At 44.8% G+C, this 71,153-nt stretch overlaps 3 protein-coding genes, 6 non-coding genes and 1 pseudogene across 11 annotated transcripts; 8 read left to right on the forward strand and 2 right to left on the reverse strand.

Moving 5' to 3' along the window:
• The first annotated feature begins 25,904 nt into the window (after positions 1-25,904).
• On the forward strand, positions 25,905-29,731 carry LOC125538971 (uncharacterized). Its single transcript, XM_048702304.2, has 4 exons — positions 25,905-26,126; positions 28,909-28,970; positions 29,329-29,387; positions 29,476-29,731. The coding sequence occupies exons 1-4, from the start codon at positions 26,050-26,052 to the stop codon at positions 29,488-29,490; spliced, it is 213 nt and encodes a 70-aa protein (XP_048558261.1). The 5' UTR covers positions 25,905-26,049; the 3' UTR covers positions 29,491-29,731.
• LOC125541826 (small nucleolar RNA SNORD25) lies at positions 26,555-26,645 on the forward strand. The gene has a single exon (XR_007297673.1). It is a non-coding gene; the product is annotated as a small nucleolar RNA SNORD25 (small nucleolar RNA).
• Positions 26,890-26,978, forward strand: LOC125541825 (small nucleolar RNA SNORD25). The gene has a single exon (XR_007297672.1). It is a non-coding gene; the product is annotated as a small nucleolar RNA SNORD25 (small nucleolar RNA).
• Positions 27,107-27,191, forward strand: LOC125541827 (small nucleolar RNA SNORD25). The gene has a single exon (XR_007297674.1). It is a non-coding gene; the product is annotated as a small nucleolar RNA SNORD25 (small nucleolar RNA).
• LOC125541943 (small nucleolar RNA Z43) lies at positions 27,382-27,461 on the forward strand (annotated as a pseudogene).
• LOC125541884 (small nucleolar RNA snR60/Z15/Z230/Z193/J17) lies at positions 27,625-27,717 on the forward strand. Its single transcript, XR_007297724.1, has one exon. It is a non-coding gene; the product is annotated as a small nucleolar RNA snR60/Z15/Z230/Z193/J17 (small nucleolar RNA).
• On the forward strand, positions 27,920-28,006 carry LOC125541974 (small nucleolar RNA U31b). The gene has a single exon (XR_007297763.1). It is a non-coding gene; the product is annotated as a small nucleolar RNA U31b (small nucleolar RNA).
• On the forward strand, positions 28,466-28,551 carry LOC125541975 (small nucleolar RNA U31b). Its single transcript, XR_007297764.1, has one exon. It is a non-coding gene; the product is annotated as a small nucleolar RNA U31b (small nucleolar RNA).
• A 173-nt stretch (positions 29,732-29,904) lies between the features above and the next one.
• LOC125538970 (putative carboxylesterase 13) lies at positions 29,905-31,332 on the reverse strand. Its single transcript, XM_048702302.2, has one exon. The coding sequence runs from the start codon at positions 31,179-31,181 to the stop codon at positions 30,048-30,050; it is 1,134 nt and encodes a 377-aa protein (XP_048558259.2). The 5' UTR covers positions 31,182-31,332; the 3' UTR covers positions 29,905-30,047.
• A 30,663-nt stretch (positions 31,333-61,995) lies between these two features.
• LOC125533709 (serine/threonine-protein kinase 52-like) lies at positions 61,996-64,536 on the reverse strand. Of its 3 annotated transcripts, none has more exons than XM_087539986.1 (7): positions 64,441-64,494; positions 64,137-64,362; positions 63,240-63,361; positions 62,832-63,040; positions 62,579-62,753; positions 62,342-62,479; positions 61,996-62,208 (listed from the first exon to the last, which is right to left on the reverse strand). In XM_087539986.1, the coding sequence occupies exons 1-7, from the start codon at positions 64,486-64,488 to the stop codon at positions 61,996-61,998; spliced, it is 1,131 nt and encodes a 376-aa protein (XP_087396112.1). In that variant the 5' UTR covers positions 64,489-64,494. The 3 variants fall into 3 exon arrangements, with proteins under 3 accessions (XP_087396112.1, XP_087396111.1, XP_048553033.2); XM_087539985.1 differs by having other exon boundaries at positions 64,137-64,365; XM_048697076.2 differs by having other exon boundaries at positions 64,137-64,536.
• Between the last annotated feature and the right edge of the window lie 6,617 nt (positions 64,537-71,153).

Here is a 71,153-nt window from a genome sequence, read left to right on the forward strand (position 1 = left end):
GCACTTACGAGTATCGTCCAAGGCACGTCGCTTGTCCTCAAGCATGAGTGCCTTGTTCACCAGATCAGGAAAGCTTGGGCAGTCACACACAACAAGCGAGTACTGCAGAGTCTGGTTAAGGCCTTCCATGAAGCGCTCTGTTTTGGCAGCATCAGTGCTGACATCTTCAGGAGCATATCTTGACAGAACATTGAACTTCTGCATGTACTCCTTGACAGTGCTACTACCTTGCTTCAAGGCTCGGAATTCACGCTTCTTGATGGCCATGATTCCAGAAGGAATGTGGGCCTTGTGGAATTCTGCCTTGAAGTCATTCCAAGTGATGTTTTGCTCAGCATGCATGGCCTTGAATCCATCCCACCAAGCTTTGGCAGTTCCCCCGAGACAGTGAGCAGCATATGCCACCTTCTCACGGTCCTCGGTGCATCCGACTAGTTCCAGCAGATCCTCAATGGTGCGGACCCAGTCATCTGCGTCCAGGGGTTCAGCAGTTTCGATGAAGGTGGGTGGTGCATGCTTCTTGAACTCCGCCAGCATGGAACGTCCATTGCCGTTCCCCGCCGGCTGGCGGTTGACAGCTTGAGCAATTATCTAGAGGGCTGCAGTGTTGGCTTGGCATTCCTCTCGGAAGGCTTGGAGAAGCTGAGCCATGTCCATGTTTGGAGGTGGTGGCAGTGGTGGAGCTTGTCCTTGGGTTTGGTCCTGACTGGCTCCTGCTCCGGCTTCTTGCTGATGGGTAGAGGTACCAGTACGTGTTACAATAGGCATCCTGTTGGAGCGGTCAAGGTCTCATGACTGGGAAAGATGAGGGAAAGCAATATGGATGGGATGCCTAGTAAGGGGTCGGTATGACACTAATTGTTTTCATGCAAGGGCCAAAAGGACAAACACATTCATTAAAATCCAAATGGGTGATGTAGTCGCTTACAAGTTCCCGAAGGAAAGTACGACGTTCATCAAACACATCAAAAACACAACACTACATGGTTTCATATGAACCATTACAAGGACTCGACTTCGCATAGGGGGTACACGACCTATCCTACCGTAGGGGTTATGAACTGGCATATCTGAGTTGCGAATGATGCCTAAGTGGTGGAACGCTCGGTCGCATAGTCTGTCTCTTCTGGGTCTTCCTCCTCATCATCAGTAGCATGACTTCCTTCATTGCTTAAAGGGGTGGGGGAGTGGAGGAGCTCGACACGGCGTTTCTTTGCTGATGGTGTGAAGAGATTGTGGTAGTCCCTTGCGCTCATGCGGTGCTGATGTGGTGGTTCTCCATCCTTTGGGGGTCTTCCGCCTCGGTATGCGATTGTGGGTTGTCCATGGGGAGCACCTTCTTTCTTGATCCTATCTGTCTTCCCTTGTGCTTGGCGAAGAAGTGCCTTGGTCTCGTGAAGTTCCTTTCGGAGCTCCATTGATTCCGAGGCCAAGTGTTGTGCCAAACTATCGGCACAAAGGCTGAAGTAGGTCTGGAATCGGAGTGGAAGTCCTTCCTCCAATGGTGGAGCTGGTGCACTACTCTCGTCCTCACCCTCCTTCCGATAAGGCAAGAAGCGGGTTGCCAATTTGTTCGCCATCTCGGGAAGAAGGTCTCAGAGGTGTGTGAGTGCCTTGAGGGTTGCCGTCGCGATGGCAAGAACCAGTGTTGCCATCTGGGGTCCCTCGAAGAACCAGCTTATTGGAGAGTCATTAGCCTTCACGATCACTTCCACATGATACTCTGTCTCGGAGTCATTGATCCAATGCTCATGGTAGGTGAGAATGGGGGCTCGATGAAACTGGCACTTCTTGAGGCTATCCTCGAGAAGCACGGGGAATCCGGTGCTCAGGAAGTCTTCGGGTACGGCAGCCATCTACAAAGGTTGAATGGGAGAGGTCAATATGGAAATATACCTTGGGTTTGGTAAGCTTAGAAAAGAAGAGGAGTATAGAGGGTTTTGCAAAACGGGTTTTATCCTAACTAATGCCCATGCTAACTAAGGCTTCCTACAGTCGGGATGGCTCTGATACCAGCTCTATGGGGACCCCGACTCATAAGTCGTGATCACCGAATGCACGTGTATAATGATCCCAGAGATCAATGCTCACTGAACACATAGAAGCTGAATAACAAGAGTCTTACATCCATACATATCGTCTTACACAAATTATGACCATTATGGTCAAGTATTACATATATAAAGCCACAAGGGTTGAATACCAAATAAACTTAAGCAGCAGAAATCTTCGTCGATAAGTAGAACCCATGCCATCTGCCTTAACCCTACAAGAATTCTGACTGGGAAACGTCCTAGTTCGCATGTTCATCTCCAAAGAACTCGTCATCGAACTCCTGTTCTTCCATGCCCGACCAATTAAATAACCAGTGGCAAGCCAATGAGTACTTTGAATGTACTCGCAAGCAACCCATGTTTTGGCTCAAGATACAACAATGCATGACATAGGTAAATTTTTGCAGAAAGCTAATTTTGTTGCGTTATGACATGTTCAATAACTGGTAAATCATGCATCGTATGAATTCAAGTAACCATAGGGACTGGTTACAGATATCAACATAAAGGGAGTGGGCTCCAACCCAACTCATCCATGTCAAGTCCTTTGACTTGACCCAAGTAGTTCTTCCCACACACACTGGTTTGTAAACAAGTGTACGTAGCCCAAGAGCGGTTAGCCAACTGTCCTTGACCGTGGACACAGCTATTCGAATAGTTTTACACTCTGCAGAGGTTGCACACTTTACCCACAAGATCCGGGGAACTTCCGTGTCATCCACGACCCGCGGTACCTCAAGTACCCGGGGTAAGCACCCGATCACTATCTTTCCCTAGACGACACTAAAATAGAGTCCACTCGATTGGTAGTAACCCCCGTGCCCAACATTTCACATCTTAAAAATTTGGAGCCATGCTCCCATATTCATCTCATACCACAAGCACGGGGTACCAACGGTGTGTCCGGTGCCCTGTAAAAACAGTCATGGCCGCCCTACCTGGCTCGACCCCGTCCCGAGAGAGCGCAACAACAACTCTCCCGTCACTAGTAATGCGGGCTCCAAGCTAGTATCGGCCTAGGTAATCAATAATGCCCTTTCCCATATAAGGGTAGAGTGGTTGCGCATGTAAGGTTGGAATAACGGTCGCAACTTAAACCAATATGTTTTGGAAAACAACACACACACTTGCCTCGGTACACCACTTCGTCATCAAGTGGCTACCCAACTCATCATCTCCCTCGGGCATAAGTGGCACCCGATGGGGTTTTTGAGAAGTCTTTTGGAAATACTTTGTCTCCATCACCATGCATATTCCCGTCCCTTTTTGCGTAGCAACTACTTTAGCATCCTATCTACTCCCACCGGCATAACCCTAATAGGAAGGTAGGGTCATGCATAATGCAAGTGTCAACAAGGAAGTAACAAAGGCAACCCGTCAAGGTGGTTACCACCTCATCATGATTCTGTTGCAACAACAATATGGTGCTATATGACATGCATAGAAAAAGGGTTTCATAGACATGGTCAAAGGGCTGCTTGCCTGGCTCAGCAAAGTCTTCTGGGTCTTCAAAGTCTTCTGGTCCAACTCCTTCATCAGCAATGCAATCTATCTTCGCAAAATAATAACGACAAAACAAGGCAATAATAAAACAGAAAAACCAAAGTGCTCAAAAAATGTCAACTCATTTTTGTTAAATACTAGGGTTAAAACTAAGAAGGGGGGATTCTTATTTCTGGGTTTGGAGCTACAGAGACAGAGCAATGGATTTTCAAACAAGGATTTAACTGCTCAAATTTGAATTTAAATTTGAACAACACAGAAAAGTTGGTTGGGCATGTATGAAAGTTATACCATTAAATAGGTGGGATTTTTACAAGATTTTAGGAACTGGAATTATTGCATTTGGATGAATATTAATCATGTGGAATTTCTGCAAGTCTAATAGAAAAGAAAAAAGGAAAAGGAGCACTGTGCAACTGGGCCAGAGCAGCCGTAGCGCAGCAGGCCCAGTCCGAGAGGCGGCCCAGCGCACTGGTGGATGCGCGCGCGCCAGGTTTAAACCTGACGGGCGAGGCCCAGGCGTCAGCGAGAGAGAGAGAGAGAGGTGATGGAGGGGAGAGGCTGACAGGCGGGGCCCACCTGTCATCCCTAACCTCGAGTCCAGACGGCCGGCGAGCTCGCCGGCAATGATGCAGGGCACGGCAGGGTCGGGCGAGGGCACGGCTGGGCTCAGCATCGTGTCGTCGTTCGGGTGGAGGTGGAGTTGGTCACCGGAGCAGCCTGGTTCGCCGGTGACGAGGTCACGCGGCGGAGGTGCTTCGGGCGTTGGTGGTTTCGGCCGTATCCGACTGCAAAACGAGCGGGAAAGAGGGGGGAAACGGTCAGTAGCGGGGGTTCCAGATCGAGGCTTAGGAGCAGCAGGGAGAGATTCTACTGTGCGAACGACGGCGAGCCGCTGCGGCGGAGCTCGAGCTCAAGCTCGAGAGCTTCTGGAGAGGAGCGGGTGGTGTAGGGGGTGACTAGGGGAGTGGGAGAGCGAGTGGTGAGGAGAGGAGGGCTCAGGGAGGCCCTTAAATAGGCGGGCGGCGGTCCACCGAGGAGGTGTGCGCCGGCGAGCCTATTGCGGTCGAAGCAGGTCACGGGGGCTCGTCAGGGCGTGTCTGAGGCATTTGTGGGGTTGGTCCAGAGCAAGGGAGAGTAGAGATAGGGAGCAGGGGGGCCAGAGGCTCCGCGCGTGCGAGCGCGCTCACTGGGGCGCTCGGGCGGCCGACGCGCGTGCGAGCTGGGGCGAGAGGAGGGAGAAGGAGGAGGGGGACAGAGGTGTGGCGTGTCGCAGATGTCGAGGCGCATTGTCGGGCGCACTGGGGAGGCCCGAGGTGGCCGGAGGCGGTTGGAAGGGGGCGGCTACAGTGCCTGGCCGCACTGTAGTGCGCTCCAGAGCGCCCAAATGGCTTGGCATGCCATTTTCTAAGCAGTGTGGGTGCCCCCAAGCATGTCCAGCAGGTCTAGGAGGGAGTAAAGAAAGGGGAAGGGGCTTTGGATGCCCTGGGTGGTGATGACCCACAAGTATAGGGGATCTATCGTAGTCCTTTCGATAAGTAAGAGTGTCGAACCCAATGAGGAGCAGAAGGAAATGATAAGCGGTTTCCAGCAAGGTATTCTCTGCAAGTACTGAAATAAGTGGTAACAGATAGTTTTGTGATAGGATAATTTGTAACAAGCAACAAGTAACAAAAGTAAATAAAGTGCAGCAAGGTGGCCCAATCCTTTTTGTAGCAAAGGACAAGCCTGGACAAACTCTTATATAGAGAAAAGCGCTCCCGAGGACACATGGGAATATCGTCAAGCTAGTTTTCATCACGCTCATATGATTCGCGTACGGTACTTTGATAATTTGGTATGTCGGTGGACCGGTGCTTGGGTACTGCCCTTACTTGGACAAGCATCCCACTTATGATTAACCTCTATTGCAAGCATCCGCAACTACAACAAAAGTATTAAGGTAAACCTAACCATAGCATGAAACATATGGATCCAAATCAGCCCCTTACGAAACAACGCATAAACTAGGGTTTAAGCTTCTGTCACTCTAGCAACCCATCATCTACTTATTACTCCCCAATGCCTTCCTCTAGGCCCAAACAATGGTGAAGTGTCATTTAGTCGACATTCACATAACACCACTAGACGAGAGACAACATACATCTCATCAAAATATCGAACGAATACCAAATTCACATGACTACTAATAGCAAGACTTCTCCCATGTCCTCAAGAACAAAAGTACTACTCACAAAGCATAAACATGTTCATAATCAGAGGGATATTAATATGCATATAGGATCTGAACATATGATCTTCCACCAATTAAACCGACTAGCATCAACTACAAGGAGTAATTAACACTACTAGCAACCTACTAGTACCAATCCCGGACATGGAGACAAGAATTGGATACAAGAGATGAACTACGGTTTTGAGAGTGGTGCTGATGAAGATGTTGATGGAGATTGCCCTCTCCCGATGAGAGGAACGTCGGTGATGACGATGGCGATGATTTCCCCCTCCGGGAGGGAAGTTTCCCCGGTAGAACAGCTCCGCCAGAGCCCTAGATTGGTTCCGCCAAGGTTCCGCCTCGTGGCAGCGGAGTTTCGTCCAAGAAGATGGCTTATGATTTTTTTTTCCATCAAAAGACTTCATATAGCATAAGATGGCCACCGTAGGGCCACCAGGGGACCCACGAGGTAGGGGGCGCGTCCAAGGGGGTAGGGCGCGCCCCCCACCCTCGTGGGCAGGGTGTTCCCCCCTGGTGAATTTCTTCCGCTAAGTATGTTTTATATATTCTGAAAACGTCTTCCGTGAAGTTTCAGGACTTTTGGAGCTGTGCAAAATAGGTCTCTAATATTTGCTCCTTTTCGAGCCCAGAATCCCAGCTGCCGGCATTCTCCCTCTTTATGTAAACCTTGTAAAATAAGAGAGAATAGGCATAAGTATTGTGACATAATGTGTAATAATATCCCATAATGCAATAAATATCGATATAAAAGCATGATGCAAAATGGATGTATCAACTCCCCCAAGCTTAGACATCGCTTGTCCTCAAGCGAAAGCCGAAATCGAAAAATATGTCCACATGTTTAGAGATAGAGGTGTCGATAAAAATAAAATACGAACATGAGGGCATCATGATCATTCTTAGAACAGCAACTTATATAATTCTTGTCATGTGATTTCTTATGCTAGAGTAATAATTCAATCACAATTTCAAGTATGAATAGTAAACTTCATTGAAAACTAAGAAACTATAATTTCAGTCATTGGAGCAATTGCAATTTATCATAACATAGGAAAGAGTCAATATATAAGAGCTTTTCAGCAAGTCCACATACTCAACTATCATATAGTCTTTCACAATTGCTGACACTCACGCAATACTTATGGGTATAGAGTTTTAATCGAACACAGAGAAAGATAGGGGCTTATAGTTTTGCCTCCCAATGTCTTACCTCAAGGGTAATGTCAATAGTAATAGTTCATGAAAACTCACATCCAATTAGCCATATATACCAGGATCTTTCCAACATACTGTGCTTGCCAAAGGATAAAATGTAAAAAGGAAGGGTGAAGATCACCATGACTCTTATGCAATGTAGGAGATAAAAGTAAAATATAAGCCCTTCGCAGAGGGAAGCAGAGGTTGTCATGCGCTTTTATGGTTGGATGCACAAAATCTTAATGCGAAAGAACGTCACTTTATATTGCCACTTGTGATATGGACCTTTATTATGCAGTTTGTCGCTTTTATTTCTTCCATATCACATGATCTATAAAGTTTATTTTCTCCCACACTAATAAGTCATACATATTTAGAGAACATCTTTTATTGCTTGCACCGATGACAACTTACTTAGAGGATCTTACTCAATCCATAGGTAGGTATGGTGGACTCTGATGGCAAAACTGGTTTAAGGGTATTTTGAAGCACAAGTAGTATCTCTACTTGGTGCGATTAATTTGGCTAGCACGAGGGGGAAAGGCAAGCTCAACCATGTTGGATGATCGATGACAATATAATTTATCTCAGATGTAAGAAAACATAACCCATTACGTTGTCTTCCTTGTCCAACGTCAACTCTTTTAGCATGTCATATTTTAATGAGTGCTCACAATCATAAAAGATGTCCAAGATAGTATATCTATATGTGAAGACCTCTTTTTCTTTATTACTTCCTATTAATTGCAATGATGACCAAAACTATGCTTGTCAACTCTCAACAACTTTTATTCATCATACTTTTTCTATGTGAGCTCATTACTCTCCATGAGATCCATATGATCTCTTTATTTCTTTTTATTTCTTTCTCCTTTTCTTTTATTCACTTAAGATCATGGCAAAAGAATCAAGCCCTCGACTCAACACTAATCTTTATTATATAGCTCACGGACTCGATTACATAGAAGAATTATAAAGCAAAACTCACGACTAGATCATACTAAGAACTTTTATTCTACTAGATCAAGATATTACCAAAAGGATCGAACTAAGAAAAACGGTAAAGACAAAAGTGATGGTGATACGATACCGGGGCACTCCCCCAAGCTTGGCAGTTGCCAAAGGGAGTGCCCATACCAGATACTCAATTCTTCTTGGTGGAGACGGTGGTGATTTTGTTGATGGAGTAGGCTTGTCGTCCTTCTTCCAAGGCATAGGCTCACCATCATAAAAGGATGACCGAGTCTCCTGGAACCTCAAATCTGCAGCGAAACTCATCCTCTTGAATCTATATTCATACTCACAATTTTGATTTTGCAGGTCATAGATCTGGGCTTGGAGGTGCTCGTTTTTCTCATGAAGCTTGAAGATCGCCTTCCCAATGTCCTTGACGTCCAGCTTGTGGTTGTTGGTGAACTCCGTGATCATGATGTGATTTGAATCGAGTCCACGCTCCACCATCTCCTGACACTTGAAAACTTCTTGCTCAAATGCCTCGAGCCTTGCCTCCGTGCTTCCGGTCTTCCTTGGTCCCTCAGCATCGCGGATGTGCAACAACCCCTCACGCATCTCAATGGTTTGAGGGTGTTGCAGCACTTCTGCGAGGTAGGGGTTGATGACCTTCTCGAAGAACTGGTCCTTGGGGGCGCTTGAAGACGACATGACGACCTGGATCTGTCAGAAAAACAACTCGAAATGAAAACAGGATATTTTTGCGTGATACGGGAGTCAAAACCTCCGGGAGATTATATAATGAATTTTTACCGACCAAAATACGTGTTGTGTACGAAAACAGAGTCCGGAGAGCACACGAGGTAGGGGGGCGCGCCCTCCACCCTCGTGGAGCCCTCGTGTCCTTCCAAGACTGCTTCTTATTTTTCTATTTTTCTAAATATTCCAAAACGGAGAAATATTGCCTTAAAAACTGTTTTGGAGTTGGTTTACTTACCGTACCACATACCTATTCCTTTTCGGAGTCTGAAGCGTTCCGGAAAGTGTCCCTTATGTATTCTTCCGGGGTTACGATTTCAATAATATTAGTTTCAACATTTATGGGATTACCTGAGATATGGTGTTTCATTCTTTGACCGTTCACCACCTTCGGATTTGTGCCTTCGAAGTTGTTGATTTTTATGGCACCGGAACGATAGACCTCCTCGATAACGTAAGGACCTCCCCATTTAGAGAGAAGTTTTCCTACAAAAAATCTTAAACGAGAGTTGTATAGCAATACATAATCACCTACATTAAACTCACGCTTTTGTATTCTTTTGTCATGCCATCTTTTAACCTTTTCTTTAAACAACTTGGCATTTTCATAGGCTTGGGTTCTCCATTCCTCAAGTGAGCTAATATCAAATAACCTCTTCTCACCGGCAAGTTTAAAATCATAATTGAGTTCTTTAATAGCCCAATATGCCTTGTGTTCTAGTTCGAGAGGTAAGTGACATGCTTTTCCATAAACCATTTTATACGGAGACATACCCATAGGATTTTTATATGCAGTTCTATAGGCCCATAATGCATCATCAAGTTTCTTGGACCAATTTTTTCTAGATCTATTAACAGTCTTTTGCAAAATTAATTTGAGCTCTCTATTACTCAATTCTACTTGACCACTAGACTGAGGATGATAAGGAGATGCAATTCTATGATTAACATCATGTTTAGCAAGCATTTTACGGAAAGCACCATGAATAAAATGTGAACCACCATCAGTCATTAAATATCCAGGGACTCCAAATCTTGGAAAAATAACTTCTTTAAGCATTTTAATAGAAGTGTTATGATCAGCACTACTAGTTGGAATAGCTTCTACCCACTTAGTAACGTAATCAACAGCAACTAAAATATGTGTATATCCATTAGAGGAAGGAAAGGGCCCCATATAGTCAAAGCCCCAAACATCAAATGGTTCAATTACGAGTGAATAGTTCATAGGCATTTCTTGACGTCTACTAATATTACCAATTCTTTGACATTCATCACAAGATAAGACAAACTTACGGGCATCCTTGAAGAGAGTAGGCCAATAAAAACCAGATTGCAATACCTTATGTGCAGTTCTATCTCCAGCATGGTGTCCTCCATAAGCTTCGGAGTGACACTTGCGTAAGATCTGTTCCTGTTCATGCTCAGGTACACAACGTCTAATAACACCATCTACTCCTTTATAAAGATGTGGGTCATCCCAAAAGTAATGCCTCAAATCATAGAAGAACTTTTTCTTTTGCTGGTATGTGAAACTAGGTGGTATAAACTTAGCAACAATATAATTAGCATAATCAGCATACCATGGAGCAGTATGAGAAGCATTTATGACATTTAATTGCTCATCAGGAAAGCTATCATCAATAGGTAGTGGGTCATCAAGCACATTTTATAACCTAGACAAGTTGTCTGCAACGTGGTTCTCAGCTCCCTTTCTATCAACAATATGCAAATCAAATTCTTGTAGCAAGAGAACCCATCTAATAAGTCTAGGTTTAGCATCTTTCTTTTCCATAAGATATTTAATAGCAGCATGATCAATGTGAATAGTTACTTTAGAATCAACAATATAAGGTCTGAACTTATCACAAGCAAATACAACCGCTAAGAATTCTTTTTCATTAGTAGCATAATTTCTTTGAGCATTGTCTAGGGTTTTACTAGCATATTGAATAACATTTAATTTCTTATCAACTCTTTGCCCTAGAACAACACCTAGAGCATAATCACTAGCATCACACATAATTTCAAAGGGTAAATTCCAATCAGGTGGCTGAACAATAGGTGCAGAGAACAATGCTTTCTTAAGAATTTCAAATGCTTCTACACAATCATCATCAAAAACAAATGGTATATCTTTTTGTAATAAATTAGTCAGAGGCCGAGAAATTTTTGAAAAGTCCTTAATGAACCTCCTATAAAATCCGGCATGACCAAGGAAACTTCTTATACCTTTGATGTCCTTGGGACATGGCATCTTTTCAATAGAATCAACCTTGGCTTTATCAACCTCAATACCTTTTTCAGAAACTTTATGCCCCAAGACAATACCTTCATTAACCGTAAAGTGGCACTTTTCCCAATTCAAGAAAAGATTAGTTTCTTCACATCTCTGCAAAACTCGATCAAGGTTGCTCAAGCAATCATCAAAAGAAGATCCATAGATGGAGAAATCGTCCATGAAAACCTCACAAATATTTTCACAAAAGTCAGAGAATATAGCCATCATGCATCTTTGAAAGGTGGCAGGTGCATTACATAAACCAAAAGGCATACGTCTATAAGCAAAAGTACCAAAAGGGCATGTAAAAGTAGTCTTTGATTGATCTTTGGCTGACACAGGTATTTGAGAGAAACCAGAATAACCATCTAGAAAGCAAAAATGTGTATGTTTGGATAATCTTTCTAGCATTTGATAGATAAAAGGTAAGGGGTAATGATCCTTTTTAGTAGCCTTATTTAATTTGTGGAAATAAATTACCATCCTATAACCTGTAATAATTCTTTGAGGAATCAATTCATCCTTATCATTAGGAACGACAGTAATACCTCCCTTCTTAGGGACACAATGGACAGGACTTACCCACTGACTATCAGCAACGGGATAGATTATACCTGCCTCAAGGAGCTTTAATATTTCCTTTCTTACCACTTCTTTCATTTTAGGATTCAGCCGGCGTTGATGATCATGAACTGGTTTAGCATCTTCTTCCAAATTAATTTTATGTTGACATAGAGTGGGACTAATGCCTTTAAGATCATCAAGAGTATACCCAATAGCAGCACGGTGCTTCTTCAGAGTTTTCAATAATCTCTCTTCCTCATGCTCTGAAAGATTAGCAATAATAACAGGATATATCTTTTTCTCATCAAGATAAGCATATTTAAGAGTATCAGGTAACGGTTTAAGCTCAAACATGGGATCACCCTTGGGTGGAGGAGGATCCCCTAAGATTTCAACAGGCAAATTGTGTTTCAAAATAGGTTCCTGTTTAAAGAATACTTCATCTATTTCCCTTCTTCCATTCATAAACATATCATTTTCATGGTCTAGCAAATATTGTTCTAAAGGATCACTAGGAGGTATGGCAATAGAAGCAAGACCAATAATTTCATCCTTACTAGGTAATTCTTCTTCACGGTGTTGTCTACTAAATTTAGAAAAATTATATTCTCTATAAAGGCTAATAGGTATTGCACTAGCACTGGCACCCATATCACATCAGCCATGATAACAATGATCTCCTATTTTAACAGAAATAACAGGCATGCCTACCACAGGTCTAGGTTTATCTTTAGCACAAGGTTTAGCAATTCTAGCAGTTTCATCACAGAAATAAATAACATGCCCATCAATATTATCAGACAAGAGATCTTTAACAATAGCAATATTAGGTTCAACTTTAACTTGCTCAGGAGGTGTATATGTTTTAATATTGCTTTTACGAACCACAGTTGAAGCTTTAGCATGATCCTTTATCCTAATAGGGAAAGGTGGTTTCTCAACATAAGCAGTAGGAACGATAGGATCATTATAAGTGACAATCTTTTCTTCAACTTTAATAGGTGCAGCTACTTTTACTTCTATGGGAGGATGATATTTAAACCACTTCTCCTTGGGGAGATCAACATAAGTAGCAAAAGATTCACAGAAAGAAGCTACTATATCAGAGTCAAGTCCATATTTAGTGCTAAATTTACAAAAAATATCGGTATCCATAAAAGATTTTACACAATCAAAACTAGGTGTCATACCTGACTCCTTACCTTTGTCGAGGTCCCAATCTTCAGAGTTGCGTTTAATTCTTTCCAATAAATCCCATTTGAATTCAATAGTCTTCATCATAAAAGAGCCAGCACAAGAAGTATTAAGCATGGTGCGATTGCTATCAGAAAGCTGAGCATAAAATTTTTGAATAATCATTTCTCTTGAGAGCTCATGATTGGGGCATGAATATAACATTGATTTAAGCCTCCCCCAAGCTTGAGCGATGCTTTCTCCTTCGCGAGGCCAAAAATTATATATATAATTGCGATCACGATGAACAAGATGCATAGGATAAAACTTCTGATGAAATTCCAATTTCAATCATTTGTAATTCCAAGACCCCATATCATCACATAGCCTATACCATGTCGATGCATCTCCCTTCAAAGATAAAGAGAAGACCTTCTTCTTAACAACATCTCCGGGTACACCTACAAGCTTAAATAATCCACAAACTTCATTCACATATATTAGATGCTCATCAAGATGTTTTGTTCCATCTCCTAAAAAAGGATTAGCTAGCAGTTTTTCTATCATACCCGAAGGAATTTCAAAGCAGACATTTTCATTTCAAGTAGGTTCAGTAGGTTGAGGAGCAACTCTTTGCTCTACTGGTCGGGGTGAAGATATCCCGAACAAGCCCCTCAGAGGATTACTTTCCATAGTAACAAGTGACAGTAAATTTCAGCACATTATATAAATTTTTCCTTACCAAATTCCACCTACCAAAGGCGCTTCACTCCCCGGCAACGGTGCCAGAAAAGAGTCTTGATGACCCACAAGTATAGGGTCTATCGTAGTCCTTTCAATAAATAAGAGTGTCGAACCCAACGAGGAGCGGAAGGAAATGATAAGCGGTTTCCAGCAAGGTATTCTCTGCAAGTACTAAAATAAGTGGTAACAGATAGTTTTGTGGTAGGATAATTTGTAACAAGCAACAACTAACAAAACTAAATAAAGTGCAACAAGGTGGCCCAATCCTTTTTGTAGCAAAGGACAAGCCTGGACAAACTCTTATATAGAGAAAAGCGCTCCCGAGGACACATGGGAATATCGTCAAGCTAGTTTTCATCACGCTCATATGATTCGTGTTCGGTACTTTGATAATTTGGTATGTGGGTGGACCGGTGCTTGGGTACTGCCCTTACTTGGACAAGCATCCCACTTATGATTAACCTCTATTGCAAGCATCCGCAACTACAACAAAAGTATTAAGGTAAACCTAACCATAGCATGAAACATATGGATCCAAATCAGCCCCTTACGAAGCAACGCATAAACTAGGGTTTAAGCTTCTGTCACTCTAGCAACCCATCATCTACTTATTACTCCCCAATGCCTTCCTCTAGGCCCAAACAATACTGAAGTGTCATGTAGTCGACGTTCACATAACACCACTAGAGGAGAGACAACATACATCTCATCAAAATATCGAACGAATACCAAATTCACATGACTACTAATAGCAAGACTTCTCCCATGTCCTCAGGAACAAAAGTACTACTCACAAAGCATAAACATGTTCATAATCAGAGGGGTATTAATATGCATATAGGATCTGAACATATGATCTTCCACCAATTAAACCAACTAGCATCAACTACAAGGAGTAATTAACACTACTAACAACCTACTAGCACCAATCCCGGACTTGGAGACAAGAATTGGATACAAGAGATGAACTAGGGTTTTGAGAGGAGATGGTGCTGATGAAGATGTTGATGGAGATTGCCCTCTCCTGATGAGAGGAGCGTTGGTGATGACGATGGCGATGATTTCCCCCTCCGGGAGGGAAGTTTCCCCGGCAGAACAGCTTTGCCAGAGCCCTAGATTGGTTCCGCCAAGGTTCCGCCTCGTGGCGGCGGAGTTTCGTCCGAGAAGATGGCTTATGATTTTTTTCCATCGAAAGACTTCATATAGCAGAAGATGGCCACCGGAGGGCCACCAGGGGGCCCACGAGGTAGGGGGCGCGCCAGGGGGGTAGGGCGCGCCCCACCCTCGTGGGTAGGGTGTGGCCCCCCTGGTGAATTTCTTCCACTGAGTAATTTTTATATATTCTGAAAACGTCTTCTGTGAAGTTTTAGGACTTTTGGAGCTGTGCAGAATAGGTCTCTAATATTTGCTCCTTTTCCAGCCCAGAATCCCAGCTGCCGGCATTCTCCATCTTTATGTAAACCTCGTAAAATAAGAGAGAATAGGCATAAGTATTGTGACATAATGTGTAATAACAGCCCATAATGCAATAAATATTGATATAAAAGCATGATGCAAAATGGACGTATCAGGCGGCCACTTGAGTGAGGAGGGAGGTTGAGGGGGAGAGAGAAGCTGCTGTCCAGGGAGGTAAATGGGGGTGTTTCACCCCTCAATCATTGAGCTATGGCCAGGTAAAAGTTACTGGGGGGTAGAAGAGGGTCAGGAGAAGCTATGGTACAAAGTTGAGCCCATGGAGATTAGTGGAAGAGGTCAAAATGGCATTTTGGAAAAGTGTCAGAAGGTGTTTGATAATGGTTTGGGCAAGTAGATGATTTCCATTTGCCATGAGACTCCACAGGGTGAAATGACACATATAATTAGGGTCTTCCACCAATTTGGAGCTTATTTGGGCAAAGTTGCCAATGCAACTTTTGTAAACCCTAGAAAATAGCAGAAATGAACTTGTGTAGATCTAGTTGATCAAATCACTTCCCCTTGATGCACCACTTGGTGTAGTGGCCTGATTTGGTCATGTGAACATGCTCACAAAAGTTGGGGTCAAGGGGAGAAAGTTGGCAGTACAAAGTTGTTCAAATTTGATTCTGGTCAGAGAGGGTTTTCGGGTATTTTGGTGAGCCAAAATGACCTTGGTTGATATGAGGCTTTGCGAGGTGATCACAATATGCATTTGTGACTTGCTGGGTTTTCCTTAGATTTTTATGAAAATGTTTCCTGTAGAAATATTTCAAATCCTTGAAATGGGAAGAAATGGTTTTGGGAGGTTTTGTCCAATATTTTGAACATGACCATGTGTTGAAACTCTTATATATGGAAAATATATGTCCACTGAGTTTCCCTGATTTTTTTCAAATATTTTCGAGACAATAAAATAATTTTTCCCTATTAAAGACCATTTCTGGCCTTAAGAAAAAGCTTTTAAATAAAATACGAAAATAATTTTTTAAATTATATTTTTGTGGTTTATGGGAATCCTATATCTAGTAGGTTTCAAATATACTCTTTGAAATATTTTTCATACCCAAAATCAAGTACTTGTAGTGCAAACCTCAATTCAGGGGTTTTTGGAAAACTAATTTTTTGAAAATACTATTTGGACAAATTATTTTTGTAAGAAAATACTATATTGCACTATACACATGGCATGATCATTGGGCAGAAGTTTGGGGCATGGAGATGAAGTACAGAAGGTGGAGTAGTTGACTTTAAAGAGCACTTGAAAATCACAGAGAGAAAATCAACTCCAAAATAAAAAGCCAAATAATGCAAAAGTTTTTGTTGGTCCAAATTTCCATGCTTTATATTAATGCAAATGACATGGTACAAAATGCAAGGTGTGACACATTTGGATTCTCAGGTGTTTCAGTAATAGGTTCACTAGAAGCATGCAAAGTCCTATCATTTTTCTTTTTCTTTCTTTTAGAAGGACTAGGTGCATTTATATTATTTCTCTGAGAATCTTGCTCAATTCTCTTAGGGTGGCCTTCAGGATACAAAGGTTACTGAGTCATTCTACCAGTTCTAGTAGCCACTCTAACAACATAATCATTATTCTTACTATTCAATTCATTGAGCAAATCATTTTGAGCCTTAAGTACTTGTTCTACTTGAGTGGTAATCATAGAAGCATGTTTACTAATAAGTTTAAGTTCACCTTTGACATTAGCCATATAATCACCCAAGTGTTCAAGCATATTTGAATTGTCTACCAAAATAAGCATTAAAATCTTCTTGCTTCACCATAAATTTATCAAACTCATCTAAGCATGGGTTAGCAAACTTAGTAAGAGGGATTTCAGCTTTATCATATCTATAGAGAGAATTTACCTTTACTACCTGTGTCAGGTTATCAAGACCATGTATTTCTTCAATAGGAGATGGATTAAGATCATATGTTTCTTCAATAGGCGGTAAATTAAGACCGCGTGTTTCTTCAATAGGAGGTAAATTCTTAACATCTTCAGCTTTAATACCTTTTTCTTTCATAGATTTCTTTGCCTCTTGCATATCTTCAGGACTGAGAAATAGAACACCTCTTTTCTTCAGAGTTGGTTTAGGAATAGGCTCAGGAAGTGTCCAATTATTTTCATTAGTCAACATATTATTCAATAGAATTTCAGCTTCATCCGGTGTTCTTTCCCTAAAAACAGAACCAGCACAACTATCCAGGTAATCTCTGGAAGCATCGGTTAGTCCATTATAAAAGATATCAAGTATTTCATTTTTCTTAAGAGGATGATCAGGCAAAGCATTAAGTAACTTGAGAAGCCTCCCCCAAGCTTGTGGGAGACTCTCTTCTTCAATTTGCACAAAGTTGTATATATCCCTTAACGCAGCTTGTTTCTTATGAGCAGGGAAATATTTAGCAGAGAAGTAATAAATCATATCCTGGGGACTACGCACACAACCAGGATCAAGAGAATTAAACCATATCTTAGCATCACCCTTTAATGAGAACGGAAATATTTTAAGGATATAAAAGTAGCGAGTTCTCTCATCATTAGTGAACAGGGTGGCTATATCATTTAATTTAGTAAGATGTGCCACAACAGTTTCAGATTCATAGCCATGAAAAGGATCAGATTCAACCAAAGTAATTATATAAGGATCAACAGAGAATTCATAATCCTTATCAATAAGACAGATAGGTGAAGTAGCAAAGCAGGGTCAGGTTTCATTCTAGCATTAAGAGATTGTTGCTTCCATTTAGCTAATAACCTCTTGAGCTCGTATCTATCTTTGCAAGCTAAAATAGCTATAGCAGCTTCTTTTTCAAAAACATAACCCTCAGGAATAACAGGTGATTCATATTCATTAGGGGGAGAGTCTTCATCATCACTTTCATCAATATTATCAGTTTCAATATTTTCATTCTCTCTAACCCTAGCAAGTTGTTCATCAAGAAATTCACCAAGTGGCATAGTAGTATCAAGCATAGAAGTAGTTTCGTCATAAGTATCATGCATAGCAGAAGTGGCATCATCAATAACATGCGGCATATCAGAATGAATAAGAGAAGCAGGTTTAGGTGTCGCAAGCTTACTCAAAACAGAAGGTGAATCGGGTGCAGAGCTAGATGGCAGTTCCTTACCTCCCCTCGTATTTGAGGGATAAATCTTGGTTTTTGGATCTCTCGAGTTCTTCATAATGATAAGAAGATATAATCCCAAGTGACTCAAAGAATAGAGCTATGCTCCCCGGCAACGGCGCCAGAAAATAGTCTTGATAACCCACAAGTATAGGGGATCGCAACAGTTTTCGAGGGTAGAGTATTCAACCCAAATTTATTGATTCGACACAAGGGGAGCTAAAGAATATTCTCAAGTATATTAGCAGCTGAGTTGTCAATTCAACCACACCTGGAAACTTTAATATCTGCAGCAAAGTGTTTAGTAGCAAAGTAATATGATAGTAGTGGTAACAGTAGCAAAAGGTAATGATATCAAAAGTAATGTTTTTGGTATTTTGTAGTGATGATAGCAATAGCAACGGAAAAGTAAATAAGCGGAGAATAATATATGGAAAGCTCATAGGCAATGGATCAGTGATGGAGAATTATGCCGGATGTGGTTCATCATGTAACAGTCATGACCTAGGGTGACATAGAACTAGCTCCAATTCATCAATGTAATGTAGGCATGTATTCCGAATATAGTCATACGTGCTTATGGAAAAGAACTTGCATGCCATCTTTTGTCCTACCCTCCCGTGGCAGTGGGGTCCTAATGGAAACTAAGGGATATTAAGGCCTCCTTTTAATAGAGTACTGGACCAAAGCATTAACACATAGTGAATACATGAACTCCTCAAACTACGGTCATCACTGGGAGTGTTCCCAATTATTGCCACTTCGGGGTTGCCGGATCATAACACATAGTAGGTGACTATAGACTTGCAAGATAGGATCAAGAACCCTCATATATTAATGAAAATATAATAGGTTCAGATCTGAAATCATGGCACTCGGGCCCTAGTGACAAGCATTAAGCATAGCAAAGTCATAGCAACATCAATCTCAGAACATAGTGGATACTAGGGATCAAACCCTAACAAAACTAACTCGATTACATGATAAATCTCATCCAACCCATCACCATCCAGCAAGCCTACGATGGAATTACTCACGCACGGCGGTGAGCATCATGAAATTGGTGATGGAGGAAGGTTGATGATGACGATGGCGACGGATTCCCCTCTCCGGAGCCCCGAACAGACTCCAGATCAGCCCTCCCGAGCAGTTTTATGGCTTGGCGGCGGCTCCATATCGTAAAACGCGATGAATCTTTCTCTTGATTTTTTTCCTCCCTGAAAGCAAATATATATAGTTGGAGTTGAGGTCGGAGGAGCTCCAAGGGGCCCACGAGGTAGGGGGCGCGCCCCCCACCCTCGTGGCTAGGGTGTGGGTCCCCTGGTCTTCATCTTTTGTAAGGATTTTTTATTATTTCCAAAAAGACGTTCCGTGAAGTTTCAGGTCATTCCGAGAACTTTTGTTTCTGCACATAAATAACACCATGGTAATTCTGCTGAAAACAACGTCAGTCCGGGTTAGTTCCATTCAAATCATGCAAGTTAGAGTCTAAAACAAGGGCAAAAGTGTTTGGAAAAGTAGATACGACGGAGACGTATCATGTATCAATAAGTATGTGACTTGTTTGTGGAACTATATATTATATGATGATTGTTTTAATGGTCCTAGTTTATAAGGTTATCCGAACACGTACCCTTTGACTAATATATGATTCAGTCGATGACTATGTTTCACAAGTCATGGGCATAGAGATGCTAAACTGATATTATGGACTCGGGGATGGAGATCACCAAGTTGAATAGGCCAACTTTGAGACGCGGCCTGATATTGTCATCTGTTAGTCTCAGGTACGATATATATGACATATCCTAGACCTAAGGTCCTAGCATGTTCTCGGAATGAGGATGGACTCACTTAGGGTCTATCAAACGCTATACCGTAACTGGATAGTTATAAAGGTAGGTTCCAGGTGAGTCGTGAGACATGCCGCGAGACATGGTTGACCAAGATGGGATTTGCCCCTCCGACACGGAGAGATATTCTCTGGGCCCTCTCGAGTGATCAGATTCAGAAATCATGGCCATGCGACTTCGGTTAAGTGTTAACCCGGTTCGGGAATCCGTACCATGATTTCAAGAAGAGAGATCGAGCTACCACAAGGGTGACAAATACTCGCCTTGAGCCCGACAACATATATTGTCACGCAAAAGAAATGTTTCATATGACGCATTGTCGAGGTTCGTCTAACGACTTTACGCACACATGAGAGTTGGCACGTTTTGCTAGGAGCCGCTACCAACTATCGACGCGGTCGTGTCCGTGTGTACATGAACCTAGCTATAGGATTTCACACTTAAGGGGCTACAGTCTATTTTGGATTGGATCCGAGTAAAAATTGGTGTAGACTCCTAGTGGGCCTCAAGTGTCGAGCCCACCTCGGAGGTCTATATAAAGGGGAGTGGGCGTACCACTTATGGTTGATCTTTTCTCGACTCTACGGCCGCCGCCACTCCCCACGCCCCATGCCGCGCGACCAAACCTAGCAGTTCGTCGCACGGTGTCGCTTCTCGTACATGTGGATACTTTGGAGGCATCACATCTGCGGTGGTTGGACGAACCGTTCGTGGGAACTACAAGAAGCCGTTCGAGGGATTTGTAAGAAGATGTTCGCGAAAGATCGCTTTTCACGGGAGATCGACTACACGAGGAGGAGACAACGACTGATCGACTACACGCATCACCAACTCTACTTTTGCCATGGTGACTGGGTGGTAAACCCAATTTCGTGATCTATTTCAACATGTTCTTGGGTGCGCGGTAGGAAAAAAGTTATTTGACGCTAGCGTAGCGTTCCGCGTGTTCCAATAGCACGCATGCCTCACATCGCAGTTTAGGCACGGGTGCGACTTGTGCAGCCCACAACGATCTCTATCACAAGGTCGCTTGCAGGGGGCACTACTGGGTCGGCCCAATGACCCTGCATGCTAACATCGCCCATGCTTTTTTTTTGCTTTTTCTTCTCATTTTGTTTTTGTTTTTTGCTTGATTTTGTTTCTATTGTTTCGATTTCTAATATATTTATATTATGAAAAATACTTTACATAAAAAGTTAAAAAAATAGTAATCATGCATTTGAAAAATATTAAACATGTATAAAAATGTTAACCATGTGCCTGAAAAATGTTTGTGGCAAATAATAAATGTCACACACTTAAAAGCATGTACATGCCATTTAAAATAATATTTATACAATGTAAAATAATGTCTGAGTAATTAAACACAAATTCCATACATACAAAAAATATATGTGCCATTTAAATAAATGCTCATGAGTTTCAAACATGTTTTTTGATATTTTATTAAAAAAACTGAAAAATATTGCATCCTATAAAAAAATGTTTCATACCATTAAAGAAAGTGCTTGACATTTTAAAGAAAATTTTCAGTGATTCAATTTTTTTCGTGACATTCTAAATAAAAATTCCGGTGATTGAAAGAAAAATCAAGACATTTTAAAAATGTTTATACAATGTAAAAAATGTCCCTGTAGGTTAAAAAAGGTTTAGTTCCATTTAAAAGGTGTACAACGTGTATATAGAAATTTTTTATTATGAATTCAAAAAGGTGTTCAAAACATGTATTTAAAAAATATACATCATGTATTTGAAAAATATCTGAAGTTTATGATAAAAATGTACATGGACTGAGAAAAAAATAAGACATGTGTGGAAAAGAAGATATCAGTAAAAACCGACAAAAAAACAAAAAAGGAAAACAAATAAAAAAACAAGAAAGAAATAAAAGATTACCAAAGTATAACAACGTGTCCTTTTGTCCCGGCCCGCGTAGCACAGCCCACATGGCCAGGTCTGGTTCAACCACCTGCGAGTGAACGTATGCAAACCCTGCCAAATGGGCCAGGTACCCGCAGGATGGTTAAAATTGGGACATTCTATTCCGCGCGTTTAGCGCCGCTTAACCAAAACTGACGCTCACTGCAGCGCTCTGGTGGGCCGGCTCACGAACACGCAGAGGCAGCGAAAAAATCCTTGCCAAATGGGCAGCGAAAAAAACCACCTGCGAGTGGACGTATCCAAACCCTGCCAAATGGGCCAGGTATCCGCAGGCATGGGACATGTGGTTAAAATTGGGACATTCTATTCCGCGTGTTTAGCACCGCTTAACCAAAACTGGCGCTCACTGCAGCGCCCTGGTGGGCCGGCCCACGAACACGCAGCGGCAGCGAAAAAAACCTTAAAAACTTGTTGCGGTCAAGAATCAAACTCGCACCACTGCATTGCTACCAGTGCTTGGCTAACCACTAGAGACACCACGTACTCGTAATCCATACTACTGTGAAGTAGTTAAGGAAAATTGTCGCCGCTCTGTCCCAAAATTTGCAAGTTCACAAATTTGATTTAGAAAGAAAAGGTTCAGGTATTACAAAAAGCACACCAAAACTTGAAATAAATGTTCACTAATTCGGGTAAAAAGTTCATAAATCTCAGAAAAAGTTCACGGAATTTGAAAAGGTTCACTAATTTCAGAAAAGTTCACGAGTTCAAAAAAGTTCACGGATTGAAGAAGTTCATGAAAATTTTGAAAAAGTTCACGAAATACAAAATAGTACAAGAAAATTTGAAAAATTTCATTGATTTACAAAAAAAGTCATACATTTGAGAAAAGTTCATCAAATTTGAAAAAAAAAGGAAAAGGAAAAGGAAAAAGAACAAATAAAAGAGGAAAAATGTTAAAGTTTACCAGATCCCTCTTGGTGGCGTGGTGATTACACCTACGTCCTCGATATGGGAAGTCGCGGATTCGATTCTCATACAGCGCCCCTTTTTGCGAATTAATAGACAGAAAAAACATTAGATGGGCCGACCCAATTAGATGCGTCAGGATCTGCCGTTAAAATTGTCATTCTTACCAGTGTCGCAACACAACGCCGTTCTAATTGACCAGTCGCCTTCTTCCGCACCCTTCGCGAAGTTTCCTTGCTTCACCATTTCGCCATGACCGGCGGTAGCATTTTTCAGCAGGGTGTTGAGCTACGTCGTTAATGTGTTCTTCGTCGAGGGCCTCTCCAACAAGTATGCTTGCCTCGCCTTTCCCTCCCTCCCTCGAGAACTTAGATTAAATATGTGCGTCGTCGTCCGCGAAGGTTTTGAGGTTGATTTGGTTTGATTGATGTCATGCGGATTGGTAGCGCTCCCTCATCTGGTCCTTGGGAGGATCGGCTCTTCGGTCTGTTCCCAGTGGATTCGTTTTCTTGAAAAATAAAAAAAATCATAGAAAACCAGCCCGACACAAATCTACAGGACGCAGTGAAGGAACCGACAAATCCTAATTGGCATGCGGCTCGCAGCTGACCGACCGCGTGCGCAACCTAGCTTGACACTGCGTTTGTTTGGGCCGGCCCAGCTATCCGATGCCGATTTTTTGGAAAGGTTCTAGAACATTCCCAAACTCGTTTCTTTTTCTTATTTTCTTTCTTTCTTTCTTTCTACTTTTCTTTTTTGGTTTTTTCCATTCTCTTTTATTTTTGTTTTTATTATTTTATGAAATCTAGGAACGGTTTTTTCAAATTGGTGATCTTTTTTTGAAATTCAAACATGTTTTCAAATTAGGGAACATTTATTGAAATTCAAATTTTATGCATCAAAATCATACAAATGTCCATGTATTTTTTTAAAATATCATCATGTTCAAAAATGTTCATTGATTTCGAAAAATTCTCGAATTCATAATTTGTTCATTAAACTCAAAAGAGTTCATTGAATTTAAAATTTGTCCATCAAATACAAAAAATATTCATCAATATACAAAAAAAATCATCAAAACTAAAAACTATTCATCTGAAATTCAAATTTTGTTCATACAAATACAAAATTTCTCATCAGAATTCGTAAAATGTTCATTTTTGAAAATTGGTGAACATATTTTTGAATTCATGAATAGTTTTTGCGTTGTTGATCATTTTTTTGATTATTTTTCAAACCCCAAACTTTTTGGGAAGAAAAAATAGAAAAGAACACAAATAGGAAAAAAGAACGAAGAAAAAAGGGAGCCCCATCCCATACCCATGCCGGCGCAAAGACGTGCATGAAAGCCAGGGGGCGCGATGCCTGGTTTCGATGTTAGAAATCGGTTCGTGGAGGTCACTGTATAGGAGCTCCCAACCTCGATGTTAGAAATCGGTTCGTGTGATGTGTCGAAATCAACAATTAAGTGGCACTTTTTGCAAAGGTCACTCTCACCTTCTCAGGTTGCGAGCAACCTGTGACTTTTTTCTTTTTTCATAGATTCATTTATTCAGATTATCTCTTTAATTATACGTTCAAATCTTGAATTATTTTCACGTTGGGTTCATCATGTCAAAATCTTCAATATTAGACCCCATATTAATAGTTTTGAAGAACTTTTATTTTCACAAAAAAAGATGAAAAAACTAAACTGAGAGTCCCTTTTTTTATTTCCTAAAGAGATACGATTGTGCCTCTCACGGAAGCAAATCCATGTCTTCACGAGAAGTAAATTGGTGCCTCTCGCGGAAGGAAAAAAAAGAAGACACATTTTTTTCATTTTCAAGAGGCATGACCGCGCCTCTCGTGAAAGCATATTTGTGCCTTTCGCGGAAGGAAAAAAAGAAAACACATGTTTTTCTATTTTCGAGAGGCACTCGCGACAAGAAAAAAAACATGTTTTTTTCCGTTTCTGAGAGACACGGCCGTTGTCGGGGATATACCCCTCGGTATGACCCGGCCGGAGTCATAACCCGGCTGGGACTTGGTAAACCAGCGGATGGTAAACCGGCAGACAATTAAGACAGATGGCTAAGACGGACGGTAAACCGGCAGGTGGTAAACCGGCAAGTGTTAAGGCAGGTGGTAAACTGGCAAGTGTTAAGTCAGATGATAACCCGGCAAGAGTTAAGTCAGATGACAACATAGCAGACCATCATAAACCGGCAGATCATCATAAACCGGCAGATCATCTTAAACCGGCAGACCATCTTAAACCGACAGACCATCTTAAACCGGATTACAGTGATAACTGGGTTGCCAGGGGTTATGAAGCCCGAGACGTTTTGAAGCCCACGATGTTAAGAAGCCCGTAAAGAGAAGTCAGAATAGTTAAGTCTTAAGTCCGAGTTGGACTCTACATGTAACCCGCCCCCTTCAACTTATATAAGGAGGGGCAGGGCTCCCCAAAGAGGGACAAGCAAGAAGAAACAATCTCTAGGGCTAGACACAAAGAGCCGGTTTACCGTCGACTCCATCGTGAGCATAATGAGACCTAGCCACAAACAGCATGTAGGGTTGTTACCAGATGATGTTTCCCGGGGCCCGAAGCTGTCTAAATCCTTGTTTTGTGTTGCGTCTCTTGATTCCGCTCAACCCCTCTCAAGCTACCACATAGATGCGTTGGCCTTGCGACTAAGTCCTGACACTAAGGACATCTGCCGTGACAATTCCACGACAGCCGTGCTAAACGCGGGAAGGAAAAAATGTGTTTTTTCTGTTTTCAAGAGGCGCAACCGTATCTCTCGTGAAAGCAAATCTGTGCCTCTTGCAGAAGAAAAAAACACGTTTGTTTGCGCAATTTTTTTTAATTTTTTTCCAAAAGCTAAGAAAAACCGGTGAAAAACCGAAAAACTAAAAAATAAAAAAATAAACATCTACAAAGCAGAAAACGTGTGCGAAAAATTTAAAAAATTACATCAAAAGGAGCACCCAAAACACAAGCATGTGATGGTTTTAAGTGTGCGTCAAGTGACGCAGTCTTATTCCACCCAAATGACCCTTGGAGGGCTCCCAAAGGAGCATTTGGCCTGGGCCGCGTAGCTCGGGCCATATGGCCAGGTCTGGTTCAATCACCTGCGAGTGAGCATAAAAACGTATCCCAAACCTGCCAAATGGGACTGCTTTGCCTAAAAAAAGAAGGTTAAAGAGACTGCTATTCTTACGAGTGTCGCATCGCATCACAACGCCGTTCCAATTGACCAGTCGCCTGCTTCCGCCCCCTTCGCGAAGTTTCCGCGCTCCACCATTTCGCCATGGCCGGCGGCGGCATCTTCAGCAGGGCGCTGAGCTACGTCGTCAACGAGTTCCTCGTCGAGGGCCTCGCCAACAAGTATGTTTGCCCCCCCCCCCCCCCCCCCCCTTCCCTCCGTCCCTCCCTTCAGAACCTAGGTTAGATCTACCCGTCGTCGTCTCGCGAGGGTTCCATCGTCGATTTGGTTTGATCGATACCATGCGGATTGGTAGCGCTTCGTCATCTGGTCCTTGGGGGGATCGGCTCTCCGGTCGGTTCCCAGCGGATTCGTTCCCTTCAAGCCACATCAGCTCGTTGTATCGCGGGCTCGCCATTTCATGTGCCCTCGTAGGGTTTCCCCATGACGCAGGGTGCAGCACGGCTCTTGCATACATGCTACTGGTATTGATTTGTTCTAGGATGCGTGCGGTCTGTTTGTATTTTTGGGATTTGAGTTTCAATCATTATTAGGAAAAAGGTCGATTTTTTTTTTACTTTGGTCAAAAATCCCCCAAATCCAACTAGTCGTCCGCGAAGGTGATGAGCCTTTGCAGACCTGTAATGCTTCTTGCGAGCATGATCGCTTGATTCAAAGAACATCTAAGGGACCGGGTGGGCACATAGATTTCCCAAGGAGCGAGGATACATACACTCTGTATCACATGTTTCTTTCATCCTCATTTTTTTTAGAAATTTGTTAGCTTCATATGGAATGGCCATCTGAATTCTGGTGGTTAGTTTCCCCTATTTTGAATTAAACACAATGGGATCCAGTTGAGGTGTCATCTGAATTCTGTTGCTAGAGCTATTTGCTTTGATAGGCTTGTATTGTTTGATGGTTTCATTGAAATGATGTATTCATGGTAACAGTGATTGAGTTCTTAAAAACCCGTAATGATTCTTGCGGAAATGATCGCACAGTTCAAAGAACATCTAAGGGACTGAGTTGTTATGCAACATTTGCATTACATTTGTGTGTTGTTTTACATTCCCTGTTTGCCGAACAGTTACTGTATGTGTTTGTGTCCTTTCTCTTGTTTGACGATTATGAGCTGGTAATCAATTTGATTTTTCATGACAACGATGATGTGTTCTAGCAGACTTGTAATGATTCTTGCGGGAATGATCACACTATTCGAAGAACACCTGATGGACTGAGTGTACATGGAGCATTTGCACTAGGTTTTTGGTATATTATGTCTAAATTTTGTCTGACGTATATTTATGGTTTTGTTGTCCCCTTATTTGAACAAAAAAAGTATTTTGCTCCTGTCTGATGACCTTGACCACACCTTTTCTGGAGAATGAACTAGTCCTTTTTGCCACTGTTCAAGAAAATTGTCAGAATTGCCATGGACGGTGATGATTGATTTTTGGTCTCGTTCGTCATAACTGGCATTTGTTTTACTTGCCGAGTACCCAAATTCTAAGTCCCCCTACCACATTATCTTCTTGGTTTGCCCTTTTTGTTTGTTTGTTTGGCCGATGATTAAACTAAAATGATAGACAAACATATGTCTCAACTCTCTTCATGTGGAAAGCATAATTATCAATGAGGTCGAACTCTGTTTGTTTTTGTACTTCCTTTTATCGGTCTGCAAGCTTGGTGATGATCACAAGTGCATAGTTCAGATGACCAAACTGTGATTACTTCAACAAAATAGTCTTCTGCTCCTAGCTACAACCTTTGTCTGCCTGTTTAATTTTGATTAAAATTGCATTTGAGAAACCATAACTTAGCCAGTTAAATTATTTTAATTTGATCAAGGAAACTGCAGAGAGCATGCTCTGTGAGCAAATCCATGCTAGCTGTGCCACCTTGCCAATGATTAATTTGGCTTTCAACTTCTGATGCCTGTAATGATGATTTGATGTCAGCAATGAATTTCCAAGAGGATGATTATTTCATATTTGTCGCCCCAGTCTTAGGGTCTGCTTTGGTGGATCTGTGCTGATTGATATACTTCTGAATCTGACTCTGTAAATGAATTGTTTTGTTATTTCATTTTAAAATTATGATTGCCTTAGCTCCTCATGACTGGTGTGAGTTTGTGCTCTGTAATTTGGATGAGGTGGAGTTTGTTGAGTTTATCTTGTGCCATCTTGTTAAATTTTACTCTGATGTTCAGGAACCACACTCTTGCAGCCTTTTGAAATATTTTTATCTGCTTTGTTGAGCTACCACAGTTTCGGTTGTTCTTGATTTCTGTTTCTTTCTGTTTTACCTGCCTTGTTGTTGTTCTTTCTGAGTAAGATGTTTTTTCATCTGCTTTATTTAGTTACCACTCTCTTACATGTTGCTGATATCTATGTATGTGAACAAATCCATGTGAGCTGTGGCACTTAGCCAATAATTCATTTAGCTGAACTGCATTAAACTTCTGATGCTTATAACCTTTATACCAAATATGCCTTAGTGTCAGCAAATGAATATCCAAGAGGATGATGATTTCATATGTTGCCCCAGTCTTAGGGTCTACTTCGGGTGGATCTGTGCTGATTGACTTGCTTCTGAATCTGTCTCTGTAAATGAAAAATTTAATATCTCTTTTAAAATTGTGATTGATTTATGTCCTTGAGCTTGCATCTGAGTTTGTTTCCTATGCTTTGGATAGGGCGGAGCTTGTTGGGTTTTTCTTGTGTCATGTTATATTTTACTCTGATGTCGAGTAACCACCGGGGAGTATTATTAACCACTTTGTTTAGACACCATGAGTTTCCCTTGATATCCGTTAGTTTCTACTCCCTCTGTAAACAAATATAAGAGCGTTTAGATCACTATTTTAGTGATCTAAACGCTCTTATATTAGTTTACGGAGGGAGTATTTTACTTGCCTTGGTGCTGTTTGTTCTGAGCAAGATGTTTCTTTTTACTGTGCAGCCGTGCCTTCCAGAGGTTTGCTGTGAGGACCAACAGGACTTTGGAGGATCTCTCATCTAAAGGTAGCATCACTATACCGATTGCTTACTCCTTGTATGTCGCTCATTTAATGTTTCACCTATTTCGGTGAATATTGGTTTGAGAATATTTTGTATGAAAGTTAGCATAGTGAATCTAAGTAAAATCATTTTGTTTGTGGTAGGAAATGTGACATATATCTTCATATTACACCACTTGTTGCAGTTTATGTAATTGAGTCTTAGTTTATTTTCCTGTTATGAAGATGCTACTATACAGTATGAAGATATTGTTTATGCGCATTGTGTTTTTATTGTTTATCACATTATTTGAAACTACGGTTTCAATTTTAATGCCTTATTTGTGCTAAAAAGCTGACAACTTTTGCTTCTCTATCTTCAGCTAAACAAGCGAGGGAGGAGATATCGGAGCAATTTAAGGATGCTCGCGGACCCAATGATGTGAGTTAAACCAAACCTTTACGTGGTCCATTGTTGTAGCTCTTGTTTGAAATGCCACAGGTATCTGAATAAATCTTTGTTGCTGCAGCGCTTCAAGCAGTGATACTTGCCATCAGCGTTCCCGGTCATCCGTTCTTGCCCTGGTTCGGGATGCCATCCGCAAGTGGCCATTGTATAAAATCCGAATCTAAAGTATCTTATTTTCTATTTAGAAATCTAGACGCAGTGAATTAAGTCTGCCCAAGGGAACTAATTCTAGCGGAGAGACTCTCCTTGGCTGGACCTCGGTTTTGCAAATTTCTATGCTTGATGTTGTTTTATGAGTAATATGTACCATCGCAGTCTATCTGTTGTTATGCCATTGCCTGGCAAATCTATATAACTCTGGCTGCGTTGATAACCTGGAAAGATTTTGACGGTCACGTTGTCGTTTGTTCTTCTTGCCACCCAGGAGCCACTGGTGTGCTTAAGTTTGAAAAAGAGGCCATTTAGGGATAATAATACGACCGCTCCAGTGTTCAGTGAAAGCAACGCGGGAGTGCCTTTCATCATAAAAGAAACTGATACTCCTATGGGAACGAGAACGATAGATTTGTTCCTTTTACTTGCAACTGGATTTTCATTTTTCGTTGTTCTTCTCCTGTCCTTCTGCGAGAGTTCCTAAGATATATTTGTGTATTTGGCCGAACGCTCTGGCTTCGAGTTCCCGAATGACCGGTCGCCGTTGATGAAGGCCACCACCGCATCCATCTCCTTCGCCGCCTTCTCGCCGTCCGGCTGCAAGAGAAAGTAGACGTGGTTCTCGCCGGGCGTCTCGTACAGCCGCACCTCGCCGCCCCACCCGCTCGCCCTGAGCTCCTCCACGTACGCGCGGCCCCTCGCGCTCAGCACGTCCAGCCCGGCCACGGTCACCAGCACGCGCGCGCACCCCAGCCGCCGCCACTCGTCTCTCGCCATGGCCACCGGGTTGACCACCGGGTCGTCGGCGCCGTACCTCCCCGCGCAGACGAAGCTCCATATGCGGTCGTTCAACCGCCGCTCCGCCGGGTCCCGCGTCTCCGATGGCACCGGGCGCTTCCCCCAGAAGTACGGGTCCAGCAGCGCTATGCCCTGGACGGCCGCGCCGCCGTCCAGGCCCTCCCTGCCGGCGCGCATCGCCATGTTGTGCGCGATGTTGCCCCCGGCGCTGTCGCCGGCCAGGAGCAGCCGCGTCAGGTCGGCGCGGCGCGACAGCCAGGGCTCCGCCCCGGACCCGGACCGCGCGCTCCTGAGCACCCACCGGAGCGCCGCCCACGCGTCGTCGTAGGCCGCCGGGAGGGGGTGCTCCGGCGAGAGGTGGTAGTCCACCGACACGACGAGCGCCCCGGCCTTGGACGCGAGCGCGTTGAGGTACCGCTGGTACGTCGGCGAGAAGGCGGACTCCGTGACGAACCCGCCGCCGTGGTAGAACACCACCAGCGGCAGCCTGTCGCCGCGCCCGCTCCTCGTGCCATTGCCGAGGCTCGGCAGGTAGAGGCGGACGGCCAGTCCCGCGGCGGCGTCGATGGCCACGTCCTTGGAGGCCACGCCGGTGGCGGGGTCCACGGAGGCCGGCACGGTGTCCGTGCCCACGAAGCGCTGGACGCGGCCGCTCTTGTAGCGCACCAGGAAGGGGAAGAAGAAGAAGTCGACGTCCCCGTCGTCATCGGCGGCGCCCGGCAGGCTCTGGGGAAAAGGAGCGCGGGGAGAGGGGGCGAGCAGCGCGCCCGCCATGTTAAGCAGGAGCAACAGCGCGGACGAGATGCTCCCCGCCATGAGCAGATCACCTCAGCGGCAGAGGCAGAGCAGGGCAGGGGTGCCAAGATGGTCCAGCGAGCTACTCACTCCTTTCATCTATATATAGATATAGGGCCTAATGTGTTTTTCAAGACTAACTTTAAGCAAATACTAAAACAGTAATATATGACATGTAACTTACACAAAGCACACCGTTAAATTCGTGTGTGAAAGGAGTTTTCAATGATATAATTTTTATATTATGAATGTCATATATTATTAATCTTAATCTTGTTAATAGTTAAAAACGTTAATATATTAGGCAGATGAAAGGAGGAAATAACCCTTTTATGCGACACTGCTCCTGTAGACTCGCTCCGGCTGGGACGGCGGGGAACCGTAGCAATACCATACACAGCCACAGCGACGTGGAGGAAATTGATTAGGAACAGTACGGTACCAGGTCGACAAAGTTGAATGTATTTTTCTTGGTGCCGACGGTGAACCAGCTTGCGCCACAGCCTACGTGTGTTCGTCAGAGAGCATCACGTCCCGGTCGGAGCGCGAGGCCGCTACGTAATCTTTCACGGATCCATTTGGAGATTATTGAAGACGCTGCTAACTTGTGGGCCGGGCGGAGCTCGTGAGCTCGAGACAGCGATGCACTGGCCGGCAAGCTCGAGAATCTCAACGCTGCGACGTGGAAAAGCGCGCAACACTTGGAATCGGGATCCAGGGAAGGCTGGTCACAAGGGAGTAATTTATACTAGTGTCATGCATATGTGAAATTGCCTAGAGCACTTAGTGACTATTCTGGAATCGGTTTCATCAATTATCCTCGGGATCTGAAATCACTATATTAGCTGTTTTGTATTTAGACATTCTTCCTTGCGTATTTATCATGCGCTGCAGTGTATGTCCGTACTAAAGTTCATGTGTTTCTGTTTTTAGGCAAAGAAACTTCTGTCCAAACGCGAGACTGCCTACATGCACCATCTTCCCAACTACCAAACATTGTTAAATGTAAACAATAAATTAAGTAATCATTGAGTCCTAAAGCACCGTCTGCCCTCATTAAACGGACTATGTAATTCCAATTACCATGCAATTTATTTAATATTTCATGTTTCGCGTCTACTCGTTTGCAATACTAATATCATTTTCACTTTAGCAAATCTTTATTTATTTCCTATTCTCTCCATCACTCTGCTACACTCCTCTCGAATTATTAAAATAAAATTGCCTGTACTCATCTGCTAGGACTTATTTGTTACACAAATTGATTTTTCTTAAACCTTAAATTAGAGGTCCGTCTGTACTGTCATATAATTAATCCACATAACAAACTTTATCACACACAGCTCAAATATGTCATTTCATCCCGTGCACAACATGCATCCAGCCCTTTGCTCACAACTACCATGCAAACATTACATGACTGCAGAAATTACACGCCAATTCAATGTACCATGTCCCACCATGCTGAACAGCCAGCACTCCATCGCTTTACCACAAAAGCAGTTTCAACAATCTTTTTGGTGAGCGGGTTGTGCAGTAAGAATATGATGATTTTCTTTAAAAACAAGCTAGTTTACCTTCCATGGAAGCCGTTTCTCAGATCTAGTGAGCCGTTTCATGGATCGGGCTGGGGATCTGGTGACGGAATCACATCTTTTCTCCAAGATCTACAACTCCTCGGACTTGTACCAAAACAATATCTCTTGTCTGGTTAAAGAAAAGGGATAGTAGATCGTTGTGGAAGAAGAACAGTATGATCCGTTGAGAACTTTCTTCCCTCTCCTCAGATCTGGCAATGCAGTCTTCCTGGGGTCGGGCTTAACTCGTGAAGGTACGTGCATGAGTGTTGAATTGATTATGGTGGCTGAACTGTACAGTGCTCTAATGGACCCCTATGCAGTTACAGTTAATGCCGATGGACAGGTACAAATTGTTCAAGCATACGCTACAGGTCGTGTATAGCCAGGAAAAACTATTTTACAATTATGTTGCACACATCCCGAGACAGAGCAGCAGCGGACGTGATTTCGGTGGATGGAGTCGCCGAGTGCTCTTAGTCTGCGTCCCATGCATATGACACTATTCTAAGTTACTACTTCCTCCGTTCTAAAATAGATGACTCAACTTTGTACTAAAGTTAGTACAAAGTTGAGTCATCTATTTTAGAATGGAGGGAGTATCTTCATAGTGCAAAGTAACATAATAATAGTATCATAGATGGTTTCATTTAATAGTTTATAGACTCATCTTGTCTTGAAAAATGCTATGTTAAAGTAACATATTATGTTACCACTTCTCATTAATTACTTGTCACATAAACAAAAATTTCTCGGAATACACTATGTTACTACCTAAGTTACTCCCACTATGACTAGCCTGGTCATAGTGGGAGTAACTTACACCAGTGTCATGCATATGACACTGGTCTAAGTTATTACCTCCATAATGCAAAGTAACATAATAGTAGTATCATAGATGACTTCATTTATTAACTTGTAGACTCATCTTGTTTCGGGAAGCACTATGTTACAGTAACATATTATGTTACAGTAACATATTATGTTACAATTACATATTATGTTACCATCTCTCATTAACTACTTGCCACGTAAGCAAAATTTTCTTGGAGTGTGCTATGTTACTACCTAAGTGTAAGTGCATCTAGTGCCACCCCTAGTTGGTTTTGGAGTATTGACGACAAGCCTAGTTGAGGGACTAATGTGTTTGTGAGAATTGCAGGAAAACACAGGTAGAAGTCCCTCATTGATTCGGTTTTACTATCAGAGATGACCCCTAAAAATGTATGAAGACATTGAAGACAAAGGTGGTATATGAAGATATTCACATTGAAGACTATGACAACAGAAGACACGTTATGAAGCCTATGGAACTCGAAGACTTAGATCCTTCGTAGTTCTTTTTATTCTTGTTGAGTCATAGGAACCACCGTACTGTTAAGTGGGGTCCAGGAGAACCAGTCAGAATGACTGAAGTGATGCCTAAATCAAAAACCTATGTCTTCGAGTGAAGACAATGAGAGCGAATCTTGTCTAGAGCCGGACAAGTCAGCTTTGCTTGTAGCCCAAGTAAAGTTGCCATGAGAGTTCGAAATCTGACCGTTGAGACACATGTCAGTTCCTTAGTGACCCAGGGTCATTTCGGACAAATCAGGTCGGGTTGCCAAGTGGCTATAAATAGCCCACCCCCACAACCATAAACGGTTGGCTGCTCAGATTTCAGTGCACGGCTTTTGTCGTTTGAGAGCAACCCACCTCGAAGCCTTTGAGAGAAAATTCCTAGTGAGGAGAAAAGCCCCAACCACCCAGAGCCAGAGTAAATTGGGCATCACTTGAGTCTTCTTGTCTGTGTGATCTGAAGACTTATTACACTTGAGGACTGTGAATCCTCCAGACGGTTAGGCGTCGCGTTCAGAGCATCCAAGAGACATTGTGGATTGCCAGTGAATGAAGTCTGTGAAGGTTTGGGAGTCTACCTTGAAGACTTACCAGAGTGATTGGGCGAGGACTAAGTGACCTTAGCTCAAGGAGAATACGGTGAGGACTTGGTGTCCTGAACTGTGTGTTCAGGACTGGGTGTCCGGGACTGTGTGTCCTAAGGTTTAAATACCTAGCCGCTCCAACCAGACGTACAGTTGTCACAGCAACTGGAACTGGTCCAACATATCATTGTCTTCAACGAGTCACTGGTTTCATCTTCACTTCCTTCCCTTGCTGTTACTTATTGTGAAGTCATTGCATGCTTGCTTTATCATTTGTCTTCACAACGTGAATGCATGATCTGTGTGGCTTCATAACTTCTTCCCACTTGATCCTTATTACACTGAAGCTGTTTGTCACTGTGCTTTCACTCTGTGAATACATGACCATGGCTGGCCTAGTGTAATCTAACTTCCGCTGCATAGTAATAGGCATAATCTTCACTGTTTGTCTTCATAACTCCCAAGTTTTGAAGACTTTCATAAAAATCGCCTATTCACCCCCCTCTAGTCGATATAACGCACTTTCAATTGGTATCAGAGCAAGGTGCTCCCTTGTTCTGTGTGATTCGGTTTAACCACCTGGAATTTTAGCTATGTCGACTGCAGGGATAATCAAAGTCTCCGCTGCTTGCCCCGTCTTTGATGGAACTGAATATCCCTACTGGAAGAATAAGATGCGCATGCATCTTGAAGCCATTGATGTCGACCTATGGTATGTCGTCGAGAACGGCGTTCCCAAGGCTGGAGAAGGTGTCACTGCTGCTGATGTCAAGAAATTCGTTCAACTGGACTCTACTGCCAAGAATATCATCTGTGGTCATCTGACCAAAGGACAGTATGGCCGTGTGAGTGCCTTGAAGACATCCAAACTGGTCTGGGACTGGCTCTCCAAAGTTAATGAAGGCATCTCAACCCAGAGAGATCAAAGAATCAGTGTCCTTCGCAATCTCTTCAACCGTTTCAAGCGAAATGACAATGAGAATGTCCGGCACACATTTGACAGACTCACTGACATCACAAACGAGCTTCAAGCCCTCGGCGCCACTGAGATCACCAAACATGAAATCGTCAAGACGCTGCTGAGATCACTTGATAGTTCGTTTGACATCCTGGCCCTGATGATTCAAGAACGTCCTGATTTCAAGACACTCAATCCGTCAGACATACTTGAGAGGCTCAACACACATGAGTTTCAGCTTTCTGAGAAAAGAGATATCTACGGTCCAAACTATGGGCGAACTCGCGCCTTGAAGGCAAAAGCTGTCTCCTCATTTGAAGAAGAATCTGACTGCATTTCTGATGATCCTGAAGACATTGGAAGAGAACTTGCAATGCTAGTGAAGAAGTTCCAAAAATTCACCAAGAAGAAAGGCTTCAGAAAATCTTCACGATCAAGCTTAAGGAATGATGAAGCTTCTGCTCATGACTACAAGAAGAAAACATGTCACAAGTGCAAGAAAACTGGACACTTCATCTCTGAGTGTCCATAGTGGGACAATGAGAACAGAAGGAAGAAGAAGAGCAAGGAATATGATTCTGACGACAAGAAGAAGAAGAAATACTCAAAGTCTTCTTCCAAGTCTTCATCAAAGTCTTCATCACACAAGAAGAGCTCATCTGGCAAGGCACGTGCGTTTGTTGGAAAGGAGATGGATTCAGAGGAGGAGTCCGCATCTTAGGAGGCAGAGGTGGAGTCTGAGGAGGAGTCTGATTCTGGCATTGCGAGTCTGGCTACAGCATACGTCGCCAAGTCCATCTTCAACACTGAAGACAATGACTGCATCACCGACACCGACGCAAATGACAAGAACGACTCCACTCCTACCTACTGCTTCATGGCACGCGGTGCCAAGGTAAACACACGCACTACTCGCTATGAAACATCTAGTGACGATGACTCTGAATGTGATTCAAAACCTAGCTACAAAACACTTGCTAAAATTGCAACTGAACAACAGAAAGCTATGGAACATATTCAAAAACTGTTAGACAGAAGCGATGATCTGTTGGGTGCTGAAATGACTCGATCTGAATCCTTAATTGAAGACATAAAAAACCTTCACGTTAAGTATCAGGAACTTGAAGATCGTCATGATACTCTCTCAACAACTCATGAAAAGCTTTCCTATGATTATCTTCAAAGGAAGCAAGAACTTGAGAAATTGAGGGTGGCTCATGAAGATCTTCAAAAGGAAAACGAGTCACTTCGCTCCGAACAGATCAGTCCCGCTCAGGAAGGATTTGAACCACCATGTCTTAAATGCATTGAGCGTGATAATGCTAATTCTGTTGCTGAATGTTCCACTGCTACTGCTGTTGCAATATCTTCAACTGTTGACGTGGTAACTAACCCCTCTGCTGAGGATACCACTGCTATTGCTGATGAGAATGCTATGTTGAAGACATTGCTTGAAACAGGGATGTACAAAAGTCTTAAAGGACATCAGACACTATGTGATGTCCTCAAGAAGCAGATCCTGAATCGAAACCCTAGGAAAGAGGGTGTTGGATTTGTGAGGAAAATCAATGCAGATGGCTCTTACTGGAAACCTGAGCAGTACCCCAAAACCACATGGGTTGCTGCAAAGGAACTTTCAGCAGATCCATCCAACTTATCTGGCTTCACTTGTGCTAACCCCATTATCATTGATGAATCCTTTGATGCAAACTATAAACTGTTTAAGAATCAGAATGGTGAAGTGTTTGCCAGGTACATTGGTACTAACTGCAGGAATGGACCGCCTATGAAGAAGATCTGGGTTCCGAAAAAGTGTCTGGAAAATCTTCCTGTGAATGTCTTCATGACACCTCACTTAAAGAAGACAAACCTCAGACCAAAGGCTTCATATGGTCCAAAGGCTTCATACAAACAGAGGACTCACCTGAGTCGCACTAACGCAAATATTTTGCAGGGAAACTATACTCAGGCATATGAATATGAGAGCGGTTCATCGAATCGTGTTCATGTGACCAAAAATTATTCTGCTTATTCCTATGAGTATTATTGTCCACCTGCTAGACTGTTTGCTAAGGCTTCAAAGCCAAAATTCTCAGATGCTGCACTTAGACTTATTGCTTCTAAGCCACCCTTGAAGATGTGGGTGGTTAAGAAAGCTTAACTCTCTTTTGCAGGGAAAGGTCTCCAGCAGAAAAACAAAATCTTCTGATGCTATTGCTAGGGACCTTAAAAATCTTGTAGGGCGCAAGATAAAATGCCCGAATGGCATCATTATGTACTTTGCTCCTGAATCGCATGCTACTCTCCCTATTAGTCCTAATCTGGATCTAAGTTTTCATAACCCACTGGTTCGTCAAATGTTTATGCTTCACAATTCTCTTCGTGAAGCCTATCCCCCTAACTGCACTGTAGGGTACGACACCAGCGACTTCAAAGTCTTCAGAATGGATTATTGACAGTGGGTGTACAAATCACATGACTGGCCGAAGAAGCCTTCTTATGGACTCAACTTTACATCCATCCGACAAGAGCCACATCACATTTGCTGACACTGGTAAAAGTAAGGTATTGGGTCTAGGTAGAGTTGCAATCTCAAAGGATCAACACATGGATAAAGTCATGCTTGTTGAATCCCTTGGCTTCAACTTAATGTCTGTCTCAATGCTTTGCGATTTGAATATGATTGTAATGTTTGGAAAATATCGTTGCCTGGTGCTAATGGAATCTGACAAATCTCTAGTGTTTGAAGGGTATCGGAAAGGTGATTTGTACGTGGTAGATTTCTCAGCAGGACCACAACTTGCAGTATGTCTTCTTGCAAAAGCTTCAGAATGCTGGCTTTGGCATCGGAGGCTTGGGCATGCTGGCATGAGGAACCTCCACACCCTTGCGAAGAAAAAGCACGTCATAGGCATCGAGGGCGTCAAGTTCAAGAAAGATCATTTATGCGGTGCCTGTGAAGCAGGGAAGATGACAAGGGCAAAACATCCTTCGAAGACAATCATGACTACTACACAACCCTTCGAACTGCTCCACATGGATCTTTTCGGTCCCACTCACTACTCAACTTTTACTACTACTGCTTGCCTCTATGGCTTCGTCATTGTTGATGATTACTCTAGATATACTTGGGTACACATAATCCTTTACAAGACTGAAGTGCAGGATGTCTTCAGACGCTTCGCAAATCGAGCTATGAACAATTTTGGCGCCAAGATAAAGCACATCAGAAGTGACAATGGCACTGAATTCAAGAACACTAGCCTTGATACATATCTGGATACCTTGGGCATCACACATGAATTCTCAGCTCCATACACGCCACAGCAGAATGGCGTCGTCGAACGCAAGAACAGAACACTCATTGAGATGGCCAGAACAATGCTAGATGAATATAAGACTCCAAGAAAATTCTGGACTGAAGCCATTGATACTGCATGCCATACAATCAATTGTGTTTATCTTCACAAGCTTCTGAACAAGACATCTTATGAACTCCTAACTGGCAAGAAGCCAAATGTCAGTTACTTCAGAGTATTTGGCGCAAAATGCTGGATCAAGGACCCACACCACACCTCAAAGTTTGCACCAAAAGCACATGAGGGCTTCATGCTTGGATATGGAAAGGATTCACACTCCTACAGAGTCTTCAATCTCTTCCATCACAAAGTGGTCGAAACAGTGGATGTACGGTTTGATGAAACAAATGGTTCACAAAGAGAGCAACTGCCAAATGTGCTAGATGAAGTCCCAGCTAGTGAATCAATCAAGCTTATGGGAACTGGAGAGATTATGCCTTCTGAAGCTCATCCTGAAGAAGAACTCATCATCTCAGCACCTGATCAACATGAAGACAATGCTCAGCATGAAGACATTCCTCCAAACAACAACGCAGATCAGCAAGAGCAAAGTCTTCGCCCTATACATCCTCGTGTTGCAAATGAAGTACAGATTGACAGAATACTTGACAACATCAATGCACCTGGTCCACTCACTCGTTCAAGGGAAACTCAGCTAGCAAACTTCTGTGGGCATTTCGCATTCGTCTCAATATCAGAACCCAAGAAAGTTGAAGAAGCCTTCATGGAACCTGAATGGATTCAAGCTATGCAAGAAGAGCTTCAATAGTTTGAACTGAATAATGTATGGGAACTGGTTAAGCGTCCTGATCCACGGAAGCACAACATAATAGGCACTAAATGGATATACCGCAACAAGCAAGATGAGCATGGTCAAGTTGTCAGAAACAAAGCTCGTCTCGTTGCTCAAGGATATACTCAAGTGGAGGGCATTGACTTCGATGAAACATTTGCTCCTGTGGCTAGGCTTGAAGCCATACGTATACTGCTGGCCTATGCAAATCATCATAACATACTTCTATATCAAATGGATGTGAAAAGTGCCTTTCTCAATGGCAAGATTGAAGAAGAAGTGTATGTTGCACAACCACCTGGCTTTGAAAATCCAAAACATCCTGATATGGTATACAAGCTCAACAAGGCACTGTATGGCCTCAAACAAGCCCCTAGGGCCTGGTATGATACACTCAAGTACTTTCTGAAGAGCAAAGGCTTCATACCTGGTTCCCTGGATCCCACTCTTTTCACGAAGACATACGATGGTGAACTGTTTGTGTGCCAAATATATGTGGATGACATTATCTTCGGCTGCACCAATCAGAAGTATAGTGAAGAGTTTGGATATATGATGCAAGAGCAATATCAGATGTCCATGATGGGGGAGCTGAAGTTCTTTCTTGGTCTTCAAATCCGACAACAGAGCAATGGCATCTTCATATCTCAAGAGAAGTATCTCAAAGATTGCCTGAAGAAGTTCGGTATGCAAGACTGCAAAGGCTTCACAACACCAATGCCGGCCAAACATCATCTAGGTCCCGACGACAATGGTAAAGAGTTTAATCAAAAGGTATACCGCTCCATGATTGGGTCTTTGCTTTATTTATGTGCATCTAGGCCAGATATCATGCTTAGTGTTTGCATGTGTGCTCGATTTCAAGCGGCACCAAAGGAGTCGCATCACTTAGCTGTGAAGCGAATTCTTCGATATTTGGCTCACACCCCAACTCTAGGATTATGGTATCCAAAGGGCTCAGAGTTTGATTTGGTTGGATTTTCGGATGCTGATTATGCTGGTGACAAAGTTGATCGCAAGTCTACATCAGGCACATGTCACTTTCTGGGACGATCACTTGTATGTTGGTCTTCAAAGAAGCAGAACTGTGTATCTCTCTCCACTGCTGAATCTGAATACATTGCTGCTGGATCTTGCTGCGCTCAGCTTCTGTGGATGAAGCAAACACTCAAGGATTATGGCATTCATCTGAAGCAAGTGCCACTTTACTGCGACAACGAAAGCGCCATCAAGATTGCCAACAACCCAGTTCAGCACTCGAAGACAAAGCACATTGAAATTCCTCATCACTTTCTCAGAGATCATGTTGTGAAGGAAGACATTGATATCATACACGTCAACACTGAAGAGCAATTGGCAGATATCTTCACCAAGCCCTTGGATGAGAAGAGGTTTTGCAAGTTACGGTGTGAGCTAAATATCTTGGAATCCTCAAATGTCCTGTGATCAGGCACACATCCTAACACTTATGCATATTGATGACTTAGATGTGCAACACACAAAGTAAAGTATATCTTCAATCAATGAAGACATACATTCTAAGTGTGAATACATTAATGTGGAATTTGACTTCGGAGCGCCACGATAATTGTGCGCCGTGTCTGGGTCTAATACTTCCTATACGGTGGGTAACGCCACCACCAAATGTTCCATTTTGAAGTGTTTAACACATGGCGTTACGTTGCAATATCTTCACATTGGTTTGGCTTCGAACTTAACATATCTTCATGATTATCTTCACTACGATGATTACATATATATATATATATGCTCTAGTGTTCTGTCCTCTACACCATTCACTTATAGCTATGTCTTCTTGGTTGAATCTTTTGAACTAAGTGAATGTGATCGGACCCTAACCTCTCTATGCTTTCTATCTCAAACTCTATCTCTCCAAGTCATATGCATTCTGTTGAAACTGTCAAATGTCTTCACTGTGTCCTTGTCAGCTGAAGACATAGAGACAACCATAAAAGTCCGTTTTTAATGCTCATTCCTCCACATAAGATCCGGAGAAGCAGGAATGACCGCCCGACAATTTAGGCGTGCGTGGGACGTGGAACAAACCCCAAACTTCCGCTAACTGGCCACGCGTGCCTCAAATGCGAACCGCCAGGGGCACCTGTGTAATAGCACAGTGCCGCCTCTGAGTCTATAAATTCACACTTACCGCAGTCATTATCTCCTTCTTCCATCCTCGCACGAACCCTAGCGCCACTGCTAGCACTCGACGACGCCGGAGACGAAGCGCTTCGCTGCCGCAACCTCTCCAACGCCGTCCTCACGCCGACCGCGGACATCGTCCTCTCCGTCGTCGCCGTAGGTGTTTTCCGTCGCCAAGTTAGGGCACGGAGGACTGAACTGCTCGGCATCAACTTCCTTCCGTCTAGCAGTTCCAGTGTGGTAAATAAAACTTCTTTTTACAGCCTCTTTTGATCTCTTGGTTCTGTCACTTTCAACCATAAGAAGTTTCTCTTCACACCAGTTAGATCTCTCGCTGCATCTCATAACATGCCTAGTATATTCACTTGTGCTTCATAAAGTAGTTAGATTCCTCACTTGTACTGATCTATGGGTTCGTACAAATCTGGAACCAACTTCTTATCTATAAGTGAATGTCTTCGCACAATGAGGTCAATGTCTTCTAAACTGATTAATCTTCAAAACCTTCTGAGAATGCATATGACCTCTTCCCCTTCCCTCGCACCTTAATGCTGTCACAGGTACATGTCCGTGGGAGAATCCTTCGATTCTCATAGTCTGCATTCATTTGTAGAATTCCTACAGCATCACATAAACTCTCCTGAAGCCAGTTCCTGTTTGTCAAGAAAAAGAAAGCCTTTGAAGCCTTTGAAAGTTTTGAAGCCTTTCAAGTTAAAGTTTATGGCTTCAGTTGCAGCAGCAAGAAAGGGGGGCAGACAGAGACGTGAGGGAACTTCCAAGGATCTGCCTGAAGACTTGGCAGAAATGTACAAAACAGATCCAGAAGAGAGCTATGGGCAGCGCAAAACCCGAATCCAATGGATTCGACGCTATTGGGCAGAACAGTGGTTCAAATACCGCTTCGTCACCCAGGAGTATGCTGAAAAGAATGCTATCAAGAGTCCATGGGGGGATATCTTATACAAGAACCTTGTACCCAGGACCAGAGATGAAGCCATTGCTCAAGGCTTCTACCCATGCATGGTCCGAGGACCACAGCCTGATGATGCACATCCGTCGTCACTTCTCTGGTGTCGTGACGACAATCTCTTCAAGCGCAACTTTCAGTTTGCCCAACAGTCAGCGAAGCTAAACAAGAAGAAATTTGGGCTTGACTTCAACCCTGGTCCCTCCTCACCAAGGGCAGATGGCACACGCGACGCGGAACCCAATATCATCGGTCCGTTTGCCAATCTTGAGGGCCTGATCACCCACATCTTGGTCCAAGGGACTGCTGTGAATGACCCTCCAGCTGATTCTGAGTCTGATGAAGCTCCTGCTGTGCCGAAGCCAAAGCAGACAAAGAAACCAAAAGCTTCGAAGCCGGCCCCTGCCTCAAAAATCTCAAGGGCGAAGCCATTGAAAACTGCACCTCCTGAAGTCAGTGTGCAGTCTGAAGATGTATCCCGCATCTCCAAGCCCCTGAAGGATAAGGAGCCCCAGCAACACACAGGCAAAGAGCTCACTGCTGCTGCCATTCTGCGTAGTGAAGCCATTGATCTATCAAGCGATGAAGATCTGGGCGATGACGCACTAGAACAGCTCATCAAAAGCAAGGAGGAAGCGGAAATCTTCAACAATCTGCCTCTCTTTGATGTCGCCATCATCCACAGCTTCATCGATGAATGGTTTGACACACCAGATATAAGCTTCAATGATCTGCAGCTGCCTGTTGGACTCAGCGTCGCCTTCCAAGGCGCAATTGCTTCAGAACTGGCCATTGCTCAGCGCATTGTTGAGCTGAAGCAGAAAATTGATCACGAAAAAGCTCAGTTCAAGAAGCACATGGCTAGTCTCAGCGTGCAGGAAGTGAGAAGCTTCAAAATCATGCTGCATGATCTCAAAGAAAACTTTCTGAAGAAGCGTGCTGAAGCTCAAGGCTCGCGTGAAAGGATGAAGTCATTGGCTGACAAATGTGTTCAAGCCTACAACGAGGCTGAAAAGCACAAGGCACTTGGGCGTCCAGGCATCGACCCCAAGATGGCCGCAAAGAAGAAGAAGCAGCCTGCTGTGAGTGAACCAGAGGCATCAAGACAAGCAGCCACTCCCATTGTCTTCCCAACTGCCACGACTGGCTCGAAGCCAAAGAGCCGGTCAACAGCTTCAGAGCTAAAGAAGACAAGAGCTGCAGAAGCTGAAGCCAGAAAAAGGAAGAGCTCTAAAGCCTCTCCTTCTGCCCCCAGTAAAAAGAAGCGCAAGACTAAGAAATCTAGGGCTGCTCCCACAGAGCCCTTGATGGTTGAACCCCTTTCTGTCATTCACCCGAATGCAGAAAGAAGACTAACAGTTCATGAGCCTGCTCCCCCAGAGGCACCTGACGCTGAAGATATTCCAGCAGCCGACCCACTAGCTGCTGAAGACATTGGTCATCAGGACAATGTGCAAGGTGATGCAGCCCTTTCTCATCTTGAAACAAGCGAACCCATCAGCATTGGTCGTCCTCTGATGCCAATGGCACAAGATGAGTCATGGGCGGATCGCCCTCAGGAGGAAGAAGACATTGAGGCCCAGCCCACTCCGACACCACAAGCGTCGTCTGCGTTCCGTAGGCTTCGCAAAGGTCCACGGCCTCAAGTCCAGTCTGCAGAAATTCCGGCTGCATCAGCCGAAGACAATGAAGAAGCACCTCCAGAACCCACTCCCTCGCTCCATCAAGATGCAGTTCCCCAAGAGAACGTGCCTGAAGATGTCCCTCAAACTACTAACACTGAAGCCAATGTGGAGCCCGCCCCACCAAATGCTTCAGTGGACAGTGAAGCCACTGAGCCAGACACTTCAGTTCCTGAGTCTGCTGCAGGGCCACAATTTGACTATCACATAGAGCACAGGCCTCATGTCCAGAAGCCAGTCCCAAGGCTTCCAAGGTTCCCAGGTCCTGCATCAGCACCTGGCTCCTTTGATGTAAACAGCTTCAAGGCAGACAACACATTTTTCGATAGCTCCAAGAACCCCTATTCAAGGGAAAGGATTGTATCAGACAGGTTCTGGAGCTATTCACAGCACAGCTATTATTCTTGCATCTTATACAACCAAGGTCGCATCTTCCCTCACAAGCGCCTTGAGGTTGAAGCTATTGCTGGTCTGCCATGTCTTGAGGAAGCTTTGGACTGCTTCAAGCAAGTGGGTCTGCTGCCGTTCGTGACTGATGAAGAGCACTGGAACGAAGAGCTTCTGCTTCAGTTTTATGCCACTCTCCACATTAAAGGCTACAACAGAGATCCGAAGACTTGGATCCTGGAGTGGATGACCGGAAATGTCCATCATGAAGCCAATGCATTTAACATCATTGAGCTCACCGGCCTGCCCACTCCAGGCGAATTCTTCGAGGAAGGCTGCCAATCACATTCTGAAGCTATTGAGAGTATTATCCAGAGACCTAAACCCAATATGAGTCAGATGCTCTCAATGATGAAGCCATTGCCTCAGGATGCACCCTATCCAACTGAGTTCTTCGTTGAAGACCTAGAGTACCTGCCCAGGACCATATATCATATTATCCGGCGGACTCTCTGGCCCATTAAGGGACACTCTCTACATGCCAAGATTGAGGGTGCAATGAAGACTCTCATATTCTATATCATGCATGGCAAATGCTTCAACGCACAGGATCTTTTCATACGACAACTTGCTGCGTCAGGCTCAGACTTATTTGGTCTAAAAATCTATGCCCCTTGGGTGATGAGGCTGATCAAACTGCACTCTACAATTTCGTATCAGCCCTCAGCCCGAAACCATCGCATCTTCCTGCCAGATGTGGATATCTCTGCTGAAGCAATATACCCTGAGCCTGCCAAGCAACCAATAAGTCTTCAGAATGCCGAACACCAGAGCTTCACGCAGAATGTTGAAGGTGTTGAAGCCATGTCCAGGGTCTATCCGATGGCTGGCACTACACGTGCACCAGCATCAACTGAAGCCACAGATAGCACAAACGCTCCAAGACCCAAGAAGCGTGCTCGTGTCCTCACTGACCGAGAGCTTCTTGTGGCCCTTCACCAAAAGCAAGATAGGCATCACGACTGGCTGAAACGTCAGATGAAGAGCCTCTTGGTGGATGTCAATCGTCTTCGAAACCTGGCCACCAAGAATGCCTTCGTTACACATGAGACTTGCCGACGTACGTGGAAATGGCTCTCAATGATCTGCACTGAAGCTGAACTTGAAGAGGATGGCTTCACAGAGCGCTTCAAATTTGACACCACACCTCCTAGGAGGGCTGTGATGCGCAACACACCGTCACTTGAAGACTCTGAGTATTCCTCATCTGCTGCCACTGTCACTGCGAGGATCATTGATGAAGATGATGATACTACTTCACCACCACCCGCCTCAGCACCTCAAAGCTCAGCACCGCCAAACAACTCCACCGACCCTGCTGCGCCTAGGAACGCGTAGAAAACTCTATGTCTTCAAACCTTTTTGGTCATTCCTGACAAAAGGGGGAGAAGCATATGATGTTTATAGTCTTCAAGCGGGTCAACATGGGCGGGTGCCTTGTTTTGTTATACTTTGCTTCGTGTTTACAACTCTTGTTTTTGCTTCATTTGGTTCTTTTGAGTTGTAAACACTAAAACTCGATGGTCGTCTGCTACTTGTTTACCACTCTGTTTGCGAAGATAAATTCCGCATGTGCGACGATAAATTCCGCACTCATCTCATTCTGCAGACGTCCATTTTCCATTATGCATGTCATTATCTTCATATACTTTCACATGCATAGTGGATTGTCATCATAAGCTGAAGCTGATCTCCACAAGTACAACCTGCCATGTGCATTTGCATTCCAAAAGCAAATTAACTTATATGCACATCTTCAGGGGGAGCTCTTGCAACTTATGAAGACAATTCCTTTACAAACTTCACACTTTATATTCCCCGTTGAAAACTTCAACTAGTTTGTCATCAATCACCAAAAAGGGGGAGATTGTAAGTGCATCTAGTGCCACCCCTAGTTGGTTTTGGAGTATTGACGACAAGCCTAGTTGAGGGACTAATGTGTTTGTGAGAATTGCAGGAAAACACAGGTAGAAGTCCCTCATTGATTCGGTTTTACTACCAGAGATGACCCCTAAAAATGTATGAAGACATTGAAGACAAAGGTGGTATATGAAGATATTCACATTGAAGACTATGACAACAGAAGACACGTTATGAAGCCTATGGAACTCGAAGACTTAGATCCTTCGTAGTTCTTTTTATTCTTGTTGAGTCATAGGAACCACCGTACTGTTAAGTGGGGTCCAGGAGAACCAGTCAGAATGACTGAAGTGATGCCTAAATCAAAAACCTATGTCTTCGAGTGAAGACAATGAGAGCGAATCTTGTCCAGAGCCGGACAAGCCAGCTTTGCTTGTAGCCCAAGTAAAGTTGCCATGAGAGTTCGAAATCTGACCGTTGAGACACGTGTCAGTTCCTTAGTGACCCAGGGTCATTTCGGACAAATCAGGTCGGGTTGCCAAGTGGCTATAAATAGCCCACCCCCACAACCATAAACGGTTGGCTGCTCAGATTTCAGTGCATGGCTTTTGTCGTTTGAGAGCAACCCACCTCGAAGCCTTTGAGAGAAAATTCCTAGTGAGGAGAAAAGCCCTAACCACCCAGAGCTAGAGTAAATTGGGCATCACTTGAGTCTTCTTGTCTGTGTGATCTGAAGACTTATTACACTTGAGGACTGTGAATCCTCCAGACAGCTAGGCGTCGCGTTCAGAGCATCCAAGAGACATTGTGGATTGCCAGTGAACGAAGTCTGTGAAGGTTTGGGAGTCTACCTTGAAGACTTACCAGAGTGATTGGGCGAGGACTAAGTGACCTTAGCTCAAGGAGAATATGGTGAGGACTTGGTGTCCTGAACTGTGTGTTCAGGACTGGGTGTCCGGGACTGTGTGTCCTAAGGTTTAAATACTTAGCCGCTCCAACCAGACGTACAGTTGTCACAACAACTGGAACTGGTCGAACATATCATTGTCTTCAACGAGTCACTGGTTTCATCTTCACTTCCTTCCCTTGCTGTTACTTATTGTGAAGTCATTGCATGCTTGCTTTATCATTTGTCTTCACAACGTGAATGCATGATCTGTGTGGCTTCATAACTTCTTCCCACTTGATCCTTATTACACTGAAGCTATTTGTCACTGTGCTTTCACTCTGTGAATACATGACCATGGCTGGCCTAGTGTAATCTAACTTCCGCTACATAGTAATAGGCATAATCTTCACTGTTTGTCTTCAGAACTCCCAAGTTTTGAAGACTTACATAAAAATCGCCTATTCACCCCCCCTAGTCGATATAACGCACTTTCACTAAGTTACTCCCACTATGACTAGCCTAAGCAGCAAACGTCACTACAACCGGGCCCCTAAATCCACCTCATACGCCCGGACGGGCCGCTCGGTTATGATTTGTCGACCAGATGGCCCCCTCAGATGGGCCTTCCGGGCTGGCCGGCACCCCCCATGTCCAACCCAAATATGAGGCGCCCGGGCATGCCCATCACGTCAGATCCGACAGCCCGATCCCACCGTAATTGCACCAAATCCATCCCCAAGACCTGCTGGATCCATTTGCTATCTCCTCTCTTTTTCCTCCTTGGCGCCGCTCGTCTCGCAACTCCGCCGCCGCGTGCCCTCCGCAGCCGTTCCTAGCCTCTGTGTCGCCAGCTTCGACAGAGCAGTCCTCTCCCCCGTCCTCGCCGGCCCGGACGCCACCGCGGTACGTTCGGCAACTCTCTGGCTCTACCTTGCCCTTGATGTGTTTGACACATTGTCCGACTAGATTTTTTGTGATTTATTAGGGAAAACGATGGATTCCGATGCTTCGTCGGACGAGGAGTATGGACCGACGGAGCTTGATGAAATGATTCAAGATGAGTTCTTCGATTCCTCGGATTCAGACGAAGAAGTGGACATGAGCATGCAAGAGGAAATGGACCGACAAGTGGAGCATATTCTCAACTTCAATGGCTCAATCAAAATGAGAAGAGTGATCAACCGGGATAGGGTGTCCGGAGCAAAGCTACTGCAGAGGTACTACTTCGCTCCCAATCCTGCTTTCCCGAATGATCCATGGTTTTGTCGCCGTTTTCACATGCAGAAACCATTGTTTTTGCGCGTTGTGAAGGGAGTGGAGGTACACGAGGACTACTTCAAGCTCACAAGGGATTCTTGCGGACAACTCTCTTTCTCTGTCAAGCAGAAGTGGACGGCTACTCTGAGAATGCTTGCACTTGGTACCGCTGCAGATGTCGTTGGTGAGATGGTCAGGATAGGGGAGAGCACGTGCTTGAAGACTACTGTCAAGTTTGCCCGCGCCGTGACAAAGGTGTTTGGACCTGAGTATCTCAGAGAACCAAATGCGCAGGACACGGAGATGTTGTTGGCTATTGGAGAGGCAAGGGGGTTTCCAGGAATGCTCGGATCAATTGATTGTGTGCATTGGCAATGAAAGAACTGCCTCAAAGGTTTGCGGGGAATGTATCAAGGCCACACCAGAGAGGCCACCATCATACTAGAAGCGGTGGCATCACATGACTTATGGATTTGACATATTTCTTTGAAATGCCGGGTTCTCACAATGACATCAACGTTCTTCAACAATCTTCGGTGTTTAGGAGGCTTTGCAATGGGGAATCACCGTCGTGCAACTACACCATCAACGGCTGGGACTACAACATGGGATACTATCTTGCGGATGGCATCTATCCTCAGTGGGCGAAGACCATATCTGAACCGCATGGCAATAAAACAGAGCCAGTTTGCAATAATGCAGGAAGCGGCTAGGAAGGATGTGGAGAGGGCATTTGGTGTGCTTCAAGCTCGTTGAGGAATTGTGCGGAGTGCTGCAATGTTGTGAGAATCAGAAACTTTGTGGCAGCTGATGATGTGTTGTGTTATTCTACGCAATATAATTGTCGAGAATGAGGGTGATTGTCGGTGTCAAAACCGGCGGATCTCGGGTAGGGGGTCCCAAACTGTGCGTCTAGGCCGGATGGTAACAGGAGGCAAGGAACACGATGTTTTACCCAGGTTTGGGCCCTCTTGATGGAGGTAAAACCCTACGTCCTGCTTGATTAATATTGATGATATGGGTAGTACAAGAGTAGATCTACCACGAGATCAAGGAGGCTAAACCCTAGAAGCTAGCCTATGGTATGATTGTTGTATGATGAAGTTGTCCTACAGACTAAAACCCTCCGGTTTATATAGACACCGGAGAGGGTTAGGGTTACACAAAGTCGGTTACAATGGTAGGAGATCTTGAATATCCGCATCGCCAAGCTTGCCTTCCACGCCAAGGAAAGTCCCATCCGGACACGGGACGAAGTCTTCAATCTTTTATCTTCATAGTCCTGGAGTCCGGCTGAAGGTATAGTCCGGCTACCCGAACACCTCCTAATCCAGGACTCCCTCAGTAGCCCCTGAACCAGGCTTCAATGACGACAAGTCCGACGCGTAGATTGTCTTCGGCATTGCAAGGCGGGTTCCTCCTCCAAATTCTTCATAAAAGTTTGTAAACACCAAGAGTAGTGTCCGGCTCTGCAAAATAAGTTTCCACGTATTGCCACAGAGAGAATAATATTAACACAAATCTAATCTGCTGACGTATTCCGCAGCGTGACATCACACTACGGCCAAGCCTTTATTCGAATCATTTTCACTTTTCCACCTCAGTGTGTTTTGCGAGGCGGTTTCCTTGGCACGTCTTGTCATAGCAGAGATCGTGTCCTCCATTTACGGGATTCTCATCAATACGGATGTGGGTAACCCAACCGCGCCATTTATCATGGCGCTTGGGAGGCAAGCGAGTTTTACTAGGCTGGTGGGGACGCATAGTCGAATCCGCTCATATAAGGGGATAAGGATCCACCTTTTTACCTACGCCTTCTTCCTCCTTTGCCTATCCATCTTCTGCGCACCCGAGCTCCAGCGCCCAAGCCCGCACTTCCTACCTCAACCTTCTCCAACAATGTCCGGAGCGGGAGGCAAGTGGATGATCTCCTCCGTCACGAAGGGCCATGTCAAAAGGCTAAGGAAGGCCGGATACCTATCCAAAGACATCGCGCACCGGCTTCCTGAGGAGGGGCAGCTTCTCCCCACCCCAAGGCCCCATGAGAGGGTAGTATTTCTTCCCCACTTCCTCCGCGGACTGGGTTTTCCTCTCCACCCATTTTTCCGCGGGCTCATGTTCTACTATGGCCTAGATTTCCACGATCTGTCCCCGAATTTCATCCTCAATATCTCGGCGTTTATCGTCGTGTGCGAGGCTTTCCTCTGCATCCGCCCCCATTTCGGCCTCTGGCTCAAGACCTTCAATGTCAAGCCAAAGGTGGTGCGCGGCAACCAGGCGGAGTGCGGAGGTGCCATGGCGGGCAAAATAGCCAACGTCCTATGGCTCAAGGGCTCCTTTGTGGAGACCTTGAAGGGGTGGCAGTCAGGGTGGTTTTACATCATCGAGCCACGCGATCCGAAGTGGATCAAAGCCCCTGAATTCCGATCCGGACCCCCTACGCGGCTCACGTCCTGGAAGGAGACGGGCTTGTCGTGGGGCGACGAAGAAGAGGTGACCGGACTGCAAAAATGCATCCAGTCCCTGGTGAACAAGCAGCTCAAGCTTTTCAACGTAGTCCAGGTCATGCTCGTCCGCCGGATCCTTTCGTGTCAAGAACGGGACTTCAATTTGTGGGAGTTCAACCTGGCGCAACACCAAACTCTGAGCAGGCTCTTCGACACGATGTACGAAGATGTCTGGAAGGGGCTAACCAAAGGCACCGAGGCTCCCACATCCGCCTCCGAAGACCGCGGATTCAGCTCGCAGCGTCCTGCTAGCGAGGTAAAATATTTTCATCTTTTACAGGATGTCATGTTTTCTTCATAATTTGACTCTATGCGAGATCTAAACTCCCTCACCTTTGACAGGATTGGCAGGCGAAGTCCGGACTGATTAACTGTCCGGCTCCCTTGCCCGAAGACCCTGCCCCTGCTCTCCTAGTGAAGCTGCTGGTTCCGGCACCTTATGTGGTGCCGGAGAAGAAGGCCAAGAAGAAGAAGGCCACAGGGACTCGAAAGAGTTCCCGGCATATGGTGGTGTCGGACTCGTCATCCGATGAGTCCGAGACGCACTCCTCCCGTGAAGACGAGGAGGAGGAAGAAGAGACCTCTCCCCCTCCAGCAGGGGGAGGAAAGAAGAGGAAGGCCGCCCTAGTAGGGGGGGCCGAAGGGTCCAAGAAGAGGAAAACCCCTCCGCCGGACTATGCCCCCGACGCCGACGAGGACGAAGAGGAGTGGCCGGACAGGGCCAAGCGTCCGACGAAATCGTAAGTGTTCGGATACCAGAGTAACTCATGATATTCCTTTTGTTGCGCAGCTTTCCCTAATGTCGAATATAATCATGCAGCCCGCCCAAGGACGGGCTCGACGAGTCGTCGAGCGGCTCCCTGGATTCATCGGACGTGAATTCAGTTCCGCCCGCTGCCTCCCCCTGTGCTGCGGATGACGCCGAAGTGGCATCGCGACAAGCTCCGGGGCAAGAGGAGGTGGTCCAGGAGGAGCCGCGAGGCGACCTCCCGGACTCCAGGAGTAAAGGGGACAAGACCCCCCAGGGCTCCAAGTCCGGCTTTAAGCCGGACACCGCGCCAGAATCATCAACGGTTCCGGACCGTGGCAGGCAAACTCCTGCCAAGAGGAGCAAGCCTATTGAGCCGGCGTCCTCCATCCAACCGGAGGCGCTGGACAATCTGCTGGAGGTGCTTAAGGGCGCCTCCATCGATGAGGAGCACCGTACCATCATGAGTACGATGGTCCAGAAGGTTCGGTCTGCCAAAAGCGGACTTACTGAAGCTTGTGCTAGCCTTCTAACAGGCTTCGAGGTAAGTAGAAATATGTAAAAATATTACCGCATAGACAGTAGCCCCTGATGCTCTGTTTGGCATTCGGAAAGAAAAGCCGAATAGAGGATCTATTAAATATCGCAGGAGTCTAACTAAAAAGGAGTCAATATACGTATGCAGGCTTCGCTGCTGGCCACCGCCGCACTGACTGCGGAGGTGGATGCCCTGAAGCAGGGCCTCGAGCGGACCGAGCAAGAGCTCGGCCTTGCCAAATGGCAGCTCGAGGAGAAAGAAGGTAAGAGATACCTTATAGAAAAAATGCCTATAAGAAGATGCAATTGCAAAAAATGACAGGAGTATACTGCTTATTGTAGGGGCCACAACTGAGGTGGCGACCCTCAAGCAGGCGCTGTCCAAGGCCAAGAAGAGAGCGGCCACGGAGCGCACCGAGCGGGAGAAATTTGAGGCGCAGGTCGGCGAGGTGCAGCAAGAGCTTCAGGCTCTCATGAAAAAACATGAGAGTTTGGAGCTCGACTCGAAGACGCGAGCGTCCGAGCTTGCTGCGGCCCTTAAAACTGCCAAATCTGCCAAGGCTGAAGCCCAAAAGGCCCTCCAGGAATTGGATGCGGTGAAAAAGATAGCGGCGGGTTAGGCATTCTCTATGCAAAGCAGACATATAAAAGTAAACTACTTGTTACTTACCCGAATCCGGAGCTCTCCAGGGGCATTCGCAGATCTTCCCCGCAGCGTATCCGATGCCGCTGCATTCTACCGAGCCGAGGAAGGCAGCTCGACGGAGAAGGTGTTCTGGTCTCAGTACGCTGAGGCCGGACACCCTGTGCCCTTGAGCGACCAGCTGAAGCAGCTGGTCGAGTTCCACAAGGCGGCCGAACAGGCCCTGAAGGGCTTCATAGTTCGGCTGTGGCCTAGAGAGGCCCTGCCTGGGAGCTACTTCGGACTGGTGCGGCAGCTGGTGGAGGCTTGTCCAAGGCTCGAGGTCATCAAGCGCTCCGTCTGCATCGAAGGTGCCCGTAGGGCCCTTGCCCGTGCAAAGGTGCACTGGGGTAAGCTGGACGGTGAGAAGCTTGTGAGGGATGGGCCGCCGCCGGGGAAGGAGCATCGCAAGCCCGAGAACTATTACAAGGATGTTCTGGCCGGTGCCTGCTTTATGGCGGATGAATGCACCAAGGATGTAATTTTTGAATGAACTCGCCCGTGTTATCCTGTGCGCTGAAAACTTGTTCATATGCGCTAAGCAATGCTTGAATTTAAAATATTACTTTCTGTGCGACCGTTTATCAAAAATTGAGAGATGGCCAGTCGTCGGCTTCTGCCCCCATGCCACTAGTGTTGGGGTGTTCGGGATAAACCTGAGCGCTCTTTTTCCCATGATTAGGTCCGTCGAGGGAGGCGCTCAGCACAAGGAACAAGGCAATCAGACTATAATGCTTGAACACTCTCACTTAGCCATAGAACTCTATAATTTTAAATTTTGGCGAAGCCCCTAGTATTCGGAAGACCGAGTTCGGGGCGCTATCGACGCCTTGGCCGGACAAAGCCGGTTCCTCACTCGAAGCGGCATAAGTCTTTAAGGACTCGAAAAACCTCTCGAACAGCGACCGGTCTCTCGCCTCATCATGATAGTCAGTTTTAGCTTTCTCTACTGAGGTGCTCATCCCAGCTCAACTGGGGCACAATCGCAGTAGTTCTCCTAGTGCTACCTTAGCCAATATAGCGGAACGTAAGGCACCAAAACATAGGAGCCGGGCAAACCCAACTATTGACCCAAATCATGATTCGGAGCCGATGCATATAGTGCTATAAGTTTGGGGTGCCGCACTTGTGAAAGTGTACGGACTTCTCACGCCATATTGATGGGTACTGAAGCCCCTGGCGTATTTTTACCGTACCACAGTGTACGGATGCAACATGTTATTGATAAACATATATATAAAGAGGATAATGCAAAAAATAGACAAAAAGCTATGCATTGTTTATAGAAAGGCTGCTATGAAAGCGGAACGATACAAATAGTGCGATAAGCAAAAGAAATTGGACTATTTAACATGTCCTTCCTAGGGGCAGGCCGCGGAATTGTATTAAAAAACAGGTATACTGCTCGCAGTAGAGACCACCTGGGAGTTCCATAATGCGGCGTGGCTTGTCTACTTTCCTGGATCTTGCATCGTTTGTGCGAGAGTTGAATTGCCGAACGGGTCATCCAAAGTATGGAGTCCTGAGAGTAAGAGAAAAAAAGAAAAAAAAGGAATTCGGCAGCCCCTGGTGCGGTTTAAGCCGTATTTCGGGCGTGCTGTGATAGTGCCCCTTCACCTGTGCCCATGGTATTTCAAGAGCGTAGTTATGTACGCGAAGCACTGGTTTCGCTATATCGCGAGGGCAGGGTTGGGGCCGCATTGCTACGCTAGCTCAGAACGTGCCAGGCGGTCTTGTTGTAGGGTACTCCGGGCGTGCTTGATAGTGTCCGGCTTTTTGAAGGCCGAACTGGAGAACTGCCTAGAGAGGCTGCCTTGTACTTTTGCTGCGAGCGCTGCCATGTGCTCCTCCGTTCGAAGGGAGCGTTCAGTGTTCCCATTGACCGTGATTACTCCTCTAGGGCCTGGAATCTTGAGCTTGAGGTATGCATAGTGCAGTACCGCGTTGAATTTTGCGAATGCGGTTCGCCCGAGCAGTGCGTGATAGCCACTACGGAATGGGACTATGTCGAAGATTAACTCCTCGCTTCAGAAGTTATCCGGAGATCCGAAGACCACTTCCAGTGTGACTGAGCCTGTACAGTTGGCTTCTACACCTGGTATGATGCCTTTAAAGGTCGTTTTGGTGGGCTTGATCCTCGAGGGATCTATGCCCATTTTTCTCACTGTATCCTGGTAAAGCAGGTTCAGGCTGCTGCCGCCGTCCATGAGGACTCTTGTGAGATGAAATCCGTCAATGATTGGGTCTAGAACCAATGCGGCGAAGCCGCCATGGCGGATGCTAGTGGGGTGGTCCCTTCGATCAAAGGTGATCGAGCAGGAGGACCATGGGTTGAACTTTGGGGCGACTGGCTCTATCGCATATACGTCCCGTAACGCACGCTTCCGCTCCCTCTTGGGGATGTGGGTTGCGTATATCATGTTCACCGTCCGCACTTGCGGGGGAAATCCCTTCTGTCCACTATTGTTCGGCGGCCTGGGCTCCTCCTCGCCGTCGCTATGCAGCCCCTTGTCTTTGTTTTCGGCTCTTAACTTGCCTGCCTGCTTAAACACCCAACAGTCCCTATTGGTGTGATTGGCTGGCTTTTCGGGGGTGCCATGTATCTGGCACAAGCGGTCGAGTATTCGGTCCAAACTGGACGGGCCCTGAGTATTTCTTTTGAATGGCTTTTTCCGTTGACCGGATTTGTAGCCTCGGAATCCGGCATTAACTGCCGTATCCTCGTTGCTGTCGCTATTAACGCGGCGCTTTTGTTTGTTCTGACACGACCTGTCGCTTTTGTCCTTGGTATTCGAATTACCAGGGTTCTTGGTTAAATTGTTGCTGCGAGCTAGCCAGCTGTCTTCTCCCGCACAAAAGCGGGTCATGAGTGTCGTGAGGGCTGCCATAGATTTCGGCTTTTCCTGTCCCAGGTGCCGGGCAAGCCACTCGTCGCGGATATTATGCTTGAAGGCCACTAAGGCCTCTACGTCCGGACAGTCGACTATCTGGTTTTTCTTTGTTAGGAACCGTGTCCAGAATTGCCTGGCCGATTCCTCTGGCTGCTGAATTATGTGGCTTAGGTCATCGGCGTCCGGTGGTCGCACATAAGTGCCCTGGAAGTTGTCAAGGAATGCGGCTTCCAGGTCCTCCCAAGAACCGATTGAGTCTGCTGGCAAGCTGTTAAGTCAATACCGGGCCGGTCCCTTAAGTTTGAGTGGGAGGTATTTGATGGCGTGTAGATCATCACTGCGGGCCATGTGGATATGAAGGAGATAATCCTCGATCCATACCGCAGGATCTGTTGTGCCATCGTACGATTCGATGTTTACGGGTTTGAAGCCCTTAGGGATTTTATGATCCATTACTTCATCTGTGAAGCATAGTGGGTGTGCGACGCCTCTGTATTGGGCTATATCACGACGCAGCTCGAAGGAGCTTTGTCTGTTGAGTTCGGCCCGGCCGGATTTATTGCATCCGGAGTGACGATCACCGTCATGTGCCGTGGGGCGCCTGCGCGATCCGTAGATCGATCTTGTTTGCCTTGCCTTGTCCTCCAGTATGTTGCGCAGGTCGGGCGCATTTTCCCGTGCCTTAGTATGCTTGACGCGGCATTGGGGCATGGCTTGAGTGGAGGGCCAAGAGGCCTCTCTGTCGCGGCCACGAGGTGGCCGGTCGGCCATGTCATGCGCTGGTGATGTAGGTGCTTCCTCCTCTAGTCGGGGTAGCAGCCTGCGCTTTGGGTAACTCTTGGAGGGGCGTTCGAGTTCATACTCTTCGGCCGCAAGGACTTCAGTCCATCTGTCAGCTAGCAAATCCTGATCAGCTCTAAGCTGTTGCTGCTTTTTCTTGAGGTTGCTTGCCGTGGCCATAAGCCTGCGTTTAAAATGCTCTTGTTCGGTGAGATCCTCTGGCACGACGAACTCGTCGTCGTCGAGGCTTGCCTCGTCTTCGGAGGGAGGCGTATAATTATCGTCCTCAACATCTTGGTCCGCCGCCCTCTCGTGGGGGCTGGCTTCTCTGTCCTCCTGTGCTGAATCTTGCTGGAGGGGGTGTTCTTCGGCGCTATCCGGAGTAGTATTATCTCCCGTGCCGGAATCACCATTTTTGCTTTGGCGGGATTTAGAGCGGCGCCGCTGACGCCGGCGCTTGTGCTGTTTCTTAGAGGTATCGTCCCCTGCTGTTCCATCGCCATCTCCATCCTTTAGAGTGTCCACCATATATATGTCATATGACGAGGTGGCCTTCCAGCGCCCTACAGGTGCTGGTTCTTGTTCGTCTCCTGCATCGTCGTCCATGCCGTCGATGTCTTCGGAGTCGAAGTCAAGCATGTCGGTTAAGTCGTCGACAGTGGCTACCAATTGGGTGGTGGGTGGGTTTTGAATTTCTTCATCGTCCGTATCCCAACCTTGCTGACCGTAGTCCGGCCAGGGCTCTCCTGATAAAGAGAGAGACTTTAGAGAATTCAGGATGTCGCCGAAGGGCGAGTGCTGAAAGATGTCCGCGGCGGTGAACTCCATTATCGGCGCCCAATCGGATTCGATCGGCAGGGGCGCGGGGGGCTCGGAGTTCGGAGAGGGATCCGGCTCCTCGGAGTCACGGGCCATGCGGAGTGCGGGGCTGGAGTTCGGCTCAATCGCCTCTGAGATCGCAGCCCCTGATGCAGCGTCCAACTGCTGATCCTCGATCGGCGCAGTAGGCTCCGAATCAATGGTCGGAACCGATGCGTGTGCGACCTCCAAGGCGCTGTTCGGCGGCAGAGCTATATCATGCCCATCGAGACAGTGCGGCGCGCTTGGCTGTGGCTCGAATCCGTCGAAGATCAAGTCCCTGCGGATGTCAGCCGTGTAGTTTAGGCTTCCAAACCTGACCTGATGGCCAGGGGCGTAGCTTTCGATCTGCTCAAGGTGGCCAAGCGAATTGGCCCACAGTGCGAAGCCGCCGAAGACGAAGATCTGTCCGGGAAGAAAAGTCTCACCCTGGACTGCATTGCTGTTGATGATCGAAGGAGCCATCGGGCCTGAAAGCGACGACGCAGAGGAACTCTCAATGAAAGCACCAATGTCGGTGTCAAAACCGGCGGATCCCGGGTAGGGGTCCCGAACTGTGCGTCTAGGCCGGATGGTAACAGGAGGCAAGGAACACGATGTTTTACCCAGGTTCGGGCCCTCTTGATGGAGGTAAAACCCTACGTCCTGCTTGATTAATATTGATGATATGGGTAGTACAAGAGTAGATCTACCACGAGATAAAGGAGGCTAAACCCTAGAAGCTAGCCTATGGTATGATTGTTGTATGATGAAGTTGTCCTACGGACTAAAACCCTCCGGTTTATATAGACACCGGAGAGGGTTAGGGTTACACAAAGTCGGTTACAATGGTAGGAGATCTTGAATATCCGCATCGCCAAGCTTGCCTTCCACGCCAAGGAAAGTCCCATCCGGACACGGGACGAAGTCTTCAATCTTGTATCTTCATAGTCCTGGAGTCCGGCTGAAGGTATAGTCCGGCTACCCGAACACCCCCTAATCCAGGACTCCCTCAGTGATGGTGTAGTCTAAACCAATGATTTTGAAGCATCTGGAGAACGTTGAAATCCCGGAAGATCAAGATGTGGCTCGGCTTAGGAACTTTATGCAGATGCATCAGAAACTTTGAGATCATCAGGTGCACATGCATCTAATCAATGATCTTGTGGAGCACATGTCGACCCACAATAAAAACAAAGGAGCTAATACTTGAGTTATGCACTTAAAATAAATTTTATGTAAACACTATGTATGCTCCTTACCAACATTTTGTTATTTACGTGCAACATTGTCTTATATGATCGAAGTGCATAGATTTGCATGGATTTGAGAGTCCGGATTTGAGACATGTGGTTGACCGGAAGGAAATATGAGGGCCCGTCTGAATGCGCCCGCGGACGTATAGGGAGTCGGATTTGCCAAGTCCGGCTGTAGATGCTCTCAGTTAATCTCAGCAATACAAACAAACATGAGCTAGTTCATCAAGGGTCTGTTTGGTTCTGTTTGGTTGCATGCATCCCTCTAAACCAAGTTTGCGATGCAATTTTGTCCCATTTGATTGTTTGCGCGTGTTTCTTGGCCAGCATCGCACGAAACTTAAAGCAACCCATAGTCTGGTTCAGGAGGAACGATTAAATCGATCATTTTCAGAGAGTCAGGTCCAAACAAGCATTAGGAGGGTATGCACATGTAGGCGGCTGCACGTGTGGGAAATCGCAGCAGATGTCGCGTTGTTTCTAGAGGCAGCATAATAAATCCCATCACCCTTTTCTCACCGCTTACTCTTCCTCTCTCCACTCTCATCGGCGGTTGGAGGCATCATAACAGGGAAGATCTGGACGACGGGCACAACGACGACCACCGGCTACATCACCGCTTCATCCCCCCTCCTTGCGCGCGCACCATTGGATGGCTGCCGTGGTTGTTGGGGTTGGGACCCTACTCCCATGCGAGGTTTTCTTTCTCTGAAGCCTTTTTAGTAGCTTTAGGATACTCCATATCAACCCATCGAACATAGCCATAATGTCAATCTGCAAGAAAAATAAGTTACTTAGCCATAAGCAGCTATAAATGATACACCAGGGTAACATAATCCTTTTCATACAGAAATTCATTCTTTAACTATGTTTGTCTCTAGCTCCTACTAAATAAAAAAACCTTCAGAGAAATAGAGCAGTTAAGCTTCAGAGAAGCAGAGCAGTTAACTATGTTTGTCTTTAACTATGTTTATGGAAGTAAACTTCCAAACAACATAGATGCTCAAATAAGCAGATTAAAGATATATAAATCTTTGCCTTAACTCTTTTTTTCAAACCAGTGTGACCTTTAACCATTACAATGGTACACCAGAGATAACTCAATTAATAGAAAATGAAAACTTTCAGAAAAAACAGAGCAATTAACATGGGATTTCAAATAAGCATCAATTAATAAAAAATGAAAACTTTCAGAGAAACAGAGCAATTAACATGGGATTTCAAATAAGCAAAGCAGGACAGGCATAGGAACTTACTTCCTCACCACATCCATAAAACCTCCTTCCAGTAATGCTACCTTCAAAGGTTACGAATTTCTTGTCTATTTTCCGGTGGTAGCACTCAACTGGGACCTCTTGTGTCACCACACCACCTTCAAAGTCCGAGTCATCTATGGTTAGGAGCGACTGGATCGAGTTCAAAAGGAATTTGGAGTGGTCAAATGCACTTGATCCGGTCCAAATCATACATAAAAGAAAATCCTCAATCTGAAATCTATAACCCTAATATTAGGCTATCAGACAGAATACAACGGCGGTGGCATTACCTCCCCGGCGAAGTGCAGCTTGTCGTCGTCGTTGCTGTTCTCCTCCCGTTCTTTCCAAGAAGGCATTGCGGCCCATGCGACGATACTGGGCGGCGGCGGTGACGCAGAGGGGAGCGAGAGTGAGAGCGTCGGGAAAGGAGTGGAGCACTATTTACTTATTGGGCATCTTCTGGCCGGCTCGGTCGGTCCAGCCGTTAACGGCCATTATTGCTTGCGCCGTCCACTATTAGCCACGTGGCCGCTTTGTCACGTTAAAACGAGCTCAATTTTTCGCTCAGTGTTCTTTACCATTGTCAAATTTCCCATTACACCTCCTTAGTGTCATCAGCATGCGGGTAGACGTCATCTCCCGGAAGATTTGCTGTTGAGCACAACGCTGCTCCTTAACTCTCTCTAATGCTGAAACAATAGCTTCGCAGTCAGTTACAAGTTGCACATGGGTGATGGATCTATCCTTTTGAATGAGCCGAGGCCACTGCATCTCTACGTGAGAGAAGCTCGGTTGTTCCTGGTTTTGAAATACAGTATAATTATATTTTCGGCATTCTGCAGCTTGAGTTCCACGAGACGAGAGCCAAAACCCATCCATCCATGTGCCACGTGAAGATCCATCCGCTGAAGACTTTTGAGCCTTCGTTTCTCCTAGAACAGAGGCTTTGATATCCTTCAACACACGCGCCTCTGCTCAGTACTCAGTCGGTTGCCAGACTGCAGATTCAGATCAATTTCTCGTTTGAGAAAAGTACTGGGATCAAATTAGGCGGGTGCAGAACCGCAAAAGAACAGCCAATCATGATTTTCTCCAATGCAGCCCTGATATGTTCATGTCTTGATGACATTATGCTCTGTACTCCCTTCGTCCCAAAATAAATGACTCGACTTTATATTAACTTTGTACTAAGGAAGTATATTTCAACATAAAATTGAGTCACTTATTTTTGAGACGGAGGGAGTATATTCCAACAGGAAAAAAACGAGGCAAGGAAGAACCAGCAGGTCAAGCCGACCCAAAACAGAAGAAAACGGACGCGACCATGAATCAAGTGTCGAATTAACCATGGGTTGTAAACTTCAAATTACACGGCCGCCGGAAAAAAAACTTTGAAGTACACCATCACACGTGTCTAATTAAGGCAACGACAAAAATCTATCATAATGTTGTTCACTGGAGACAAATCTATGGACCTGCACGACGGGGTCTCAAAAAGCAGAAGCATCCGGGGCTCTCCCCTTCCGGAACCATGTCTCCACCATGGGTTGTATCAAGAGCGTCCAGGAGTTGCACAACGTCCAACATGTCGGGCCGCTTCTCAGGGTCAGCCTGCCAGCACCTCTTCATGATGTTCGCCAACGGGGCCGGGCAGCACCGTGGGATCTTTGGCCGCAGATTCTGTGCACACAACATAAAAGGTAAAATTGTAAGCATAAAAAGTATATTGTTGCACAGGCTTATTTAACATGCTTGTCCATGCAATGAATTTTGGGTGTAACAACGAGGGAGGGAGCTGACGGTTGAAACAAACCTTATGAACAATATCAGAGGAGGCTTCTCCAAAGCTCTTGTTTGGGTAGTAAGGCATGTCACAGCAATAGATCGCCCACAGGCATATCCCAAAGCTGTAAACATCACACTTTCTGTTGTATGGCTTGCCTAGAATAACCTGTATATGAAAGACAACAACATAAGATTGTTTTCAAGAAATGCAAGAATTGAGCCGGGCACCAAAATCCTAGAGCGATTAGTTGGCAGCGAGTAATACCTCCGGAGCCATGTAACCTGGCGTGCCTGTCATGCCCGTCATCTCTCCTGGATTCTTAGCTTGCACACGCGCGACCCCAAAGTCGGCAATCTTAAGGGTCCCCTTTGTGTCAAGCAGCATATTCTCTGCTTTGACATCCCGATGCACGATATCTTTCAAGTGTAGATAGGCCAATCTGTAAAAAGAATATATGAAAATATTATTCGTTATCGTCCGATTCAGATTGGAAAATAAGTGAAAGTGCTTTGCTTACCCTCTAGCCAAATCCAATGCGAGCTCAACCACCTCTTCATATGTAAGCTTATTGTCCCTGTTCGCATATAGATGTTGTCTCAGTGTTCCTCCACTGAGATATTCAACGACGACACAACATGCACTCTCTGGAAAATCAGGGGGTGCACTATACTCCCCGCTCACAGCTGGAATACTAAGGTCAATGGTACCCATTGATGCGCCAATGAACTGCAAGGAAGAAAATATTACACTTTTAGAATGTAACACACAAAGAAAGCCTCGCTCTAAAGAAGACAGTTGTGTAGTGCCCACTATTGATAGTCCCAAGCAAGCAAAAAGAACTAATATTGCTACTACCACCAAAAAAACTACATTGAACGTTCCTAATATAGGATGCAAATGTCTTCACGGGGAGCAAAATATTCACCTTTGTGACATTTGGGTGGTCGAGGTCCTTCCAGACAACAACCTCCTTACTCAGTGCTTCGCGCTGAATAGCAATTTCAGTCTCTGGCATAGCTCCATCGTCTCCCCAATCCAATAGTTTGGCTTCATACACGCACGGGAAAAAAGTATTAACTATAATCTCTGGTCCCCGCCAAAAAGTATTAACTATAATCTCTGGTATGCCACGAAAATGTCTATAAGAGTTAAGCATATAGTAATGGTTTATTATGTAAGGGCCTAACATGTTTAATTATTAGGATATGTAAACAGAACACTTGGACCAGCTGACTGAGAAACAAAAGTTGAAAGAACAATTTTTTCCAATTTTAATATTACATTATTAGAGCAGGCCGCTAGATCGAGACACATTATCGAATCCAAAGACCAACAATGATGATGTATCAATGGCGAGAATTAAAAATAAATAAAGAATCTGACGGTGGGAATACAAGAAAAATAGGAAACACTTCATCTAAACTAGAGTTCATAGATGGGAGATATGCATATGTAGAACATAACCCATCCTGATTCTCAAAAAAGGAAAAAAAAGAATCCATCTGATTTGGCTAGCTACTATTTGATTTTAATATAGCATAGAATAAAACTCATCAAATAATTCACGACTGTTGGATTTCATGATTTTGCAAGACAAAACACGAAAAGTTGATCTAAGATAGATCCCATCACCTTATAGCAAAACGAACGAGACTAGCCAGTGCCTCGATCTTAAACCCTAAAGGCAATCTACCCGCAGAAAAGAAAACAATCAAACCCTAAACCCGAGCCTAAACCAACGCTTGTTTTCATAGTTTTATACATGCACGGACATTAAAACGGGCGTTGGAGGAGCGTCGACACACAAAATCGCAGTACATACCTAGGACGTCCTTGCCGTCGTAGGTGGCGCGATACACAGAGCCGAAGGTCCCGGGTGCTATCCGGTGGTGCACCTCTAGCTTCGCGAGGTCGATCTCCCAGGGCGCCATGGGCTGATCCTTGTCCTTGTGGCGCTGCTTCTCCAGAGCCAGAGTCTTGGCGATGGACTCCCTCTGCATCTCGACGTCTAGGTTCTCGAGGTCGATCATGTCGGCCCGGATGTACGTCTCCTCCTTGCTGCCGCCGCCGAGAAACCCCGAGCGCACCGCCACAGTCTTCTCCTTCTTCTTGTCTACCTTCATCACGTCGGCGGCACCGAGTGTTCCAGTTTTCTCCTTCTCGTCCATCTTCATCACGTCGGCGGTATCGAGTGTTCCCGACACCTCCCCCTCCGCCGCCATCGAGGTCGGGGTTTTAGGTTTAGCCGCTAAGCGCCTAGCTCGCGCGCTGCAGGTCGAGGTTGCCGAACAGATCGATAACGACTTGCGAGATTTTCAAGTTCGGAAGTAACAACATGCCGCTATATATAACGCGTGGGATCAAGAGTCCCGCCCGATCCCTTAAAAAAAAGAGCCCCGCCCGATAATGCAGTTTTTTTGGACGGGTTTCTTATATAGAAGATCAATGCACATACGACTACGACTGAGTGTCCGTATGACTTGTTCTGTATAGATATGGACGCCGATATCCATCACATGTGTGGTATATTAGACATGCATTTACACATCGTGTGTGGCGTAAGCAGGAGGCAACCCACACGGGCTGTGTGTGGGCGGACATTAGAATTGCCCACACGTGTGGGCGCACCTACTTCGTGTCACACGCCCAATAAATACTACTCATCTCTATCCCGCGTGTGTGGCACGATGCAAAAATGCCCACACGTTCTGGCGTAGCTACGTTAGGTACTCGCGGGATGACGATTTAGTTGCCATCCTGAATGCAGATGTAGTTATTCGGGATGCAAGTGTAGTTGTAAAAGCATGGCAACTCTATCTATTTCGGTTAACTGTAGTTGCCATGTCTAATTTATGGTAGTTGTCGCGTGTAATGAAACCGTAGTTGCCGTGTGTGATTAACTACTTGTCACATATGGTCAAACAGTAGTTGCCATGTGTGTTTACCTAATTGCCACGTGTGGTCCAACCATAGTTGTCATGTATGGTTAATCACAGTTGCCATGTGTGTTTATCTGGTTGCCACGAACGCGCAACTGCAGTTGCTTGATACGTCTCCGTCGTATCTACTTTTCCAAACACTTTTGCCCTTATTTTGGACTTTAATTTGCATGATTTGAATGGAACTAATTCGGACTGACGCTGTTTTCAGTAGAATTGTCATGGTGTTATTTTTATGCAGAAATAAAAGTTTTCGAAATGACCAGAAAATCAACGGAGAATATTTTTGGAATATATAAAAAATACTGGCGAAAGAATTAAGGCCAGGGGGCCTACACACTGTCCACGAGGGTGGGGGGCGCGCCCACCCCCTGTCTCGTGGGTGGGGGGCGCGCCCACCCCCCTGGGCCGCGCCCCCTGTCTCGTGGGCCCCCTGATGCTCCACCGACCTCAACTTCAACTCTATATATTCACGTTCGGCAAGAAAAAAAATCAGAGAGAATGATTCATCGCGTTTTACGATACGGAGCCGCCGCCAAGCCCTAATCTCTCTCGGGAGGGCTGATCTGGAGTCCGTTCGGGGCTCCGGAGAGGGGAATCCATCGCCATCGTCATCATCAACCTTCCTTCATCACCAATTTCATGATGCTTATCGCCGTGCGTGAGTAATTCCATCATAGGCTTGCAGGACGGTGATGGGTTGGATAAAATTTATCATGTAATCAAGTTAGTTTTGTTAGGGTTTGATCCCTAGTATCCATTAGGCTCTGAGATTGACTTTGCTATGCTTAATGCTTGTCACTAGGGCCCGAGTGCCATGATTTTGAATCTGAACCTATTATATTTTCATGAATATTATGTGAGTTTTTGATCCTATCTTGCAAGTCAATAGTCACTTATTATGTGTTATGATCCGCTAACCCCGAAGTGACAATAATCGGGATACTTACCGGTGATGACCGTAGTTTGAGGAGTTCATGTATTCACTATGTGTTAATGCTTTGGTCCGATACTCAATTAAAAGGAGGCCTTAATATCCCTTAGTTTCCAATAGGACCCCGCTACCACGGGAGGGTAGGACAAAAGATGCCATGCAAGTTCTTTTCCATAAGCACGTATGACTATATTCGGAATACATGCCTATATTACATTGATGAACTGGAGCTAGTTCTGTGTCACCCTATGTTATAACTGTTGCATGAGGAATCGCATCCGACATAATTATCCATCACTGATCCATTGCCTACGAGTTTTTCACATATTGATCTTTGCTTATTTACTTTTGTGTTGCTACTGTTACAATCACTACAAAACTATTACTGTTACCTTTGCCACCGTTACCGTTACTTCCATACTACTTTGCTACTAAATACTTTGCTGCAGATATTAAGTTTTCCAAGTGTGGTTGAATTGACAACTCAGCTGCTAATACTTGATAATATTCTTTGGCTCTCGTTGTGTCGAATCAATAAATTTGGGATGAATACTCTACCCTCGAAAACTGTTGCGATCCCCTATACTTGTGGGTTATCAAGACTATTTTCTGACGCCGTTGCCGGGGAGCATAGCTCTATTCTTTGAGTTACTTGATATTTATATCTTCTGATCACTATGAAAAACTTGAAAGATAAAAGAACCAAGATTTTTCCCTCAACTACGAGGGGAGGTAAGGAACTGTCATCTAGCTCTGCACTTGATTCACCTTCTGTTTTGAGTAAACTTGCGACACCTACTCCCGCTATTCATTCTGATATGTCACATGTTATTGATGATGCCACTTCTGCTTTGCATGATGCTTATGATGAAACTACTTCTATGCTTGATAATACTGTGCCACTAGGTGAATTTCTTGATGAACAACTTGCTAGGGTTAGAGAGAATGAAATTATTGATGAAAGTGATGTTGAAGATTCTCCCCCTAGATATGAATTATTTGTTGTGCCTGAGGTTATGTTATGGATGAAGAAACTGCTAGAGACTTTTTAGCTTGCAATGATAAATATAATCTTAAGAAATTATTAGCTAAGCTGAAAGAAAAATCTTTGAATGCTAGAATGAAATATAACCCTGCTTTTGCTACTTCACCTATCTGTATTTCTGATAAGGATTATGATTTCTCTGTCGATCAAGAGTTAATTACTTTGGTTGAATCTGATCCTTTTTATGGCTATGAGTCTGAAACTATTGTGTCACATCTTACTAAATTAAATGATATAGCCACCCTGTTCACTAATGATGAGAAAACTCGCTATTACTTTATCCTTAAGTTATTTTTGTTCTCATGAAAGGGTGATGCTAAAATATGGTTTAATTCTTTTGATCCTGGTTGTGTGCATAGTCCCCAGGATATGATTTATTATTTCTCTGCTAAATATTTCCCCGCTCATAAGAAACAAGCTGCCTTAAGGGAAATATATAACTTTGTGCAAATTGAAGAAGAGAGTCTCCGACAAACTTGGAGGCTTCTCCAATTACTTAATGCATTTCCTGATCATCCTCTCAAGAAAAATGAAATACTTGATATCTTTTATAATGGACTAACCGATGCTTCCAGAGACCACCTGGATAGTTGTGCTGGTTGTGTTTTCAGGGAAAGAAGTGTTGATCAAGCTGAAATGCTATTGAAATATGTTGAGTAATGGAAATGATTGGACACTTCCTGAACCAACTCCGAAGAAAAGGGGTATTCTATTTCTCAGTCCTGAAGATATGCAAGAGGCAAAGAAATCTATGAAAAAAAAGGTATTAAAGCTGAAGATGTTAAGAATTTACCACCCATTAAAGAAATACATGGTCTTGATAACCCGACACAGGTAGTGAAGGTAAATTCCCTCTATAGATTTGATGAAGGTGATATTCCTCGTTATAAGTCTGCTAGCCAATGCCTAGATGAGTTTGACAATTTTATTGTTAAACATGAAAACTTCAATGCTTATGTTGGTAGACAATTGAAACATAATGCTTATACGATTGAACACTTGAGTGATTATATGTCTAGAGTTAAAGGTGAACTTAAACTCATTAGTAAACATGCTTCTATGGTTACCACTCAAGTAGAACAAGTGCTTAAAGCTCAAAATGATTTGCTCAATGAATTAAATAATAATAAAAATATAATGCGGTTAGAGTTGTGACTAGAGGTGGTAAAATGACTCAGGAATCTTTGTATCCTGAGGGCCACCCTAAGAGAATTGAGAAAGATTCTCAGAGAACTAATGTTGATGCACCTAGTCCTTCTAAAAGGAAGAAAAAAAATGATAGAACTTTGTATGCTTCTAGTGAACCTGTTGTTGACACACCTGAGAATCCCAATGATATTTCTATTTCTGATGCTGAAACACAATCTGGTAATGAACATGAACCTAGTGATAATATTAATGATGATGTTTGCTACATCTTGAGCATGCGTTGGTTTTCCTTGAAGAGGAAAGGGTGATGCAGCAAAGCAGCGTAAGTATTTCCCTCAATTTTTAAGAACCAAAGTATCAATCTAGTAGGAGACCACGCGTGAGTCACCTCGTACCTACACAAACAAATAAGAACCTCACAACCAACGCGATAAAGGGGTTGTTAATCCCTTCAAGAGTGAGATCTGATAGAGATAATAATAAGATAAATATTTTATGGTATTTTTAAGATGTACATTGAAAGTAAAGATTGCAAAATAATGTAGATTGGAAACTTGTATGATGGAGAATAGACCCGGGGGCCATAGGTTTCACTAGTGACTTCTCTCAAGATAGCATAAGTATTATGGTGGGTGAACAAATTGCTGTCGAGCAATTGATACAATTGAGCATAGTTATGAGAATATCTACGTATGATCATGTATATAGGCATCACGTCCGTGACAAGTAGACTGACTCCTGCCTGCATCTACTACTATTACTCCACACATCGACCGCTATGCAGCATGCATCTAGAGTATTAAGTTCATAAGAACAGAGTAACACTTTAAGCAAGATGACATGATGTAGAGGGATAACTCATGCAATATGATATAAACCTCATCTTTTTATCCTCGATGGCAACAATACAACACGTGTCGTTTCCCTTTCTGTCACTGGGATCGAGCACCGCAAGATTGAACCCAAAACTAAGCACTTCTCCCATTGCAAGAAAGATCAATCTAGTAGGCCAAACCAAACTGATAATTCTAAGAGACTTGCAAAGATAACCAATCAAACATAAAAGAATTCAGAGAAGATTCAAATATTGTTCATAGATAATCTTGATCATAAACCCACAATTCATCGGATCTCGACAAACACACTGCAAAAATAGTTACATCAAATAGATCTCCAAGAGAATCGAGGAGAACTTTGTATTGAGATCCAAAGAGAGAGAAGAAGCCATCTAGCTAGTAGCTATGGACCCAAAGGTCTGAGGTAAAATACTCACACATCATCGGAGGGGCCTTGGAGTTGATGTAGAGGCACTCCGTGATCAATGCCCTCTCCGGCGGACCTCCGGAAAAGGCCCCAAGATGGGATCTCTTGGGTACAGAAGGTTGCGGCGGTGGAATTAGGTTTTCGTGGTGCTCATCGATGGTTTTGAAGGAAATATGCCCTAGAGGCAATAATAAAGTTATTATTTATTTCCTTATATCATGATAAATGTTTATTATTCATGCTAGAATTGTATTAACCGGAAACATAGACAAACAGAGTGTCACTAGTATGCCTCTACTTGACTAGCTCGTTGATCAAAGATGGTTATGTTTCCTAGCCATAGACAAATAGTTTCATTTGATTAACGGGATCACATCATTAGGAGAATGATGTGATTGACTTGACCCATTCCGTTAGCTTAGCACTTGATCGTTTAGTTTGTTGCTATTGCTTTCTTCATGACTTATACATGTTCCTATAACTATGAGATTATGCAACTCCCGTTTAGCGGAGGAACACTTTGTGTGCTACCAAACGTCACAACTTAACTGGGTGATTATAAAGGTGCTCTACAGGTGTCTCCGAAGGTACTTGTTGGGTTGGCGTATTTCGAGATTAGGATTTGTCACTCCGATTGTCGGAGAGGTATCTCTGGGCCCACTCGGTAATACACATCACTTAAGCCTTGCAAGCATTGCAACTAATGAGTTAGTTACGTGATGATGTATTACGGAACGAGTAAAGAGACTTGCCGGTAACGAGATTGAACTAGGTATTGAGATACCGACGATCAAATCTCGGGCAAGTAACATACTGATGACAAAGGGAACAACGTATGTTGTTATGCGGTTTGACCGATAAAGATCTTCGTAGAATATGTAGGAGCCAATATGAGCATCCAGGTTCCGCTATTGGTTATTGACCGGAGACGTGTCTCAGTCATGTCTACATAGTTCTCGAACCCGTAGGGTCCGCACGCTTAAAGTTCGATGATGGTTATGTTATGAGTTTATGTGTTTTGATGTACCGAAGGTAGTTCGGAGTCCCAGATGTGATCACGGACATAACGAGGAGTCTCGAAATAGTCGAGACATGAAGATTGATATATTGGACAACTATATTCGGACACCGGAATGGTTCCGGGGGTTATCGGATATACACCGGAGTACCGGGGGGTTACCGGAACCCCCCGGGGGGTTATTGGGCCTCATGGGCCCAAGTGGTGGAAGAGGAGAGGCAGCAGGAGGTGGCGCGCGGCCCCCTTTCCCCAATCCGAATTGGGAAAGGGAAGGCGGCGGGCCCCCTTCTAATTCCTTCTCTCCACCTCCTCCTTCCCCCTTCTCCTAGTTGGAATAGGAAAGGGGGGAAAACCTACTTGGAGTAGGATTGCCCCCCCTTGGGCGCGCCTCCTTCCCTCTGCCGGCCCCCTCCTCCTCCCCCCTTTATATACGAAGGAGGGGGGCACTCCATAGACACAACAATTTATCTCTTGGATCTTTTAGCCGTGTG

The sequence above is a fragment of the Triticum urartu genome, chromosome 2A (genome assembly GCF_056163025.1).
Source record: "Triticum urartu cultivar PI428250 chromosome 2A, HENAU_Tu73, whole genome shotgun sequence".
Classification (NCBI taxonomy): domain Eukaryota; kingdom Viridiplantae; phylum Streptophyta; class Magnoliopsida; order Poales; family Poaceae; genus Triticum; species Triticum urartu.

Bases quoted from the DNA above. Each gene is read 5' to 3' on its own strand.
- LOC125538971 (XM_048702304.2), top strand. From the start codon at position 26,050: ATGGCCGGCGGCGGCATCTTCAGCAGGGCGCTGAGCTACGTCGTCAAC. The intron at 26,127-28,908 runs GTATGTTTGCCC...TTTACTGTGCAG, and splicing joins GTCGAGGGCCTCGCCAACAA to CCGTGCCTTCCAGAGGTTTG. The intron at 28,971-29,328 runs GTAGCATCACTA...CTCTATCTTCAG, and splicing joins GGAGGATCTCTCATCTAAAG to CTAAACAAGCGAGGGAGGAG.
- LOC125538970 (XM_048702302.2), bottom strand. From the start codon at position 31,181: ATGGCGGGGAGCATCTCGTCCGCGCTGTTGCTCCTGCTTAACATGGCG.
- LOC125533709 (XM_048697076.2), bottom strand. From the start codon at position 64,536: ATGGCGGCGGAGGGGGAGGTGTCGGGAACACTCGATACCGCCGACGTG. The intron at 62,754-62,831 runs GTAAGCAAAGCA...TTCTTTTTACAG, and splicing joins GCATTGGATTTGGCTAGAGG to ATTGGCCTATCTACACTTGA. The intron at 62,480-62,578 runs GTATTACTCGCT...TTTCATATACAG, and splicing joins CAGGTTACATGGCTCCGGAG to GTTATTCTAGGCAAGCCATA.